General features: G+C 37.0%; 1 protein-coding gene across 2 annotated transcripts; it reads left to right on the top strand.

Moving 5' to 3' along the window:
* Positions 1–19,841: 19,841 nt before the first annotated feature.
* HNF4G (hepatocyte nuclear factor 4 gamma) lies at positions 19,842–38,368 on the top strand. 2 transcript variants are annotated; one of them, XM_074897670.1, is made up of 10 exons: positions 19,842–19,959; positions 22,866–23,034; positions 24,552–24,646; positions 28,286–28,392; positions 32,129–32,284; positions 34,524–34,611; positions 36,696–36,848; positions 37,028–37,264; positions 37,748–37,870; positions 38,250–38,368. In XM_074897670.1, the coding sequence occupies exons 1-10, from the start codon at positions 19,842–19,844 to the stop codon at positions 38,366–38,368; spliced, it is 1,365 nt and encodes a 454-aa protein (XP_074753771.1). The 2 variants fall into 2 exon arrangements, with proteins under 2 accessions (XP_074753771.1, XP_074753772.1); XM_074897671.1 differs by having other exon boundaries at positions 19,842–19,963; positions 22,870–23,034.
* The last annotated feature ends 33,721 nt before the right edge of the window (positions 38,369–72,089 follow it).

Genomic DNA, 72,089 nt, shown 5'->3' with positions numbered 1-72,089 from the left:
CTGCCAGGGAAAAGGAACAGGGTGATCAAAACCATCATAAATTGTTGTGCTTGCTGGTTCTCCTACCTGCTGAGAGTGGTGGTACAGTAAATACTGTTACTCTGTGTGTGTATGTGCTTTCAGTTGAGAACCATGCTTTTCAGCGTGCTGGCTCCCAGCAGGATGAGTCCAGCCATTATCAAGAGCCATGGGTTCTCTTACAGTGCATATTTGCATCTTAAGGTGCCTGAATACTTTTGAAAAATTTCTGCAACTTGTTTTTATGGGGGTACTTGATCTTCTGCTGGTTTGCGGTTTGTGTGTGCTTTTCATTTCAGTTTGTTCACTGATGTTTTGTTTAGAAGATGAGTTGTAGGGAGGTCTAAGATCTCTTTCCTCACCACCTTCAGTGTTTATAACTGAAGGGGACAGAATGTTGTCTATGAAAAGCACATTGGTAGACAGATATATCTTACTGTTTCTTCTTGTTCCTGTTTATTTTGTCTCATCATCTGGTCTCGTCTCGTCTCATCTCATCATTCTGTTTAATTTCCTGAAGACTAGCTAGTGCTTTACACAAAGTTTTCCATACTGTGTCTTCTGATAATTAGTGGACTGTTTCAACTAAAATCAATGGCAGCCTATAAACACATTAATAAATATTTTTGTGGCATAAAACAACTGGAAAATTTATTCTCTTGGTCTTACTAAGTTGTCAGAGTTGTCATCAAGCCATCATCTGAAGATCATCTTTAGACTCAGGCGAGCTTCTATTTCTAGATTTACTTCTATTTCTGGACTTGAATTTGTCTTTTCTAATTCTGCTTTTTACTAAGATTTTTAGATAGCTTTTCCCACAGACTTGTTTGAAGGAAGTATCCTGACTGATACACCTTTTTTAAGACTGATAGAGATTGTGTCCTTTGTCCCTTAGTACTACCCAGGAGATAGTGCATGTTGCTATTGTTTCATATGTAGTGCCGCTTTGTAATAATTTGCACATTTTGTGTGTGGATTTGGTTACTGAGTGATACACTTTATGACTACATTCAGTTAAATATTGGAAGTTTATTGTGTGATCATATTTGTTTAGCTTAATGCAGATATGTTGGAAGAGCAAGAACAGTGGCTTGATAAAGCACCAATCTGCTAACACTTCTAGTAGAATTAATACCATTTGCCTTTACATACCTCTGATGAGAAATGGATTCACTGATGAACTTTTCAGCGTGAGTGGTAGAAGTCTGTGTTCATTAACACAGGAAAATAAGAGCCTAATAAGATTGGAAAGGATAAGGAACAAGAGGATTGACATGGAAGGTTAACGGAATGAAAAATTTCAGGGACTTGAGTGACTTATGAGGTGAGACATGATTAATCTCCTCCGGAGGTTGTAAAAAAGCTGGTTGATCATTCTGCTCCTCACTGGTCACAAGTTCCCAAAGAGAAAAAAGATTAACCTTGCTGGCTGGTTGGGCAGGTGTACTGCACTGTCCTGCAACTCTGGACCTACTATGTTATTTCATAGAGAAGAGGTAAAGAATTGGCAGAAATGGATGTAAATATGAACTTGGGTTCAGTGTTGCATTTAACTATTGTTGGAGCTAGGTAGAAAAAAAATTATTTTGCTAAAGTTTTAAAGGACTTTTTAAAACTGATTAGTAATTTTTCATATTTGGATTAATCAACAGTTTCTTGATTTTGAGAAACACCTTGCTCCCACTTTTTTTCATTTTTTACTGCCATTATTATGTGGATGCTTTTTCAGAAAATTTGTATGTATTAACCAAATTTTTGACTTAACCTAGTAGTTACCATTATTGTCAGGTCTCTCTGATGATGTTACTCTATTGACCAAAAAATTAGTATGGTGAATGTTTACAGAATTCTGGAAGATTTATTCTTAGAAAATCCAGACTTAAATTTGTTATATTTATATAAATACATATTTTTCAACTTTTTAACTTATGAGCACATTTCCTTAAAGATAATTCTATTGCATTTAAACATGACTTTATCATAAAATTGTCACTAAGCCAAACTGCATAAACTTCTCTTTCTATCTCTCTATATACACAAAACCACACTATATATATGTGATGAAAATAAAACTATAATGTAAATCTGTAGGCATTAATTTTTCTGTATAGTTTGTTTATTTACAGTATCCAGGTAAACTGACATTGATTTTAATTCTGGAAACTAAAATTGTAACTATTAATGTGAATATATTTGCTTATCTAAGACTTCAGTGCCAGCTTTTGCTATTAAGATTAGGTAAAGTACATGTTGGCCACATTTTAACTATGAATTCTTACAATAGTTGAAACATGTAAGTAAATAAGCCACAGTATATATAGGCAGTGTAATTTTTTTTTTTGAAAGGTCATCTGTGTAAGTCAGCTACAAATCACTTTTTTTTTTCACTGCCAGTCGTTAAATCTCATTGCCGCTATTTATGTTATGAAAGTTCTATTTATATTAAAGATATTTTCATTTTCTTTATTGCTGGATCATTCAGATCCCATTATTGACATGGTTTCCTGATTTATTTTTAGTTTCTTTATTCAGAAAAGTAATCTAAATTTAGGGAGTCATAAAGTTCACAAAATGCTGCATAAGTTTTTCCAACCCTCTTCCAATTGCCTGACACTTTGTCAAGAGTGTAAAATTATGTATCAGAGAGTAAAATATGGATTAAATTAAATTCAGTCATCCTGAAATGGACACTGTTTTTTGGTTTTCTCCCATTATTTTCTTTTTCTTTTTCTCCTCTATCTGTCCATGGTTTGTTCTCCCATGCTTTTAAGCAAAATGGTATGATTTATCACAGTGCTTTACTTCTGATCCTAGCTCAATGAAATAATTCAACACATAGCTCTTTTTTATTGTTTTTATTTCAACAAGGTATTTTTTGAAGAATAGCATACCGTTTGGACACTTGAAAATTCAAATGAAAAGAGGAATCTTTTCCTTAGAGTAGTTTTTGAGCAACTTTTCTATCTAGAGCATGCTATTTGAAGAACGTTGCCGGGCTATATGCGTTTTTTTGTATATCGCATGCATTTGCTTGTGCAAACACAACCTGTTATATTTTTTGCTTACAATATTAATGCAACATATCACATGTTATCTGGGTCAAGTAATTTATTTGTTCTGAACAGTTGCTAGTTTATGGCTAGGCTTCCACATCTGCACAGCTCATCCCAATTTGAAAGAGGACGGATTCTGAGAACGCACAGTAGAGGAACAAATCACTGCTGAAAGCTGTAGTAAAACCAGTCTCTGACAAAAAGCTAACTGAAAGAGGGAATATCTCTGGAAAAGTCTAGAGAAGATGGAGAGAGCAAGAGAAGAACAAGCAACGCAACAGGTGTATCATACAAGTAGGGAAATAAATTTTAAGCCCCCCCCCCCCCCCCCCCCTTGTTTAAAAGAAGATTCCAGATCTTTTTTTTTCAGACAAAAAAGGAAAGGATTTGAAGACCAGCCTTGTTCAACTTGCCACGGGAAATGCATAAACTGTACTCACAGACATTTTTTAAACATCTGTTATGAAGGTTATAAAGAAGAAAAAGTAAAATCTGTTGACATTTTAGTACAATGTAATAAGAAATGCAACAGTGGCCTCTTTCAGGTTCAGAAATACTATGATTTTTAATCTTGAAAAATGATTCCATGAAGGAATTTCTCTAATTTCAGTAGTAGTCTAAAGACATGTTGGCTTCATTACATTTTAATTATTTTGAAGTGATTTTTATATGTAGGGAATTAATTAAATAAAATGACAAAATCCTGAAAAGGAGCAAGTGGGACAGGGAAATAAGAGAAAGAAAAAGGTTGGGAAGAAAAGACTGGAACATACACAGCACATGGTTGAGGTGAAAATAGTGACTCTGCAAACATTTTATGTGACATAAAGAGGAAACCATAAAAAAATAAAGTGGGTTGTTTTTCACAAATAGGAAAAATCACCAACCAACCAGGGATGGTTAAAGGTGAAACTAGAAATATCCAAACTAGAAGTAAGTTACTCTATTTTGGCTGTGACTGTAATTGTGACCAATCACTGGGCTGTGATTTTTTTGGTAGATTGCTTTTGGCCATTTTAAAATCAAAATGGGTTCTTCTGAAGGACAACCACATGTTCTTGGTTCCCATTAGGAATAACTGAGTCAAATTGCACTTTTTTGTGTTATTCAGAAGTCAGTGTAGATTATGAGTGTCACATTATGGGAATTATGCTTCTTAATGCATCTTAGAAAATAATATAAATAGTGAAGTAAAGATAGAGGAAACTGCTTAAACACTGAATAGATAACTATAGCTCTTTAAATTAAAAAGGTGTATTTTAAAGGAAGGGATTTTAGATTGACATAGAAATGATTGTAAAAATAATCACAATATACTGGTTAGTACAGTTTAAATTTGTCTGCTTGTCAAGTATTTTTAGGAAAGTCTGATTTGCCTTCAAGTACATAGTTAGATTTTAGGTACCTTTCTTACCACTAAGGTTATGTCTACTGTCTACAGCCATTTAGTGTTCCTAATTTGGACAGTACACTCAAAGGCTAAGGCACACATTAACACATTTTGACACAACCTCAGTGCAGATATGCAAATTTTGCATTGCATCTAACTCACATCCAACCAGGTCAAAGTATAGGTAGCAGAAGTAAAGCTGGCACCTGTCAGGTGAAGCAGACCTGATGTCCACTTCTTCCACCATTCTGCCTCCCCTAACTCAACTTTTTCAGTATCGCTCTAAAATAAAATGGATTTGGGCTGAATTTGCAAAGCTTTTTTTTTTCTTCCCCCATAAAACTAATCTTTCTGTGAGGTGGGTTTTTTTGGTTTGTTTTTTTTTTTTTTTTTTCACAGTTTGTGTGAAGAAGGCTTTAAAACATTGGGCATAAGTCTGAGAATAATGATAACCAGGGATTTGAGACAGCAGAGAATTAGTAGCTCCAGGTATCAGTGGGTACGAAGGTCTCCGTCATTAAGGACTGCGACTAAATAAACACGCTGGGATATGATTGCTTTATTGCTCTTTGCTCATTTTATGTCATTTTATTGCCTTACTAATGGCTATAGGATTAGGTGTGTAAGGGAGTTCTGGAAATGCAGAACTAAAAGAGGTTTAAAAAAAGTGTGTGCTTCCCATAGAGATTCCAACTTTTCCTCATCATGAATGATGGAGAGACTAATTTACCTTGCATAGATAAGCGAGGGTAGGGAGAGAGGCACAGAGGGACTTAAAGAACAGATCCATTTCCAGGCTTCATCCTCACTTTAGTACACCTGATGATTTTTATGTGCCTTTATAGTGGCCCCAGTGGGAGAGGCGGTGTCATTACAAGTAGTGCTTTTTACCTCCACAATTAGCCAAATGGTATGTTTCTGATTCAGGTTCTACAAGAGAAAATATGGAGATAAGAATTAATTTTATATATATTTAACTATTAAATAAACCACTCTTATTTTTGATATGGCCAGAATCAGTCTGGTATACTGGTGTAGCAGTATCACTTCTGAGGACAGAAAGTACTGATGGGCTAATAATTTTACTGCTTTCTATTTTGCATGCACTGCAGTTTACAAGATCAATAAAGAATGTTGTGCCTCAGCAGACCTACAATTTAGACTATAAGAATCTCTGTTCTTGTCTAAAGTTCTGTGGTATCTGAGTAAGGGGAGCTAGTTTCATCCCTGGTGTCTAGAAGTGATTTTTTGAGTTGTCAGTTTCTTCCAAGGGAAGAATTATCACGATATATGACACATAATGTTTCTAGTAAAGTAAAAAGCAAAGCAAAGAATGCTGTCTTGGCTGAAGCCAGTGGATACTTATTTTTTAATAGGAAAACCTAAAAATTACATGCTCTTCTTTGGATCTTAATAGTACAGAGATACGTTTGTGATGCAGAAAAAAATTTGTCTTTCAGAACTTTCTGAGTGGCCAGTGTGTATTTTGTTTGTATTTAAGAATTGCTCATTAATGTACAGCCTACACATACATCAGAATGTATAGAATTAGTAGGTAGCTTTGACATAAGTATACATAAAACCAAAAAAAGATAGTGACTGCCCAGCTAAAGCTTAGCTTTTAAAAGTGCAGTTCACCCAAGAAAGTCAGTGAGGCTGCAAGAGTTGTAAAGTAGTTCTCAGGGTTACTAAAAAATGTATCTTTGTTTCCTTCATGCCTTCATTCTACTTGAAACCCTCTCCACATGGTCAAATTAAACTTTTTTTTCTTTCAGACTTTTCTACTACAAATCCTGGTTTACTATGTAATTTACCAAGTACCTAAACATTAGAGCCATCCAAAGAGCAGGGAATGTTTTATTCATGTGCTTCTATGTCAACAGTTCTGCAGTCTTAAAAACCAGTTTGTCTCTTATTCCCTATATGTAATCCTTCCAGATAGTATTTCAAGACATTGTATAAATTCTATGCTTTTTTATTCTACCAGTGGAAGAAAATCTGACATCAACATTGTCTGACTTAAGCATTTTCTTGAAGTTTCTTTAATCTTTAGAAATGTCTTTGTACCTTGAGTGAAAGCACTGTATTCTCAACCTTTATAATCCAAATAAGAATTTTCTTTAGGAGCATAGCTGGTTTGCATTGCAGGTAGCTTAGCATTTATTTTACCCTTATTGGCTGCAGGTATTACCTAGAGGTGAGGATGGAAATACAGCCTAGGAAATCAGTCTTCCCTCAGCTGTATATAGAAAACTGAGGCTTCTGTATTCTGTTGTTTTACTTTTTGAATGTAAGTTTAGTTTTGCTGCATGCTTCACTAACCTCCTTGCTTGCCAGAGCCTATATCATTAGCTGTCCTATTTCAACATGCCGCTCTCAGAAAATTATGACCATTTGGAGTTGCAACAGTTGGAAAGATCATGTGCTTCTGAAAGCCACATAAATACCTATGAAATCAGATAAATTGGTTGTAGCTTGGTTGAAGGTACACACAGCCCAGAGATTTTTGCTAAATGGTATCATTATGTTGTTCACCCAAGGCTGTGTGTGATCTTTGTCAGGCAATTGTTCCTTCATGATATCTTACTACTTTCTCCAGTTGTCCAATATTGTTCTGGGAAAGATGAACAGAAGACCTGTGAGCCACTAGATTCTTCATTTTTTTTAAATTTGTACGCTTTAATCAGCTAATTAAGGACTTTGTAACTCCAACATCTATTGACCTTGAAAACCCAGTTCTTGAAAGGTGATGATTTTTCCTACTAATTTCATTAGATTGTGAATGATCAGATAGTCATCACCTCTGGGCCTTAAATATACACACTTCAAAAAACACTTTTCCCCTTTCCACTTTCTTAAGTGGGTTCTACTGTGATAGTTCCTCTCTGTCTCCCAGTGAACTCCATGATTCTTGTTCCTTCCTACTCAGCAACAACTCACGTGTTTTGAATTCAGTCTCACTTGGTTCATCAGGATGATTTTTTTGGTATATTTTCCCTGTTTAATTATATAACGCCACTTTTGCTCAATTTGTGCAAACGTCCTTTGGACTTGTTACAGTTTGATTTTCTGTCAAGGATAGTTCCAAAGATGAGAAAATGATGGGCAGAGGAAACGATGCTGGTATATATCTTATTTGCAATTCTAATAACAGCTTTGTGAATTTGAACATGTTAGTAAAGAGCACTTCACTCAAGTGCACATTACTGAAGAACTTGCCAAACATGCCTAAGAATAATGCTCCTCCAATCTGGGCAAATTAGATGGATACCATCATTTGCAGCAGTTAATTATGTATCAGCTGCAGTCAGAGCACAATTCTGTTAATTGCTTATCGCGCTAAGGTTAACTTTGTCATTTATATTTGTTTAATTCATAATTAGAATAACACACTTGATATCGTTCACTGACCACTTGTAAAAAAATTATTCATGATGCAAATGTTCAGCAACATAAGACTAGAAGAGACTTCCTGAGTCATCAGCTTGGCTGATGTCACCAACCCATATAATACCTTTCATAAACTTCTGTCTGTTTCTTTAAATCAGTTAGGTTCCTTGCCTCTACCACCTAAATGGAGCTTCGTTACAGTGTCATAACCCTGCCATGTTTAGAAGCTTTCCACTTGCCAGCCTCAAATTTATGCCTTTGTTCTTATGACAGCATTGTTTTATTGTCTCCGTAATTTTTTCCCCAATGATGTTTACTGTGCATGATTTATTTGTGGAATAAACTCCCTCTCACTTTTCACTTCCCTGAGATGGGCAAACCAACACCTTTTAGTGTCCTTCTGTAAGATCTGCATTCTTGTGCCCTGAACATGGCTGTCAAGACATTATTGCTCCTTAATTCCAGCTGTAATGGCAGTTTTTAACTCTCCCTCCCTTGTGCAGATAGAAACAGAAATGCCATTCACTGTCAGATGAATGACAGATAGCAGGAGGTGTAGATGAGTCCTGCTGGCTTTACAAAATGTGTCCAGAAGTACTGGTGGAAGTGACTGGTGTGACTGACTGACTTCTTAGTCTGGCTAAGTGAACAGATAGGGCAGTATTTTAATTAAAACTGTTTGAGACACCTAAGTCAATCTTTTCAAACCAAGTCCATCATGGTAACTTAATTTATGTATACATCTAAAAAATAGGGAATGCTGTCGTATTTTAGCCAGGGGTGGTTAGAAAGGTATTGTGATTCTTAGAGAATAAATATTCAGTTGAGAATTGAGAAACTGGGGGACAGTTGGGGAACAATCCTGTGTTGGGGGGAGAATTAAGGGACTGGCTGGAAAGAAGCTCTGCTGAGAAGAGCCAAGGGATAGACAGCAGGCAAGAGTGTGAGCCAGCAGTGTGTCCTGACCTGATAGCAGAGGGTCAACAGCATCCTGGGCTGTATATTAGCAGGATCGGGGGAAGTGATTTTTCCTTTTCACTCAGCACTTGTTAGATGGCATCTAGAATAGTGCGTCGAATTTAGCTCCCTCCTGCCCCCTGTCCCCTTTGTTCCAGGAAAGACATGGATAAACTGGAACAAGTTCAGTAGAGGACCACCAAGGTAGTCAGGGGCTGGAACACCTGCCAGGTTGAGGAGAAGCTAACAGACCAGAGCTCTTTCAGCCTGGAGATGAGGTTGCTTTGTGAGTGGGCCTCACAGCCTCTGGTAGCTCAAGGTGAGAAAAAGATGAAAAGATGAAAAGATGGATCCAGGCTTCTCACTCTAGTGCAGGTGGGCGGACAACAGACTATGGACATAAGTTGAAACATGAGAATTCTGGACTGGAAGTAGGGAGAAAAATCCCCTCTCTGATGACTAGGGAGGACCAGGTCCAGGAAAGGAAGAGGGTGCCCAGAGAAGTTGGACAGTCTCCATCCCTCAAAGTATTTCAAGGTATGACTGTATAAAGCCCTTAGCAACCTGGTCTGACCGGCATTGAGGATAAAGCTGAACTTGATGGTCTCCTGAGGTCCTTGAAATTGAGGATTAAGAATATATTCAGGATTCCTCATGTCCATAGTGGTATTTCATATAGTTCCTCCTTTCGGACTTACAAAACTGATTGTAACACGTCATGCGAATACCCGGACTTTTAGTTCACTTCTATATCTCTTATTTCTTGACTGAATTTCATATTCAAATGCCCTTCAGGAAATAACATCAAGACATTATCATCATCATCATCATCATTATCATTATTATTAATTTTTATTTTTTTTTTTTTCCTTCGTCAAAACAATATAGCACAGCAATCTGCTACAATACTACTTTAGTCATTTTAATTCTGTTCAGTGTTGGAAATTAGCAAAGAACTGTTTCATCTCTGAGTCTTCTCTCCTAACAAATGAAAAATACAACTTCACTTACATAAAATAAAAATGCTTTCAAGAAAGACTGTGTCTTCATGTCTTTTTTTGGATTCAGTGATTCTGAAGACTTTGGAGTCCCAAAGTAATTATTTCTGTCACACTTAGTAGGAATAGTTGGATTTCAGTTTGGTTTTTTTTGTTTTGTTTTTTTTTTTTTTTCTTTTTAACTGTTCCTTCCAAGATAACAGTAGACAAAAGTGCTGTAGTTTTGTTTTATTTTTTTTTTCATAAGAATGCTGTGCAGATCAAATGAGACAAGTCACATCAGTCTTCAATTAGAAAATATTTATCGTGTTTCCTATACCTAACATTTATTATATATCAAAGAAAAGCATAACAAAGAAGTTTCAGTGTTTTAGTTGTACTTATTCAAATGCCCAGGCAAGGCTAGGTTTTGGCAAGAAGTTGCATCTTTATTGGATCAAGGAGGACATCCACTTCAAACAGCCAACATTGATATTCAGTTTGGTGTAGCGATCTTGTTGTTTCTGCTAGCTGTAACAGTCACTCTATTACAACAGTGCCTCCAACTCTAGACCTTACATCACCTAAATACTGTTACCCTATTTTTTCCTCTCACCTGCAAATTCTAATTTGTTATATCTGTAATAAAACATTGACATGAAAGGTTAGGATACACCCAATACTGACCTTTTCATCACCTAAGTGAAGCCATCTTTATTTCCTTGCACTTCACTGCTACTGACTCAGCCTTCCAGATTCCTAAACAAATTTGTTCTGCAGTTCTTTCTGATTAGGACATTCTTTCCTTCTGCTTCTTTTTGGAAGTTGAAAGACTAAGTTTTCATTGGAAGTTACTTTTTCAATTGTCACAAATCGACTAGGGGTATTCAAATACTATGTGTTTTAAATGCTGATGCATCTACAGAATTTACTGATCAGAAGTGGACTGTCATCTTACAAATTTTCTCGTGTCAAATTAAAGCAATGTTATCTGGAAAATGGATCAGTTTTAGGTGTTGTCAGGGCATTTAATCAGTAAAGAGTACAGTTTACAGCTGCTTCTTCTTCTTAATCAGATGAAAATATATATATATTTACTGCATTGTTTTGAAAAATCACCAACACCTTGGAGTGCAACAACTTTTGTGCGTCTCTTGAGATAAATTTAACAGATTAATTGTAATTTCTCTTCTTTTTTTCCACATAGAATGTACCTTTCATAAGGCACCTTAACTTCAAGCAGAAAGCTGTTCATGCACCTGTATCTGCATTTTGGGGTAAATGCATCACAATCCTGACTCCAGGAGATGCATCTAAATAATGTCCCAGCAAGGTGGGGAAGTGATACGTGTTCTCTGCATGCCTTGTATTTCTGGTTCCCCAGACTAGGGGAGGTATCAGCTAGGTTCTGAGCCTGTGTGCTTGGTATACCTTCCAGAAGAAATCAGAGAGGCCTGTCCTCTCGTCACAGGGATTTTGGGTGCACAAACCAGGACTGTAGGCACGACCATGCAGAACAGCTGTCCCCCTTTAGGTATGGTAACATAATATTTGCTTTGTTGCTTTCTGAGGAATGTTCTTCACCTAACTTATTTTTGGATTATATTACATAAATCTTCATTTTTAGCAAATGCAGAGATACCTGGGTCTGATGGTGTTAATCCTCACTGTATGATTGTACACATGACCATTCTTGTTGTGTTGGCTGATTCTCTTCCTTAAGTTCAGGCCTTCCGAAACGTATCTTAAATTGGAGCAAACATTCATTATGAGAACTAGGAGTATAACAATATTTTGAATGTGTTTTAAGATGTGATAAAGGATGTTTTTCCTGGCATTCATAACCCGTAACAGGTGGGCTGTATGATACACTTTCAGCTTTGAGAAAGTGCTCAGGTGGGTAGTGCAGGAGGTGGGTCTCCATCCAGGGTCTCCACCTTCAGCTCTCTTCTCAGATTTCAGGGAGTCATTTATGTAGGTTCACCTCACTTAATTCTAGGGGTCTGTTGCATTTATGTGAGCACTTTGATTAGACAACCAGTGGGAAGAAATAGGTGTTTTGAGAAGTGATTCAATTCAACCTACTGTTAAAGACAGTTTTGATGAATCTGTTTAGATGTGCCTGTTTCTGATCATTGTATACAAAGGGAATTAGGCATCTAGTCTGCATGCAGATGACTATATTGTAGACACGTGGACTCAAGTGCCATAAATGCTATCTTTAGTTGTCCTTTGCCTCAGTTCTTTGCCTCAGTTCTCAATTCACAAAAAGGGGAATAGAGTTTGTCCCTCTCTCACAGGTATGGAGATAATGTTACTGACTGGAAGGTTCTCAGATAAAATGATAGAGCCTACCTACATGAATACATTAAAAATATGGAATACAGCCACATGAATATTGCTGATGTCCAGAAACCCCACTCAGACACAGCTGTTATTTATGGTACTTAAGGTAGACCTGATCATGTAACCTACATTAATGTAGCTACACTAACATTTCAGATTTTATCTTGGTGATTTGCATTGTGTTTTCACTCATAACTGCACCTATGACCGTTTCTCAAAGTTTCCTCTTACCTGCTCTTAAGATAGAGACTAAGCACAACTTTGCAGGACCACTTCTCTCATAGTTCCCATGCCAGCGATTTTTTCCTGCTCAGACTGATTGGTGTTCTGGCTTTATTAATCAGAGAGGTGCAGCCCACCTTATTTTTATAATATTTGTTATCAGCTTTTAAAAGGGACTTCTACTGATTTTGAGCTCACTGAAATCACTGTTAAGTCAGTTGACAGCAGATATATCTGTATTTCTTATAAGTCACGGTAGTTAATGTTTTATTCCTACCTGGGAACACACCTAGCATGTGTTAAAATTAAGAGATAACCACTGGCCAATTGCAAAGCGGATCTGTACGTGTACAGCAAGGAATAGACTTAAGCTTCTTCTCCAGAGTATTCTGTTTTATGTGCACTGGGATCTGAATTTACTGCACTCACAATGCAGATGCCTCTGCTTGTAAAGGTATCAAGGGTCCAGAGCCTCTCCGATTCTTAGGACAGTCCTGCTGTTTGTATTTTCAAGGAGATACTGTTGTCATTTCATGTTTGCTGAAACCAAGAATGAATTCGTTCTCTTAAGGAAAATAATGTAATAATTTCAATGTGAAATTTCTTGGTTTATGATTTAGTGTAATGGTTTCCTTGGCCAAATTTAGGATTTTTAGAAGCTTTGGATTGTTGGTTTTGATATGCTTTACAAGCTATTTTTTCAGCAGTACTCAATCCTGTGATATACTACTGTTCTCAGAGGAAAAAGTATCCCTTTGAAAGTCAGGGTATTTTACATGCATGCCTCCCTGGGAGATGAGTTGTTCTAAAAATCTTCATATTTATTTGATGCATAAAATTGAGTTATTGTCATACTTTAAAGAGCTGATCCAAAATATTGTTGAAACAGAATATATGCCTTTATGCTTTCATGTTGTTCCTTTATTTGTGTGGTATTTTGAATTTTCTGTCACTTTGTCATACTTTCAGTTTAAATTCATAGTCCTTAACATGCTCTGAACTTCTCATTAACTGGTTTTTGTAACAATAAAAATGAGAGAAATTGTCAGGCTAAGCATAACCACACTAGTGTCTTGGAAGAGTTAAGTGAAGTGTGTTGACACAACATTCTTCCTACAGGAATGTGATGAGTCAGTTTAGATTCTAGTTAAAAATCTTAATTTTAGACAGAGTAACTGAAAATAATGGGACTTGTCTGACTATTCTAGCATTTTACGTAGGACCAAAAGTTATATAGTCACTAGTATGGGCAAAAGTGTTCTGAGTTTGTTTTGAAACATGTAGAATATATAAATCATTCAGCAGAGGATAGAATATAGAAATTATAAGACTTGCTATGATTAATTCATCACATAGAAAAGAAAGATTATAGGCAAGCTGAAAAAAAGATCCCAAACAAACCTTGCCTTGATATTAGTTAACCTTTTTTTGAACTCTTTTATTGTGTATGACAAAGGCAATAGTGTTTATCTGCGAAAAAAAAAAAAAAATCATTATATGGTATTTCTCAAGATAAATATGGATAAATTGTAAGTAAAATTTATCTAACTGGCTATATAAAATATTGTTTATGAGCAAGTGTGCATAAAAACTTGTAGTTTATTAAGAAATTAGTAATCTCCTGGAGATGGCTGAACAGTGAACAGTGTTTAGTCTTGCTAATCAATATCACGGTAGTTTTTTTTTTATCTTGTGCCTGAACTCTTTCCTCTTCTCATTTCATTCTGCTCTCTAGGACAAGTCTCTGATTAATTTTTATGTGTGTATCAGAAAATAATAAGTTACCTGATTTAAGCAAATAATTAACGTGACTCCAGTCATTTAATTGTAACTCAGCAAATCTCACCACAAAACTCTCTGCTAGAAAATCCTTTAAGCCCTCTAAACTGACATTTGGCTGTTGTGAGTTTTCAAGAATAAAATGAACTAAAGACTAGTTAGTTAAAATAGAAATATTAAATACTAAAGTCTACCTAATAGTAATATACATACCTAACAGTAAACCTTATCTTTTGCTATCTAAAAAGCAAAATTATCCTATTTTTTATACTTCCTCCCCATGAAAATGCACAATATACTAATAGTGCCTGCTAACCGCAGATAGGGCTAGTAAATTTACTGTTAATCTGGACATAAAGCAAGCACAGAAATGGATTGAAGTAGCAAAATACAAATTTACTTCTAGCTCATGGAGGGAATCTGCACATGGACAATGCAATGTCAAGAATTACTAGAACTCAGTATGTAGGAGGGAGAACTTCCCCTTGTAAAATCCATTCCTGTAAGTATACTCAGTGATAATTCAGGTGGCAGACCCAGCTGTCACTAAAACACTGGAAATAAATTCCTGTGTACACATGTACACATACTTATGTGTATATAAACCAAGATTTTAAATCTGTGTAACATTTGATACCTATTTGTGTAACATTTGATATCTGCATATGTTGCAGTCTGCTGTGGACAGCCTCCTGGAAAAACTAAAGGAACATAACTACTGGAGAGGAGAGGAGAGGAGAGGAGAGGAGAGGAGAGGAGAGGAGAGGAGAGGAGAGGAGAGGAGAGGAGAGGAGAGGAGAGGAGAGGAGAGGAGGGGAGAGGAGAGAAAAACCTTAGGAATATGGTTCTTCAACTGACACCATCATGGCCTTGACTTTTCAATCACCCAGACACACTGCTCTCCATCAGTAGCACTTGCACAGCTACTAGTTGACATTTCGTGGTGGCGTGTATGCAGTGGTCCATGTATGATCTCTTGGCTATGAGATGGCCTTTCCTGGAATATTTCCTATTCTTCACCAGTGGTATTATTTGGTAAAGGCTGTCCTGTGCTAAGTTGAAGGCTGAGAAATCTCAGAAGAAAGTTTTTAAGTTATTAGCTGCTGACATATAGTTACTATATGTGTAATCCAGCTCTCCTTAGTGGAAGAAATTCACTGTAATATGAGCATAATAAAGAAGTGAAATAATAGCACAAATCTTCCTATATCTGGTAGGTAGTCAAGGTCTGGAGATTGCAGCTGCAGGACCACCACACACAGATACCACTGGTTTCACTAAACCAGTGAAAGAAAGTAGCACAGGACATCCGGAAAATGCAGAAGATACTATTTTAATAATTCTGATCTGTGCAGATTGTAAATGCAATATGAGAATCATCCTCAAAACACACCTTTCTGTTAAAGAGAGAGTGTAGCTAAGGGTTTGCAACTGGAATGTGTCTTGTATGTTGTGAGATGCTACCCAAGGCACTCACTGATGCTTGTACACATGTGTAAGTGATAAATAAAATCAGATAAACCTGATAGCTTTGTTTACCTTGACCTGAAGTAGTGGATGTATCATCTTCCCTTTGCGTATGACACCATTATATTACTGTGGCTATGCTAGTAGCATATCCCCTCAATGACAATGTGGTAAAGTGACTAACTCATTTATACTTTCAGAATAAGCTGCAAAGAATGCTATTTAGAATAGGGAGGGAGAATCTGAAAGTTGGCTATCCTCAGAGAGTGTAAATTATCTTCAAAATTATCCTGCAACAACTATTCTTCAGGCTCAAAATATTTTAGAGCTTTCATATTCTTTTGATATTTCCCCTCAAGTGCAGACAGGGCAGAGACCCTAGTGGATGTGCGATTAGAATTGTAAATTGCACTTCATAGAATTTGGAGTATTAAATCTCTTACTCAGCTTTGAAACTCTGATGTAGACTACTCATTATCATCTTCATAACTATTTTGGGATTATTTCCAGCTTGAAAAACATGGGTGGGTCCATACTGTTTGACAAGTCAGAAGCCAGGTGTGTTCTTTGTTTTCTGTGTTTATTAATATTTGTGACTGTTGATATTGTAGTGGGGTGTTCTGAAAGACAGATACTTTATGAAGCCAAAAACAGACAATTCAGACATCGCAATAATGGTCTGTTCTCTGTTATGCCAAGATGAAAAAAAGAAAAACCAGTCCTCATCATAACTTATTAAAGAAAGCTATGTATTTTTACTGTATAATACAGTGGAATTCAATATAATGAATCACCGATTGAAAAAAGAGGCAGTTTCAATATGTGCAAGAATCTTGTTTTTATAGAATGCCTGGGGTGGTCTAAGTGTCTAAAAATGTGTGTAATGGAAACAGGCTTAGCCTAGATTTCCCACAAAGATTTGTACTTATGTTTCTCCTGGAATGATTTGTTGCATCTAATCTTACCACCTTGCCTAAGAAGTGTGCCATGAAAACCTGTTATTCAATTCTGGTACTGGCTTTGTTTTTCTAGTGTTTTATTTAACCAGTATATTTTTAGGACAAAGCTAAAAGGAAGATGCAAAATGAAAAGGCACAGAAGCATCTGTCATAAATTTACAAAACAAAGCTGATAGTTGATGCTGGGTTTGAAAAGTGCATATGAGATGGTGCCTTTGATCATCTTACTGGAAGCAGGTATTGTGCTGTGCATTTACTGTCATGATTCATAAATTGTTCTGAAAAATCCTTTAACCAGCTCAGAAGCAACTTTGTCTTATTTTGGCTCTGAAATTTTTTGGGGGGAGGGGGGCAGGGGGGCATGAAAATGTTAAGAGACTTGCTGTAATGTTTTAGAGTTGTAGAGGACTGTAGCCATGTTTCCATCATGGTATTTAGATTTTAAGCAAAGGCTATTTTCTGAGAAGTTGAAGAAGTTTGGTAGTACACATATAGATTTTATCACTAATTTTTAGATCTGCTCCAACTCTTAACATTTTTATTTACAAAATAAAAAGCTGGCAATCTCTATTAAATAAAGCAGTGCTACAGTGTGACAAATCTTTTTATGTCAAACACGTCACAATTTTATATGTTTTAGAATACAAGCAAACATTTCCCAATCATTACTCATGGACCATTTATGAAATACTTGGGAGTGGGTTGCAGCAGAACTGATGTGATGGTGACTGGCGCTGAGGGTGTGTTACGGGAGAGGGACGCTCAGTCTCTGGTATGCCATGGGCGTACGTCGTTGTAAGTCAAAGATGAGATTCCTTGCTGGCGTGCATAGATTTGCACGCCACTTCCTGGGTAGCAAGGCTTTGGCAAACAAACTCTCTAACTTGGAGATCTTTTGAGTTTACTGTAGCAAGGAGACATTCTGGCTCAGCTTGTACGGTTTCATTAGGGTTGGTTAGCGCAGACTGTGTGCGTACCGTCTCATGTGTGTGCCAGCAAATAGGAGGGGAGACATACCAAAATGTGTGTTTTATCAACATACTGGATAAATATGCCAGCTTATTGACAAAAATTAGATGCCTTCCAAGTGTGTCCAGCACAACTCACTATACTTGCAAAACTAGAAATACTGTGAAGTTGTGTTCCTTACTCAGAAGACATGGGAGATAATTAAAACTTTCTTCTGGGGACCTGCATTTCTTACTAAGCTGGAATGATAAAAGGACATGTTGCTACTTAGTTAAAAAACCAAAGCAAAACAAAACAAAACAAATCCAAACCTGTTTTCAGTAGTGACAGTAGTTTGAGATTTGTTTTTATTGTCAGGAAGACTTTTATGGAAATAACCTTGATTTTATTAGCTTGTGTTCTATTTTATACCACAATCAGAAAGAATGATTACATTTAATATGGAGAACTGTACAATTAACAGAGTTAATAGTCTTAAAGATAAGATAGGAATGTTTTCTGTATGTGATTGTGAGATCAACAGATTTAAAGAAAAAGCACAACAAAAACCACATGAACAAAACCATTGTGTAGCTTTCTCTTTCTTCACAGTTACTGCAAAATTTATTTTGAAAAATCATTTCTTACTGAAGTTTACAGTATCACTTATCTCAAAGGTGTGTTTCACAGTTTGACTAATTACTTTAGTATAATTTGACTATAACCTTAAAACTTCTGCCTACCTAAGGCTATTATTTCTTGCCTGTCAGTAGTAGATGACTTGACATAGAATCTGAAAGAACATCTCATACTACAAGCTGCAAGGTCATTCAGAATTTGAAAAACAGTGCAGATGTCCTATAGGAAAAGAAATCTACTGTGCAGGGGTCTGAATACTAGTGAACATTATAAAGCTTGAACTGACATAGGTCTAAAGGCTGTTCATCGTTAGCTGCTTTCCACAGCTGCTCTAATTCCAGGACTGCATTCTGATCCACATAAGGCAAAAAGAAAATATATTAGTATTTTACAGTAGTCATTTAGTATACATTAATTGTTCGTGATTTACTTCATGATGGCAAAAATCCCCCAGAAGGCAAATTTTTACAAATGCAAGATTTGACTGTAAGAATTTTCCTTAGCAAAGAGTGAAAAAAATAGTATAAAGAACATATTTCATATAGTGTAGATTTTTCCATATTAAAAAATCAATTGAAATGAGTTTTTGTATGACAAGTATGAAGGGTCAATTCATTCCCTCTCCTTAGTAGTCACTGAGGGGCCTGCTATGGCAGCACTGAAGAAGTTCTGCTAACAGCAGAGGGTTTAGCAAGATCTGATCATGTCATCATACATGGTATCTTCCATCTTACATTCATTCCCTTATTTTAAATTTACTCATATGCCAGAATGTTTTCAGGCCTGGAGTTTTGATGTAAACTCAGCTAGTCTTAGCTATGTTTGTATCTGTGCAGCATACAATTTTGTATGAAAAAGCAAAAAGATTATTTATAGAAAATCTTATCAAAACATACGCACCAAGGAACAAATGGTAATTTTAGTTACCATGTAAACCTTTGTATATTGTTTAAAATATCATGTTTAAAGCAATTAAACATGTGCATCTGAATGATGTTTGAAAACAACCTGCTGCTATTACATCTTGTACGAAGAAGGCTTAGAGCAGGAAGCCCCCCTTCTGGGAATGTGCAAGGTCTGCTGCCCAGAGCCATCGCAGCAACACTGTGTGATGGAGGGGATCTATAAACTGGCCTTGCTGCAGAGCTTGTGTTGCTTGAGGCCTTAGTTAAGCATCTATGCAGCCAGCATAATGGGAGGTTTTGCAGCTGTCTTTTAAAATATGATGATGGATGTTTTGGGTATGAGGATAGTCCATAATTGTATCACACTTCCTTATTGTTCTGAAGACAGAGAGCAAAATGGCATATGAACCTACAGTGTCTTTACATAGTCATAGTGCTTTGTTTAGTACTGTTTATACCATACATCGAAAACCAAGTGTGTAGCAGGGCATAGGAGATAGGAAGCTTCCTGCACGTCCGTGGGTTCACTCAAGAACTGGAACCAGTACAACTCCTGATAAGGTTATTCCATAAAACATTCCAGGATTATCAGAAGGGTTGCACTGTATCATAAAAAAAAAAAAAAAAAAAAAAGCAAGCAGGTAGAATATAGCATGCAGAAGCAGTTTTCCAGCTCCTCCCATTGCAGCACGTAAGTGACACAGTTATAGTTAACTTTGGATTATCAATCACTGTGAAACAGAATGGGAAGGTTGTGCATCTGAGCAGCTTTTTCACTGTTTTTGCATTCAATGATGAGGCTCTCGGAACCAATGCTAGACATGGAATTGGCGAGCTACAGTGAAGTTTTAGATCCGACGTATACAGCACTGGAGTTCGAAACGATGCAGATTCTGTATAATGGCAATGGTGAGTTATGCTCTGTGATGCAAAATCAAGCCAGTTAACAGGAAAAGTGAAGTTTAGTAATTCTGTAAGGTGTTAGCTAAATGCTTTATTAATGGAGCATTTGGGGGTTGTTTTCAAACTATGTATCTGCTTTTTTACACTTCATCACTAAGTTAATAACATTATAATTCTTTAACATTAGGAAAGTAAAAGAGAGATTATATGTAATAAAATAAGTGAACTGTACTGTCACCAGTCAGTTAATCAAAGGAAGAAAATGGTGTATTCAGCAGTTGCTTTATTTGCTATAAGACAAATGAATAACTAGTATTGACAGTTTGGTCATGAAAGTATATTTCAGATACAACATCCGGAAGGACAAGACAAAATTATCCAGAGGCTTGTGAAAAGAATTAGGTACCGTTGCTTGATGCCTATTTTCTAATTGGTTGACTAATATTTTATTTATTTAAATGTTAATCTAGACTTTTCTAGGTATGTGTATATATGAACTAGAGTGTTTTTTTAAAAAAATCACATTGGCTTTCTAGAAGAAAAGCTACATGTGTTTGGCTAATGTAACACTTCAGGTGGAATTTTTAATGCAATAAATTTTTGAGAAATTTTATCAATAAGTCATGAAGCACACTGCTTTCGTTCTGCTATCATTGAGTACTGGCCAAAAATAAAGAAAATGTCAGTCTGTTAAAAGGAAGAAAAGTATAAGGCAAATTAGACTACTCTAAAATGGCTTTCCGAGTGTTCTAATATACTTAAAAAATCGCTTTATTGTATCAAAGTAAAATTCAAAGATCTATTGTAGTATGTATTTTTAAAACGGAGAACAAATATTAAATGATTTGCAGAAAAAATACATAGCACCTGCATTTCCACATATTCCTGCCATGTAGAACCTAAATTAGTTTTTATTGTTGAGCTTGAAGTTTCATCTGAATTTTTGATGCTACTTTACAGTAAAATTTGTAAACGGAAAGGTAGATTTTGTTATTGATTTAGGAAGAAAAAAACCAGTCCTTTATGCCCTAAGTGATTTTGAAGCTATCAAAGATTATGTAACTTTTAGATTACTTCTCTGCTTTTTGTTCTAATACGGGTGATTTCATTGGTCATTTGTTTTTTGCTGAATAGCAGCTTTTCAGGTCTGTTAATGTTACATAAAATGGGAAAACAGATCAGGGAATTTGTGCTGTGTTGCATTATGTGTTGGTGATAGAGCTATTTAAATTATTCACTCTAAGTGATTAGTTTGATAATTATTAGGTATAGCCTTTTTCTGTTTAATTTCCTTTTTTAGCTGAAGTATTTTCTTATAGCATTTATAAAAACATTGTCTTGTAGCTACAGTGCTAGTCTAGAACTGAAGGCTGCCTCTTACAAACCTTTCTATGTGTCTTTCCTAGCTGTCCAAATTAATTAGAAACATTCAGAGAAGTTTAACAAGCCACATTCAGACAGAATACGCAGTTCTGTTGAAATCAAAGAATTCTGCAAAATCAGGTCAATTTCCCAGACATTTTGTTTCAGAATAATAACAAGGAAAATAAGTATATCCTTATATATCTATACAATTTATATTGCTGTGAAATATTTAATCATTAAATTTAAATTTTAATTATTCTGTTTCATCATGATGCAAAATTAGAAAACTCCAAAACAAAGGTTTTATATTTTTCTAGCTAAAATAATTATGTAACCCATTTTTAAAAAATAGTTTTCCAGTCATGACAAACCTAATTTTAAAATAAAATAGTTACAGAACTGAGTTCTTAACTTCAAGATTTTGGGTTTTATTTAAGCAATTTTTAATACAATTCCTATCAACTGTGTCTCTGTAAAACAAAATTTTAAAAGTTGCTTCTTCTCTCTTTGACTAAAGAACTCTGAATTGTAAGCTCTTCGGAACACAATGAAAATTTTACAATGTATTTGTGTAATACATTTCAGTTGGATCTAGTACAATATGAATAATAATAAGTATCAGTGTTAACAGTTTCACTTTTACAGCCTGTCCACTGTTCATGAACTCATATACTTGACTTTTGAATGCATGTTTGAAAAAGTGATTAATGTGGCACTCTTTCCTTTCCCTGGCTGAACAACTACAAATGTTTAGGGCATATTGTAAACAGCTTTCCTTTTGTAAAACCAGAAGCATAAGAGAAAAAGCTATTTTGCAATTATTTCTTTGAACACATCTGTTAAACATTGTGAGTCAAAGAAGAATAAATATGTCTGGTTTGATTCCAGGTGAATTTCTTCAGTATTGATTACCATATTCAGTAACTAATTGTTAATCATGTAGATAATATTATTTTGTGCAAGTAAAGTCTGCACCAATGTTCCCTGGGAAAATTTGTGTGAGGAAATAACACTTAGTCCTCTTTTAGCTTTTTTTTTTTTTTTTTTTTTTAACTATTGTGCAAAAACTGTCTTGTGTTTTGTTTTTTGTTTTGTTACGTTTTTTTAACGTCACGTATGCAGTTTTATCTTTGTATGATAGTTGGCAGTTATTGCCAGCTCCTATGAGAACTGATATACAAGATCTTTGCCAGCTAACTAGGCAATACTGCTTTGTGTCAAAGTTCCTCTTCTTGTTAGTAAGAATGTATGTGTAATTAGACATGCAGAGTTACACTTTAATTTTTTACCCCTTTCAGCTGGAAAGAGTTTAGAATAAAATTATTTGTTGTTGTGAACTTCATAAATTGTTAATATCTCTATATCTTTGAAATTCTTCATCTAAATAAGAACCAGATGTAATCAGATATGCTGTGCAATACAAATAGTAAGTGGCAATTAAAAGAGAAAAGGTCAGAAAAAGCCTTCAGAAAAAGTACAAATTGTCCATGGGGTGGTTGTCAAAAGTTTTGTCCCTAACTAAGTATGTTGTTCTTGCCTATCCTCAGACAGTTCAGGAGAAGCTGTCAACATGAATGCTGCTGACAACGGGATCAGTAGTCTCTGTGCAATATGTGGGGACAGAGCGACTGGAAAACATTACGGTGCTTCCAGCTGTGATGGATGCAAGGGATTCTTTAGACGCAGTATACGGAAAAATCATGTCTATACATGCAGGTATTTCCAAAGATCTGCGGGCACTAAATGAATGAATTTAAGCAAAAATTACATTCAGACCTTTTCAAAACTATGTCAGGATAATTTCAGCTTTTTCTTAAGGAATTCTAACCAGCATTTTTGATGGGCATGTGATTCATGGTATATTCTTATCATTGGAAAAAAAAGTATTTTATTCAAGACTATACTTAATATTACATATACCATATACTGCATTGCAGATGTCTGTTGATATTGTTGATATCATTACATCACTCAAGAGCTGTTTCATTCTTTCATTTATGATTACAAAGGTCATCTCCTAGGAAAAAAAAAAAGAAAATTCTCATATTTTCACCGGTAATGTGAAAAGTGTAATTCTTCGCTGTTTTGTAAAAAATATTTTCAATTGTTCTTCTTATGAAGGCAGTTTCTGAATAAAAAGTCTAAGATTTATGAGTCTTATTTTAAGGGCTGTGCAAGTACATCTGCACAACTTTCCACTTTGGGTGACACGTGGCTTTTTTGAGTGACCATTTTCCCTCCTGTCAGTCTGAATGGCAATCTGCTAATTTCTGGATGTCTGCAGGTCATTGCGTCATGTTTGACAAACTGCTGTCTGCATGCACAAGTCCATAAAATGTCAGTTTTAAGCCATGCACAGAATATGTGGAAACCTTTGTGAGTTTAGACAAATCACCAAAGGAGAAAAATTTTTTAAGGATGGCTTGCTACTGGAAATGTTGTTTGCTCTCCTTGGTTCTTAATATTCTCATAAGGAAATATGTCCCTTATAGACATACCATGGTGGTATAGCATGGACATACCCCTAAAGTGGTGTGACAAGAGCTGATATAAGTGATTTCAAGAAGAGCTCTGCAGAACAGATTTATCTAACAAACACAAAAAAAGCAAAAGCAAAAAAACAGGGAGAGGAGGGGATGCCCTTATATATGTACCTGTAGATGTGCATGAGAGTGTGAGTAAGCCTTCTTGCAGTGTTGTGCTCCTTATGTTTCCTTATGTCTTCATTTCAATGTGGTGCTAAAAAATTTTCCTCCCAGTTCCTATTTACGTTTTCATCTGTAATGATACAACATGTAGCTTGTTCATTGGTGTCTCCCAGAAGGAGTAAACTTTGCCAGTCAAAGGTACTGGTTTTGCAACTAATGGGTCCTCCATGACAGTGACATTTGGTGTTTTCTTCGATTGTCCTTTCCTTTTTCTATTTGTAAGTTGTTTGTTTTTTTTTTTCCCCTCCACCATCATTTGATGCAGCTAGTTACTGATACATCTCACAAATAAACTGAGGTGTAAGTGATGCACATAACTTCAAAATTTTCCACACTTCCTCATTCCAATGCATATATGTGTGTATACATACACATATATTTCTGCAAACTGAGCAGGTATGAAACACAACTCAAGACTGATTAATTAAAAAAACAAATCAAAATAACATTAGTTGGTTTTCTTCTTCATAATCAGGGTGCTGCTTTATTAATTCTTCTACATTTACATTTCCTTATCTCTGATAGATTCAGCCGGCAGTGTATTGTTGACAAGGATAAAAGGAATCAATGCAGATATTGTCGTTTGAAAAAGTGTTTTCGAGCAGGAATGAAAAAAGAAGGTAATGGAGTCATTTATTATTTGATATACAAAGAGAAATAATCTGAATTAGTTTTAAAATGTAATAAAAATTCTAAAAATCTCCAGCAGAATAATTCAGTGGAAAATCTGCTGTAATGCCTTCATGATGGAGGCATCAACTTTTATTTTGAGGTGAAATAAGCATCATCTCATTGTCAGGTGGGTAAGCAGTTCTAACAATTTGAGTGTTAGCAAATCTATGTTTTAGAGTGGATTTGCAACTGTTTAATCCACGAATCCTGGAACCAAAATTCATTGGTTTCTAAGTGTTGAGCCATATCCTGTAAAAGTTCAAAGTGTGAGATTTTAATTTTTACCAAATTTGAATCATAAAATCTCTATCTGGGATTTTGTCTCTACCCCATCTAAGTAATGACAATGCCAATTTACTGGTTTTTTTCCCTTAGTTTTAAATGTTTGAAGCATTTAAGATAGAGGAGAAGGAGTGTGAAGTTGAGCAAAAAAGGAGCGGTGAGAACTGTAGTGGTAGCTGTCAGTGGAATGTCCACATTATTTAAAAGAATTTCTAATCTCATTAACCTCAAACATGGGAAGACTGTTACTTATGCATCTCACTGACAGACTTGAAGAAACCTGGGTGTCACAATGATCCTCCTGTCAAAGTGGAAGGACAGACAACCATAGGAGCAGAGCAATAGGGAAAGAAAGGCAGTGGGAATAACAGAGGACTTTTGTATTGGGGTTTTGGGGCTGTTGCTTCACTGGCAATTACGATGTAGAGGCAAAAGACATCGTGATCAGATTCAAATAAGAAATCCAGAATGGTTCATCACAAACTTTGCTATCTGTTTTGTTGGGAGCGTGGTATACCTACCTGAAGGCCAGTCTGTAATGTGAGTGTGCAGTTCTCCTGCACTGGGACTAGGCTATAATATTTTTAGTCTATACATAGCTTTCCTAGGATAAAGGGAGCTGTTTCTTTATGCTCTTATATATCTATACTATAGTACTGCTTTGCTAGTAATCAAGTTTTAGTATGAGGTAAAATGGATTTTCTCCTTGCAGCTGGATGGGGATGTTCTAAACAGTGTTACACTGTGTATGTATGAAATAGGTTTGTTCATTCTTCTGGGTCTCCTTGAACACCGTTTAGCCTTTTGGAATTAGAGCCATTAAAATCAGTAGCATGTTGTATACATATTATCAATCTGATCTGAAGAAAAGGGAAGACCCAAAAAGTTTTACAAAAAACAAAGCTTCACAGACTTTCAAAACCTGGAATTACAGAATGCCTTAGCTCAGAAGGGACATCTAGTTGTCATCTAGTCCAGCCACCCCCCCCCACCCCCCCACCCCCCCCATTTAAAGCAAGGCTAACTTCTAGGTTCAGTCAGATGGCTTGGGACCCCATCCAGCCAGGTTTATACAGTCCCTGAGAGGGAAGATTCCACAACTTCTCTCAGCAACTCCTTCCAGTGCTTGACCACCCTCACTGGGAGGAGATTTTTGCTTATAACTAACTGGAATGTGTCTTACTGCAATTAGGGTAGTGTCCATTGCCTCTTGTTCATTCATTGTGCATCTGAGAAGAATCTGACCCTATTTTCTGTAAAATTCAGAAATTAAGACCTCCACCTTTGTCCTCTTTTCCACATAAACAAAGATGCCTCTCTCTGATTCACCTTGCGCATCTTGTGGGTTTCACCTCCATAGCCCTCTGCTGGACACTGCCCAGTTTTCCATCGTCATTCATCTACTGGGAAGCCTAAACCAGAGAAATAATCACTTCCCTCAAGATGCTAATGTGGCCCGTTCATGACTAGCTGACATTGCCATGAGGCATGCTGCTGACTCATGTTTATGAAGTGAAGATATATTTTGCCCAAAACTTTTAATATAATTTACACCGCTCTGCCTCCTCTGGTGCCACTACCTATAAAACTTTCATTTTTCACTGCATCCAAGCTATGTTTATTCAATGCTTCCCAGTGCTAAATAATTCAAAATGCTCAACTGTAAATTTTGCTGCTTGTGTGTTGTTATATACCTCCCTGCACTGTCAGGGGATGTCTCATAGCATAAGTGTAGCATGGTCTATATGATAGTTTCTATTGTAGCAAACCACTTTCTTTTCTTCAGGACGAAGGTAAGAAGGACTTCATCTGGTAAAAGCTATACAAGCACTCTTTGAGCAAATATTCCCCCTTTCTCATGGAATCTCTGTTTAAGGCAATTTTAGCCTGAACTGCCAAAAAAGCATTAGCAATCCAGTCAATCTAGTCTAATAATTCAAAATTATGCATATGCAGGAGAAAAATTGAAGCATTTTCATATTATTCTCAAAGTTTTCCACCGGTGACTTTCAGTAGTGATTGTCAGAATAGCTTACTATTTTTCTAATACTAATCAGTGCTGATCTTATTTTAATTATCTAGGTAGCACTTCAGCTGCTAAGATTCAGTGAATGTTTTTTTCTCCATTCTTTTAAAAAAGGTTGTATTTTTGTTTCCTGTCTACATGAACATTTAGCACTTTATCACTGCACAACATTTCTTACTGTGACCTTAATAAAAGGCCCATCAGTGAGTGTCCTTGGCAAAAAGTTAGTACACCTCTGGAATAAACTATGTGCATTGTTCAGATAAACCCTGAAAACTATTTAGTGTATAGAATATTTTATTTTTTTTATTGAAACCTTTGGTACTACTCCTAAATTCTGTAATGCAGATTGTTTCCCACAAAATAGCAAACATATCTTTGGAAATAAAGCTGCTGCTCTTAAAAGATGATGAGATTCCTTGTGCAATAAAAAGATTTTGATCAGCACAATTCTTTTTTTTTTTTTTTATATTTTCTTCTTGGCCTAACCTTGGACATGATCTAGGTTTTAGAAAAATCTGATTGATAGTTTTTTCTTCTTCCTTCAGTTCAGAAGTAAGCCTTGATACTTCATAAGCCTTGCATGTGCTGATTAAGGATTTCTTATCCAAAGCCCTTTCAACTGCCTTTTTTTGGGACACCATGAGACAAAACTTACTGGGCTGAAACACTTTTGTTGCTTTTTCTTTCTTTTTCCTTAGTTAATGTTCTGTAAAGTGGCTAGGTAAACTGGCAGTGTCACTGAGGAGGAGCGTGAGATTTAACTTTCAAAATTATCTTACTAGTGTGTTAAATTCACGTTTCATTCCTGTTTCAGGGTTTCTCACAGGAGAGCAGGAATAGGGCTTTCAGTCTTCCTCTGACAGACATTTTGCCAGTGGTGATGCTGTAGCTCTTCATCTGTTCAGCAGTCTGGAGATGTCCATTTCTACCGTTATCATAAAGTCTCACTTATTAAATTGGTTAAAATAACAAACAACAACATGTGTTCAAGTTCAAAGGAAGAAAGAGGTTTTACTATAATAAAGCCAAGCACAAAAGTTCTCATAATTCAGTTATCTATCTACAATTAGTTATACCTGTTTTTTACAGGCAAACAGTATACAGATAAAGACCATAAACATGTATTGTCGTCCTTCCTCCTTACTCAGAGCTAAAAGCACAAGGTCTTTTTTGAATGTCATACCTTTTGATTCTTATAGCTATCTAATAAACTTCTGAAATGGTATTGTGTGTCAATGTCTGCAAGTCAATAAATGAGATGATTATTCTTTTCCAGCTGTACAAAATGAACGGGACAGGATAAGTACAAGAAGAAACACTTTTGATGGCTGCAATATTCCCTCTATTAGCACATTGTCACAAGCTGAGACACTTTCCCGCCAGGTACTGAGATCTACTACAAAATTATTTTATGACTTCAAGGCCATTTTTATTCTAAAGTTAGACACTTTTCAGTTTCATATTGTATTAAATATAATTATTGAGATTACTTTTTTCTGTTTACAAAGTGCACCCAGATTCCTTTTCCCAATGAAAGAATCAGTAATAGAATACATTCTTAAAGCAAAGTCAATAAAAATTTTCTACTTTGTCCAGGACAAGATGTCCTAGGCACCTTTCTTAATAAAGCTTTATGGTTCTTACTGCTTTTAAATCAGCTGCTGTCCCGGGCAGCTGGTGGCATCTATCTATCCTTGAGTCTGGCTTTACCATGAAACATTAGGGAAAAAATTGTCCAAAGCCATTACATTCAAAGGGGTGTAGACACTCATTTCCTTACATTCTTTTGAAAATCCTATTTTTAATATCCTTAGACATTATAAATAAGGCAAACAGAAGTGTTCCAACTGCAGAGTCTATTCACATATCACTTTTAAATTTTCTTTGTCTCATCTGAACTTAATTTTCTTTTTTCTTTTTTTTTTTTTTTTCCCTATCCAATCAATTGCTGAATAGAACAGTCTCCAGTCCTTTTCTGCACCTCAGATAAATCATGGTCATTGATTCTGCATTCTTGCACCTTTTACTAACTTACTTAGAATTTAACTGCCACCTTTATGATTTCATGCTGACTGATTTATACATCACCAAATGTTTTGCAATCTCATCCTTTATCAGCATCTCTCTTAGGGTAGAACTGCCTGTAAAGAATTGATGCAGGAATTACTGGTTGATAGTCTTTGGCACATATGTCTGGGCAGACTAAATGAACGTAATGGACCTGCCTACCTTTCATACCTATACAGTATGAAAAATATATATTTTTACCTCCTTAGTAATTCTTTGAACTTTCTTATTGTGCTTTTTTGTGTTACTCACTTAATAATTTCCAACTGGTATATGCAATTCAGGAATAAGAGCTGTCTTAAATAGGATCACATCTTCAGCTGTTCCTGCCACAAAGTTCTTTTCAGATGGTAGATTCCTGGCCTAAAACATCAGCTTGTGTATACATACAAATTTATTCTACTTATTACTTGGTATGTTGTAGTAGGAGACAACTGCTCCCACTATGCCAAGCATATATGAAGATACACTCTTGGCCTCAAAGACCAAGAAGTCACATTAACATGATGGAGAAGTAAAGTCTTAAAAGTCCTTGTTTTTTCCTCAGTTGAATGAGTCTCTAAGGTGAGTTCAGTCCTGTGGAATGACTTGGAGGAGGTGGTGGTGTCACAAATCATTGGCCAAGTTCTTCAGCTGTGAAATGAGGAAGAAGGTGCATTCATCCCATTTAAAATTTTCATATTAAAATAGAGAAAATTAATTATTTTGTCTCTGAAGATCCCTCACAGGGGGAAGTTGTCCAAGTATGATTTTTTCTCCTGCAGACCCAGGAGAGGCTTCCAGGATCATGTAAATATGGAAGGGACATGCTGAACTATTGTAGGAGTAAAGGCATGTGTCTCTGATGGTTCTCAGGACAATAGGGATATAGTGTTGTCATGTTCATCAAGTCATTAATGGGTACATGTTGCATTGGGAGAGGTTTCATCTCCATATAAGAAAGAAATTTGTTACAGTGAGAACAATCAATCACTGGCACAAACTTCCAAGGACATGGTAGAGTCCCCATCATTGGAGATTTTCAAGATACAATTGGACAGGGTGCTAGATAATCTCATCTAGGTTCCCCTTCCCACAAAAGGTTGGATGAGAGGATCTTTTGAGATTCCTTCCAACCTGGGCTAGTCTATCTATGATTCTGTGAAGTCAGCGACTCACATGTTGCACTGCAGAAACGAGAGTCAGGTTAGAGCAATAGAGAAATAGAGAGGAAAGTTCATAGCTTCATATCCTGGTGAAGAGATGCAACCCTAGGAGTTCATAATGAACTCCATGGGATTAATCCTATGAATCCCCTGCAGAAGCTTACCAGGTAATTTCAGCACAGAGTCTATAGTTTATCCTGTAAGATATAATTCATAAAGATGCATACTTTTGATTAAAAGATATTAAGGGAAGGGCAGTGTATTAAGTACATGAGTCAGTAAGTCTACTGGTTAAACAATAGTTGGTGCATGGTAGTATTTTTTTCTGCTCTCAGAACACTCTTCTTTGTGTAGGTACTTTTGAATCTTGATCAAAACTCCTCATACTCTTCTGGAAAAAATTAAATACATTGAATTACTTTACTCTCTTTCTTTACTGGTAGCTGTCATCTGAATTATATTCAGTATTTTCGGCTTTGTTTTTGTAGAACAGATGCCAGAAATGGACTCATGATTACAGTAGGCATTTCACAAATGCTGTCTACAAAGAGATGATACCTCCGACCTTTCTCCTACATGATAGCCTTTGAATTATGTGTCTGAGGATTTTTTTCAGCTGCCTAGCTGCTGTATTTTCCTGAGAACTAATGTTCAGCTAGTTAACTGCCATTAATAGCTAAGCTGTTTTCAGTGGTTTAGACTACTGAATTATGGAGGAAGCACTGAGCTTTAGTTCAGAAGTGCAACTCCTTTTGACCACCCAAGGATAATGGGATTTCACCACAGATCCCATTATGGGGTTTAACATGGATCTGGGAATGAATGGGATCTGGTAGGAATCAACCTAAACAGCATCCAGCATCCTGAAATTTGTTAGGTACACAGTATTGGAAGATCAAACAACTTTTTTTTTTTTTTTTTTTTTTTTGAGGGAAGATAATCAATACAGAATTCTTGGATGTGCTTCCTGTAATAAAATGTAAGGTGAAAGTCAGGTTCATAGGCCTTGTAAAGCAGTGGGGTTTTGTTGTTGTTGTTGTGGTGGGACCTCTTCCTCTTCCTCTTCCTCTTCCTCTTCCTCTTCCTCTTCCTCTTCCTCTCTTCTTTATTTTTTTCTTCCTTGGTATTATAGGAGTTATAAACTGACCTCTTCTCAGTCTTTGTTTTATCTTGTCTTTCCTGTTAGGCTTAACAGCAAGCCTGGTTTTGTTCCTTTCCTTGAAAAGTCATTAAGAATTTCAGGATTTGGCTCAGTGATTATGTGAAAGTGCCCCAGCTTCAGGCCCAGAAAGATATTGCTCTGTTCTTATTTCACAGCACACTGTTCACTGCAGGTGGTCTAATGCACACCCATATCCTTTACATTTGCTCTGAAACGTCTCAGGCCTCCACCTATACTGCTGCTTCATCATTACAAACCATTCTCCTCCAGGCACTAAAAAACCCCCATTTTACCTTCTAAAGTTAATGATACTTATCTTTTCACTAGAACATGCTACCCCTTTATTTCTCTCTTTCTTTGCCCTTAATGTTACTGCATGCACCTATGAGCTCTTTTTTTTTTTTTTTTCTGAAGTAAATGTCAACCAGTTTAAAGGAATAAAAAACCCACCTCCCTCCTACAGATAATAAGGGCTCTGGTATATTTAAAAAGAGTATTTTGGAATGAGAAGATATTGTATCATGATATGAATAGTGTAATTTTTAACATACTGTAATACATACTGGCAATAATGAGAAATAAAATTTTATAATTTACGTGCAGACTAATGGTCCATGTGGTCAATGAATTTCTCAGGAGTACGCATGATTACTGCTGCGATTTTTTCTTAAATATGCTGTTAACCAGTGAAAATGCAATTATATGAAATTTAATACTGTTGATTTTTTTGTCTCACTATGGACAGATCTCAATCTCCAGTCCTGGTGCTAGCACTGACATAAATGTTAAGAAAATTGCTGGTATTAGTGATGTCTGTGAATCTATGAAGCAACAACTTTTGGTCCTGGTGGAATGGGCTAAATATATTCCAGGCTTCTGTGAATTACCACTGGATGACCAGGTATAAGAGGAGACAAAAGAGAGAACTTAATTACTGTCCTGTTATTTCTGTGATATTTAAATGTTATGATTAAACACTTATTTTTTGTCTGATCAGTAGAACTGGGTGCTATACCCACCATCTTAAATCTTTAAAGTTTTGAAATACCACCCCACCACAAAAAAAGAGGAAATAGATAAGGCTCTATCACATTAACAAAAAGAAGTAGCAAACCAGTATGTCGTTCAGTGTTTTGTGTTTCTGTATTCTTTTGGAAGTAGAGGTACAAAGCTGCATGCAAAAATGAGAAAAATCTTATTAAAAACTCCATGCTTTTTTTCGACTTTGGAAAACATTTTTTTCATGTTCACCTTTCATTATAATATGGTTTATGACACGTTACTTAATTTGAAGGAGGTCTTCTCTATTTGCAAAAAACAAAAGCCATTAGAATCTTAAACATGCCAAACATACCGATATCAATCCATAGCAAATAATCTTTCATATAATACAGTGTACTAAAATCATATTGTATATAATGAACATGGGAGAAAAAAGCACCAAACCTTGAAAATTCTTAACGGTTTGTATGACAGAGGTTTGGTCTATCATCACATCTGTAATATATCCTAATATATCACTGGGTTTTGGAGTAAGTTGTGCTGGCACACTCGGAACCAGTGTCTCCTGTTCTGGTAAGCAATTGTCTCCCTGTCCGCCTGGGAAGGAAGTTAATTCTCAGCTCAGATTCTCTTGATTCCAGTCCACCAAAATCTGATTCATCTTGAAAATGACTCTGTGAAGTGGAATTGTGTAATTTCTTCTTTTTGCCTCTTCAGTGTCTCAGTTTTTAACAAAATCCTGCAAGCGGGCTTAGATCATTCTTAAGTTTGAGATTCAAACTGAGCTTATTCCTTCTTACACTCTTCCTCAGGAATATGGAGGTGTTTCAGGCCACAGGAGACACCCCAGAATAGGAGCTTAACGTTGTCTTTGCAGACCCATTAGAATATGATATGTGTGCTTATGCATAATGCATAATATGTGCATATATGATATATGTGGTTATGCAGTTCAACATACTGCAACAAGTTAAAAATCTTTTAATGCAAAATAAGGAGAATTTTAAATGCATTAGTGTCACAAGGGCAACAAAAGCAAGGAAAAATATTGCTGTCTGTATTGTTAAGATGGCATGAAGGAAAAGAGAAGGATCAGTCCTCATTAAAAAGTTAAAGTTTAAAGAAAAAAGCAGCTTAGAAAGATGGGCTGAAAACACCCCTGTAGTGCATAAAGAGTACATGTTGGGAAATACTCCAGAACCTTAAGTACCTTAAAGAGTAGTGACAAAGGTATTGGGAGTTAAATGCCACTTTTGCATTTGTGATAGCCTCTTTCTAAGGGGCACTGTGCATTTAATTATAAAATAAACCATCTGGTTTTGAACAAAAGAATCCTTATCTGGGAATCAGCCTGATTTACAAACCATCGAGCAGGCCAGAGCCGATAAGTTAACTCTGTTGAGAGCCTGAGAAGTCTTAACACATTAAGTATTCCTCGGTGCTGTGTACATTTACATCACTCATAAAGCTTTGGCTTGGATTTGTAAGAAAAGAATTACTTGCCAAGAGAGGAGTTCCTTGAGGAAACAGAGGCCAGCACTGAAATCAGAAGCAGACATTAAAAATTAAGGAAAGCAAATAGGTGACAAAGAGTAAACTAAAGACCACATTTTTAAGTGCCTTCCTGGTATGAATCAGGTTTCTTCTTTGTTGACAGTAGTGGATAGTTTAGCATAGCTGGCTTTGTTGGGGAAAAGGGTCTTTTAAGTGCAACATAAATTTTTGGTTCAAGGTGAGAAAAATGAAACACTGATAGTGCTGAATTTACTGTAACTGTTCATTCCAGCCCACCAGAGTCTTTAGTGTCAACTTAAAATTCAAGAGACAATTTTGTTAAGGGAATAGGCACTAGGAAATAAATGCAAGCATTGTATTTATTGAGAAGCATTTTGAAGAGCTGTATGTTTAAAATCTAGACCAAATGCTAGAAGTGACAGAGGATGACAATTTAATTATAGTGTACTGTTAGTACAGTGTTAAGGTTTTTACATTCACTTTACATTTTACATTAAAATCTTAACAGTCTTAAACATGTACCTATAGCTGAATACACTCATGGTAATATGCATCCTCATTTCTTTTGCCCTCATTGGAACTTACTGCTTTATCATCTAATGAGGCTGATCTTTTTTCTTGAGGTTGCCCTGCTAAGAGCACATGCTGGGGAACACCTGTTGCTTGGAGCAGCAAAACGGTCCATGGCGTATAAGGACATTTTACTTTTAGGTAAATATTGGTTTTGTTTTAATTAATAATGATGATGTTATAGTACATTAGCAACCATGTAATCACTTAAGTGGGACAACTGTTCTAGCACAATCAAAGCAATGCATTCTGTGAATGCTAAATAGCTATTAATGACATAATGTCACATGACCTGTTCCAGCAAAAGCAGGTGGACAGTTTCCTGTGAGTTAATACAGCTAAATGTTTATTGGATACCAGAAACCACAACCTAAGGGAGTTCCTGGAAAATTATCTCCTTACATTAGCATCCTCTTTGCACCTTTGTCCTGTAAAATAACAGAACAGAGCAACAACAAAAAAAAACCATAAAAACCCTTTGCTTAAGATAGGAGCAGCCAACCTGTGGCCCATGTACTAATTTCAGTCTTCATGAAAACCATTTATCTGGAGCTTTCTCAAGAGCCCTTCAGACATAGTCAGAGAAGACTGTACAGGTTAGAAGACTGGATAACCTGTTCCCTGCAACTCTCTTTCCCAAGAGTCCTGTCACTGCTGCCTTGACAGTTGCCATGTGGCCATCATATAAACATCATGCCTGTTGTCCCCTGCCATGTGGGAGATGGGTGCATCCATGGCACGAGGAGGAGTCACGCCTGCATAAGCCTGTTCTTGGTCACTTGAAAGGCTCCTTCACTGGCTTATATAAAGAGAAATGGCTGTTAGGGAAGGGGATGTCATCGTGTGGTGTAAGCATGTCTTCTCTTTGTTCACACAACAGAGAGGCACAGTAATATGATGAGTTGTGTGCCTGTGTGTATAGTGATGTGATGAGGCATTTGTTAGCATTGTTTGACACTACTCTGTCAGTCTGAAGTGCACCCTGCCAAAAATGGTCTCATTAAACATGTGCAGCACTTTGGCTGGTTTTTGAGAAAGCCCGTAGGTCTTCTTGGACAGAATTTTTTATGTGAGGCAACGCTATGTGGAATATGGACTCAAACTAGTTTCTTCACTGGTGATGTGGTACAAGGAGGTTTTCCACTACTTGTTCTCCTTCCTCTTTGGGCCTTCCTTTTCATAGCTCTAAATCAGCTTGAATTTATTTTCACACATATAATAACATTAAAAGGTTAAGAAGGTCTTGGTCTGGAAATGTTACTCTCACCAGCAATAATTTCAAGTTAAAAAGTATACAGATTACTTTCTTAACCTAGTTCTTTCTCTAGATACAGTTTTATTGACAAAATTAACAGAAATAAAAAAGAAATATTTGCAGTTTTATTTGGATTAGCAGGTAATAAGGAAAATAATAAGCAGAAAATTATAGTCAGCATCTCCAGCATCAGCATATGTGAAACAAAAGAAGAAACAACTTAAGTCTCCAAGGCTTATTTCTGATACTTGGAGGTAAAGCTTATGAGTCATTTTGGCATGGATTTCTTATGATATATCATCAGCTCTTCTTTCAAAAACTGCTTGGTGACTTCCAGAAACTCTGTGGCTTTCCCACTGATCTCACCACTTACATTAAATGATTTTTGGACAGAATGTGAATTAAGATGCCGTGATGGAGATGTCTCCAAAATGGAAATTTCTAATTAAAAGAGCAGAGAAAATTCATTCTTTACGGAAAATTTTATAATACTTCTAAATTTTATTAGGAGTAACAGAAGCATCTGTTAGAAAAAAAAGCATTCCTGGTGTCTCCTCTGGAAGAAAGCTTGTTTGTCCATTCACAAATCCTAATCATTCAGCTTGAGATACATTATTTTAATGGGGGAAGAAGAAATTTTTGGATCTGTTTACCTTTATCTATAAGATAAAAGCCTATTTGCTCCATAGTTGTGCATTCAAATATGGACAAATTCAAATTAGTCCTGTGGACTAATCAGTAACTAACATGTGGGCATATTTACATGCACAGATTATTTACTGAGAGCCATATTTTACATATATAGTATGTTTGCAAAGAACAGTTTTGTATGCTACAAGGATAGTTATTACTTAAAAAAATATTAATTTGATTAAGCAAAATGAAATGTGCTTTTGAAAATGGGCTTGTTCTAGTACATTACATCAAAGTCTTTATATCAATCCACATGTTGGTATCCTTTCTTTCTAAGGCAACAATTACATAATCCATCGCAACAGTACTGAAGTAGAGATCAGCCGAGTGGCAAATCGGATTCTAGATGAATTAGTTCGACCCTTCCAGGAGATTCAGATAGACGACAATGAGTACGCTTGCTTGAAAGCAATTGTGTTTTTTGATCCAGGTACCTTTTTGAAAATATCTCTCAGAATTATATGTGATTATGCTGAAAGTTATTTTTGTTGATGTAGCATCTACTCATGTTATCTAGCTTGATGGAAAAGAATAAAATAAAAAAACCACTTAAGATGCTCCTCCCAAATCATAACCTGCCTTGACTTCAAGGTTTTGTCATTTTTTAAGATGCAAAAGGCCTGAGTAATCCAATGAAGATTAAAAATATGCGGTTCCAAGTCCAAATCAGTTTAGAGGATTATATTAATGATCGTCAGTACGACTCCCGAGGACGATTTGGAGAACTTCTGCTTCTACTGCCTACACTCCAGAGCATCACTTGGCAAATGATTGAGCAAATACAGTTGGTTAAACTATTTGGAATTGTTAAAATTGACAGTTTGCTTCAGGAAATGTTACTAGGAGGTAAGCTAACAACTTGTTAAATTTACCATGTTGTATAATGTTGAGTTTAGCATACTGGGATTTTGAGGGAATCATGATGTTATCAAACACTTTGACCACTGCCTTTCTGACTGAGCTTTGGTTCATGTGATTGTTAGCTAAAGCCTTCTTGTCTTGGCTGCTCATCTTGTTAACTCAGTCCTACAACCTCAGATTGTGCTGTGTACTTCTCAGTCATTGCTGAATATCTAGACATACAATTCCCTAGGCAGATAGAAGAATCCTTACAAATATTTTGTGAAATCCTCTGTTAATGCAGTCAAAACAGTGAAAATAAACACAGTGATTAATACGGTTGAAGTCTGGTAAAATTGTTTAATGAATACCCAGAGGCAGTTATTCAAATTGCCAATCAAAATATTTGCTTTGCAGAAATGTAATTATTGAATTTGCTGGCAGCAACATGCTCTTTCAAATTGATACATGCTTATGTTATTTTTACAGGTACTTCTAATGATGCCAGTCATCTGCATCATCCAGTACATCCTCACTTAGCCCAAGATCCATTAACTGGCCAAACTATCCTTATAAGTTCAATGTCTGCTCCTGTACATACAGAACAGATTTGTAAGTAATTGCAAGCTAGCCTTCTGTCATAACATTCCACTGTTACATTTAAAAATATTAATTAGAATGGTGGCCTGTCAGTGCTCAGTTATTTCATCAGCATTCTTAATTAAAATAATTGTGCATTACAAACATACGTATATAAAGAGTGTTACATAAGATACTTTGGCCTGAATTTAACCTAATGTTTAAAATTCAGCACCATTCTGATATATCATTGTTTTCACATGTAAAATTTTTAATAAACTAAAAATTCTGCTAATTAAAATATCCTATTTCCCTAGCATAGCAAATGTTACAGAACTTCATTTCGGTGTAGTAGTATGCATATGTGTATGTAGAATATAAAATGTGTAATTCTTTCTATGCTTTTTTTCAGCAACTCCAGAAACTCCATTACCTTCCCCTCCTCAAGGCTCTGGACAAGAATACAAAATGTCTACAAATCAGGCTTCAGTCATTGCACAGCAATCTATTTTGAAACAAAAACCATTGTGATAATGTTTCTGTCTCTGTCTTACCCTTCCTTCCTTCCTTCCTTCCTTCCTTCCTTCCTTCCTTCCTTCCTTCCTTCCTTCCTTCCTTCCTTCCTTCCTTCCTCCCTTCCTCCCTTCCTTCCCCCCTTCCTTCCCTTCTTCCTTCCCTTCTTCCTTCCCTTCTTCCTTTTTGTGCACTAGATAAATTGGTAGGACACTTGCACATTTAAAATCTCAGGATGAAAAAGGAAATTATTTCCTCAGCAGCCACCACTGGGGGTGTTTCTTAAAACACCTCATGATTTGGAAAGAATACTCACTGTTCTGACTGCCACATACAGCTGTAACTGTGGACACTGCAGTCTGACAAATATGTATAGAAGTTGATATTATTTTTAGATCTTTTAACTGCACAGATTCATTTTTTATTTCTTGTTTTAGTTGTTGTTTTAATATTACTGTTTCAGATGTGTATATAATTTTTTCATTGTGACAGAACTGGTTAGTGGTTGTTGAGCTGTGAATTGTAGACATGAAAAAGCGGGTTAATCAGACAAAAGCCAAGATTCCATTAATAGTAAAGCAGTAGGCTACCAAACAAAGCACATGCATTAAATGAAGAGGAGAAAATACTTAATAGACAGAAATACCCAACTCATTTTGAAAAGATCTTGGTTTGAAAGAACCATCTCTTTCAAGTAAAATTTCAACAAAAGAGTTGAATCCTCCCTGCTTACCTTTTCTGTGAATCAGAGGACCTGCCACAGGCAAATATGTTTGAGGACTTTGTAAAATCTGTATATGCAGTAATGTCTGTATCGGTCAATTGGACAGTGTTGAGGCATGGGTGCTAGCATTTATATTGTGAAGTAGTTAGAGCAACGACTGGTATGCTTTTTCATCAGGACTAACTAGTACTGTCCCAAACAATTTCTGGGCATGCTTTGGGAATTAGGCCAGTCTAGGGACACTTTTCATCAGGTGCTTTGGATATGGCCACCTCTCTTCAGGGGCACAGAGAGTGTAACGAGGAATGTGGCCAGACCATGCCACTTGACCTCAGGGCTGAATTATAGACTTTGTACTGTTTGATCTACTAGTGTAAATGTAGCCATTGTGATTGTCTGCCTAACTGGTTGGTGAATGCATGTTTCAGCACTCACTCTAAACTTCACCTACAGAGAAGCTGTAGTTATGTAGTAGCTCTGTGTATTACTAACCCAAGCGGCAAACATACCTGAGTTCAGCTCCAGATGTTCCTGGTTTGAGCCATGGTATTTCAAGCCAGAAGACAGCCAGCACACCGCATACTCATCCTCCTGATTTTTAAGAGTTTTGAGAAGCTTGGGCTGAATTGATTTACTGTGATGAGCCCCCTTCTCCTCCTCTTTCTTCCCTTCCAGTCTGGAGGGATCCAACATTGACTAACCCTTGTGTCTGGCATCTGTAATAACCCATCTGGATTTGGATACTCTGTGGATTTGCACAGAGGGAATCTTGTGACACATGCGCACTTGGGCGTATAGTCAGTTACAATTTGTGAAGATGATCTATTATGATACATAAAGTGATCTGTTGTTCATACAATACTGACGCCATAAGAAAATCACCACTTTGCGCATTTTATTTATTCCAGACAGCAATGATTTTCCTTTAGTACTTTAAAAGTAGACTTTCTTCCCAGAAGCTATGTAAGAGAGAAACAGAGAAATACGAGAGGATAAAATATTGACGTTTGCTGAACTATTGCAAGGAGAAAATATAGTGGAGTCAGAAGTTCTGCAAGGTGAGATGTTGATCATCTTGAACCAGACACCTGACTTAATAATAGCATCCAAATATGGGATAGTTAAACCTCTGGCTTTTAAAAGTTGCTCAAACAAGCTGATATGATTCTTCAGATACATTTTTGCAGACAGGAAATGGAACACAGGAAGTGCAACAGTGAATTCTGAGCTGACCTGAACATTCAAAAGGCTTTAATGAGAATACACTTAACATCAGGTAGATGCTGTGTTTCTTTATGTTATTTGAAAGTAGTTGCTTTTGTAAAGTCTGCAAACATTAGCTCTTAATGTTTACCTTTTGCTTTTTAGAGTGTTTTTGCTGTTTACTGTTTATTTTTTATCAATGCATTGCTCTTTTTACAAGTCCCTTTTAATATGAGGTTTTATGACAGAATAAAGTACTGAAGTTTTGCCATTAACTTTAGGGTAATCTGTACTGTGCTGTTTTTACAAGTTGGCCACCAGTGCTTTGTGGGGAAACACCAAGCATGTGTGAGAGATACTGAACAGCCCAAAAGTTGACTGATGGTGGTCACTTTTGTGTACTTGTCAGAGAAAGTGTTGGGCTCAAGTTGGATCTGCATGACTTCACCGGGTCAGATTAATTATGTCAGTTGCATAAACATGGCAGTATTGGTCTGTCTAGAAACATTTAACTGGAAATAAAAAGTAGTCCCCAAGTTGGCCACCCTTGCCTTATATAAGCAATGTGCATAGTAGTTTAATGGGTTTACTTTTCACACTGTACTTCAGATATCAAGTGTACAATAAAATATTTTCACACACTGCCAACATGTACTAGATGAAAAATACAGTTTAGTATTTTATCTGACAAAAAGTTATCTATTTTGTACAATATATTACATTTTTGAATAAGAACACTGCTGTAATTTATTGGGAAAAGCTGATTTATTTTATAAATGTAACATTATTTTTGTAAAGTTAATTATGAAAAATCAGAAATGATTAACTTTGTTAAATATTAAATTATAATGAGATGTAACTTTATATGTTTGAACTCTGATACCAAGTTTTTGTGTTGAGCGTTTGGAATTCAAATGGTTGCTGGAAATATTTCAAATGGACTGTTTTTCATCAAAGCTCAATAAAGAAAAATGAATGATCCAAATGACACGGTTGCCTTTTGGTAATTTTTTTTTACTATTTACATAAACAATGACAATGCTTTATATTGCTTATGTTATGAATAAGTGTAAAACTGTAACATGCTTTCATCTCTACAGTATTCACAGCATCACAGAATGGCTGAGGTTGGAAAGGACCTCTGGAGGTCATTTTATCCAAACCCCATGCTCAAGCAGGATATTGAAATCGAATGAAAGAATATGATGGCAACATTTTAGTTGATTCTGCAGTAACATGGCAAAGTATTACATAGCTATGGTTTTCAATTTTTGGTTCTGACTCAGAAAAGAACTGAAGTACATGCCTAATTCCATCTGTGTTTAAAATGAAACATATGTTCAACAGCCTTTTTTTTTTTTTTTTTCCTGGACAGGGATAACTTAACAAATCACTCCCTTTCGTTGCTCTAGTGCATTGTTATTTTGGCTAATTTAGTTGCAACCAAGCAGTTATTTATTCTGTAGATAAAGACTTTGAAAACTTTAGAAGGACTCTTTAAGATACGTGGTTTTTTTCATAACCAGTATCTCCTCAGCTTTGGGAAGTATGTTCAATTGTATGTCTCCTTTGAGTAGTTTTTTAACAGAGGTATTTGGGGGTTTTTTTGGATTGGGTGGTGGTAGTAACACAATTAATTGGGCTGTTTGCTTTTCACAGAATCACAGAATCATCTAGGTTGGAAAAGACCTTGAAGATCATCCAGTCTAAACATTAACCTAACACTGACAGTTCCCAACTACACCATATCCCTAAGTGCTACTCTTAAAACACCTCCAGGGATGGGGACTCCACCACCTTCCTGGGCAGCCCATTCCAATGCTTAACAACCCATTCTCTAAAGAAATGCTTCCGAATATCAGTCTAAACCTTCCCTGGAGCAACTTGAGGCCATTCCCTCTTGTCCTATCGATTGTTACTTGGTTGAAGAGACTCATCCCCAGCTCTCTGCACCCTCCTTTCAGGGAGCTGTGGAGGGCGATGAGGTCTCCCCTCAGCCTCCTCTTCTCCAGACTAAACCCCCCCAGTTCCCTCAGCCGCTCCCCGTACGACCTGTGCTCCAGAGCCTGCACCAGCTCCGTTGCCCTTCTCTGGACACGCTCGAGTCATTCAATGTCCTTTTTGTAGTGAGGGGCCCAAAACTGAACACAGGAATTGAGGTGCAGCCTCACCAGTGCCAAGGACAGGGGTAAGATCACAGGGGTTTTGGTCACACGTGCTCTACTCTGGAGTGCAGAGCTGCAGGGGAAAGCTGCCATGGAAAGAAGAAGAAACTTCTGAATGCTAGAGATCTTCAGGTCCCTCTGAGGAACTTTTGCGTCTGTGGTTCATTATTCTAGAAAGATTCCTCTGCCCTTTACTTGTGAATGCTGACTTGGGTGATGGAAGTTTATGATTTTAGGGAACAGAAGAGATATTTTTTCAGCCTACAATGGAGAAAACATGGAAACCCCCCTACATCTTTAATGCTATGAAGTGCTGACAGACTCTTCATTAAGGATTTACATAAATCAGCTTTGCAAACAGCTCCAATAGGCTAACCAGGAGCCTATATTTTATGGAGAGAAATGTATGTATTAACTTTGAGTTCTAACCACTGTACAAAATTCCTCCCAACTAAGGAATTCTGAATGTGAGTGAAGGTATTTACTGAACTCCAGGAACCTTCTGCGACAGAAAATTTATCATTCTCAGAATATAAGAAAATCTGTAATAGCTCTTGGTTAATATTTGTATACTTGGAAGTTACGTTTTCACCTTAAGGATGTCTGTCAGTCTTTGACTTGACTAAAATTTTTTGTCTTTCCAACAAACTGTTTCTAATTGTGCACCTCCAATATTTGTATTACTTACACTAAAGTATATAGTAAGCAAATGTTTAGTTCCATATTTTACAGTAAGTCTTTCATAAATCTTCGGTACTGGTTTGCAGATATCTTCATTTTTCATATTGTCCTGATATACAGCCATTAGCTTTCTTCTTTCTTTTTATTCTCCCTAGGGAAAATCAAGAAATGAAAAAAAAATTATTTACCCTTAAATTTAAAGTCATTGTATTAACAATGTAGTTTCCCACTCTTCTGGGTTTTTTTTGTATTATAAAAAAGAAAGAGAACATAGTTGTCATCAAGGCTGCTGGCATCAGTCATTGCTTCCTTCTCGTTCCTTATTGTCTTGTGGGGAATCCCAATATTGTCATTAATTGTAAAATCTACATGTAAATAAACAGCCCTCTAGGAAGTCAAAATCTAAATTTGATTACAGAGGGGAGTAAAGGTGCTTATCTGCAGGAAATATATTTTTTAAAAAATTTCTTCCATAAAAATTTTCTAATCAAAATGATAAATATTTCTATTAAAGGGTAGGAAACTTAAAGACAGAAATTAAATATAAAGACTTACACAGTGAAAGAGAACTTCCATTTTCTATCACAAGATGGAAAGAGGCAAATCATTCTCTTTAAATACCAGCATATCTAAATAGCCTCTAAAGAGGATGGGAAAAATCTGATCAAGGTGGGGGAGCAAGCATGTTATGCCTACAAAATGTTCTTATGACAGTGATCTTTATTCCTTAATATTGTTGTGGGGTTATGATTGCTACTGACATTATCTGGTAGTTTATTTTAGTCAACTGTCAGTCAAAGATGCCACATCAACACTAGATTTACTGGTGGTCCTGAGAGGGTTGTCACCTCCTCACTAACACTGACTGATATGACGGCTGGTCCAGGTCACATCATGGCAATATGGCCTTGCACCATCACAGAGCTCTTAATTATGCCATGATTTTGGGCCTGACACCACTTTTTCCTTTTGCAGTGTGAAAGTCACTGATGTCTAACATGATGAGGTGTGTTCCACCAGGTGAACAGCAGCAAGCGTTGGAAGATTTCCCTTTAGCCAGTCTGATTAAGGGGTAGTTTCATATGAAGTTTAGACACTGTGCTCTGAGAATCGAGAAGAAAGCCTAGAAATCCACACTCGATGAGTGTGATCCACTCTTTGAGACTGATTGTAGCAAGAGCTGAACAGTTGAGAACCTCATGTGTCTGATTAGATGCAGTGGCTTTGTGGGGTTTGGCCTCCCATGTAATCTTCTCTGCCAGTTTGGTAGGTTGACTCAACAGACATCAGTTGCTGTTTCAATTTTAGAATTCTGAATGTTTTCAAGGAAACATAATGACAAAGATTTCACAGGAAGATGTGTTTCTAGAAATGAAATTACCTTAAGAAGTTAAAGGAGATAGTGACTGGTTACAGAAAAATATTTTAATAGAGTTTAGACTAAGGTGTACTACAGTCTTTTAATGGAATTTAGTGAAAGGAGGAAGGAGAGAAGACCCTCAAAAATCTGATAATGCTGTCAGTTCCATGAAGAGATTATGAGAACCTCTACAGTAGAGGTATAAAGTCAGATAGCTTTGCTCAGTATAGTTTGGTTTGTGGTCCAGTGTATCACCTGTATATTGCAAATATCAGATTAAGTTGGAACAGCCGATTCATTTACAGTTTTTCTTGAACAGTTCATGAACCATATCCCAGTACCTTATCATGCCCTCAGGTGCCCACAGACAGCTTGTTGTTTCTTCACAGGGTTGCTGTGCAGGGAGGTCTGGCACATTCTCCATTACTGCTCCAAGACCCTTCCTCTAAGTGTTATTTAAACACATTACTTATCAATGGGCAGTAAAGCCATGGGAGTGAAATGGGATCCTTCTTGTAGCCTACGGCAGTGCTTACTGTCACATGTCCTGACCACTTTTCCCGAAGTAGCTCTCCATGCTGGGAACACTGCAAGACAGCGAGCACCCAGCTGATGCTGTGATGCCAGCAGTCAGAGTCACCTTGCAAAGTGATCATGGTAGCAGCTCATCCATTATGCTAAGTCGTGTTTTATTTCATACTTCTCACAGGCCAACTGAGATGAGATAAAAATTTGGTCAAGTTTTTCATTCTTTACATACCCAACATTTCAATTTGATACAACTTTGGAAAAAAAAAAAAAAAGAAAAGCATTGGCGCTGGTGATGTTCTCATCTGTCATCCTCACATCAGCTACTCAATCTGCAGAGTGCTTGTGTCACCTATTAGAATGGCCCCTATTTCCTGTCTTTTTGAAATAAAACAACTAAATAGATTGGGTTACAACTGCTATTTAGCTAAAAGCATGTCAAATTCATAGAAACGCAGTTTTGAGATCATATAAAACTTTATTTTTTAGTCTATGCATTTAGCTGTTTAAATGAAATGGTGAAGCTTATGTTACATTTTGATCAGCAAGCAGTTTCTGCCCCCTCTGGTTTTTTGACCCCCCCCCCCTCACAACTGAATGAATTTTTATGAATATGACTGCCCAACAAAGCATCCCATTTTTCAGATGCCTGCCTTTTGTAATTTAAATAATACAAGCATATGAACATAGAGATTTTGCATTAAGAGGCAAAGGCAATCTCACCAAAAGAGTTTATTCAATGTATTTCCAACATCATCTATTCCAAGATATAATTAAGATTACCATGGCCCAAGACTAATTTGCTGTGGTTTCCAAAAAGTGGAGTAGATAGCAATTGTAATAGAGGACAAGAATTTTCCATATAAAATTTTTCATTGTCATATTAGGTTTTTTAATGAGCATTAGTCTTGATCAGAAATGTAATAAAACAGAACAATAGTCTAAAATATGCAGACAAATGTATTATAAAATAACAAACTTTATATATTTCATTTATGTACTGTGAAGTACACTTTTCTTTTGCAACATGAACATTAATATCCATTTTTTATCTCAACAGCAAAACCACAATTTAACTGTAGCATGATCTGTCCTCTATTTTAATGTGGGGTTTTTTTGCAGGTTGATTAAAATTGCATTGTGTGATTAAATACATAGAGGCAGCTATTCCATCCCTGTGACATTGTGCCTGACTGAGGTGCTGCTCATTAACCAACAAATAATTTGGGAATAGGGATAGCGTCTTTCTGGAGGGCAGGAGAGGAATTCACATCTCCCTGGTCATGAGGAAGGCACTGTTGGAGCTTTCAGGTTTTGACTTATAGAAGGAAACACCTGCTTAAGCAGAAATTTGCACTTTGAAGATAGGGGTAATAGTGAGAAAAAAAAACCCTTAAAAAATAAAGTGTTGTTAGTCTCAAGGGTACCCCGTTAGAAAGGATAGATTCAAGAAGGCTTGATGAGCACAGAAGGGCAGACAGCCAAAGAACTAACACAGCATTAGTGCCTTTTGCAATGCCTTAGCTTCTGGAGGTATACAAGTATGTGAAAAGGAATCTTTCTTCTGTCATGGTCAGAGAAAGCTTTAAGGCATCATGGTTAATCTCCTCAAACAATGAAATTTACACTCAGAAAAATAAGAAAGAATATTATATTGATTTGGAAATAATTCCGCTTATTGATTTTTGTCATACAACTCAATTTTTCTGGTATTTTGAGTATTCTTTTCAGATTCTAAATGCTTGGAAATGACCATGCTATGTCAGATTTCATCTTCATGTTCTGCCTGGTGTGGGGGAGTGGAGGCAGTGAATGAAGACATTAAAGGGAAAAAAAAAAGCCAAAGCAGTGAGAACTTAGACCCAAAGAATATGCCTTCATCAGCACACTAAATAGATTCATGGGGCTTACTTCAAATAAAGCATGTGAATGGAACTATTTGCTCAAATTACTGTCTTCAACCCTAATAATATAATTTGCTGGCAATAAAGGTTCTTTAGTGTAATAACTATGAATTGCATTGCTCTGTCCTCCCTCTCACCTAAATCTTATCTTTCCCAGAGTAAGAATCCTTATTTATTTACAGCTTAATTTATATTGAATCCTGTGCCTGAGAATCCTTCAACCCATCAGGCTTACACCACTTGTGTTGTCACACTGCTAGCCCTGTTTCATGTGAGCTTAGACTGAGTTTCCTGGGGCAAAAAAGAAAAAAAGCACCTACTAAAATAACTAGAAAGGGCAAGAGAGAATATCAGCAGATTAAGAAGGATGCAGAGCATCCTGTCATTTCTGTTACTCACTGCTGCTGAACTCACTACCTACTGTTTGTGACCTCTGAACATGTTAGCAACTCCACGGTAGTTCCTCATGTCACAGGGAGACATATGGTGACACAAAGGTCTCTATGCTGCCACTCATTTTCTCTGTGCAATCTACATCTGGATTGTTACAGCAAGTGTGTGGAAGGATGTAAGCAGCACAGTAAATTCATCCCATGCTTTTGTTTAAAAAGCACAAATGCATGAGTCATCCTTTGCCTCTTTGCACTTTATTTCATTCATAAATACTGATGCTGAAGTCTTATTAAAAATGTAACATTTGGACCAGATCTTAGCTGATGCGTTTCACTTTCTTTACAGCTAACCTTACTAAAATCAGTTTTCAGCAGTGTTCATTTTCTAATACCACTCAATTTTATTGCAAGGTAGTTTAAGATTTTAATCTGAGTTTATGACATGTGTCTGTGGGACCGTAATGAAGAATGCCAGTATTTCTGTAAATGAGGTATCACTGCAGTCAGAGTGTGTGCTACAATGCTTTAAAGCTGCTCCTCTCTGAAGTTCTGTAATTTGGGTGCAATGTGTATTACAGGTTAATCCCCAGTACACACAAACCAATTCACCAATTTAAACCTCATTATTTCCTGTCACTTTGCTTTAAACTACAACCAGCACAGGAGACAAAGCTGTGCCCATTGTCCACTGTCATTTGCTTTATATATGGAGACACTGAGAGTTATTTGTTGACCTTTGAAGTAGGGTGTCAAGCTCCTTTAATATTCTTTCATTTCAGATGATGAGGAATACAACTGAGAGTGCTTGGTCAGTCCCACGTGACTCATGTCCTCAGTGGTAATGAGGCTAAGTGGTGCAGATGACCCCTAATCTAAGAAGGGAGCAGCAGAGTGCCTTCTCCAGCATGTCTGTAGGGCTACATCACCCAGTAACTGGAAGGGAGTTTCTTTCTGCTTCTTTTTCTGTGGAATAAAGGCAGCTCAGCCTCCACTAAAACTGCTGCTCCTTTGGAATTATTAATGCATTAGGCATTTTGCTTCTTTATATGAATAATATTACAGTGCAATATTATGACACAATACAAAACATTACAGTATTATTTGAAGAAAAGTTTTGCTAAAGAACGTAAGAAGCCTACTTTGGAGTTTGATCAAACTCTGTTGTATAAGTAAGCAAACTTGAGAAAAGATAGTAGGGGTCCTATTAGCCCGGTTCATACAGAAATTAGGAGTATCTGGGTATCACTCACTAATGTAACATAGTTTATAAGAGTAAGCAGCCACCCTCAGGGCACGAGATAGAGCTCTTCAGGCTGCTAAGACATTTGAGATACAATCTGAATAAATGTTTAGCACTCTGACCCAATCCAACAGAGCACTTAAGCAATGCTTAACTTTAGAGTCATGGCTGACTTCACTGCAACTGCTTATAGGCTTAAAGGCGAGTGCACCCTGGCATGCTGTGCTGTGTAGGGACAAGTGGCACGCCGCTGCATGCCACCCTATGGAACGGAAAAAATCGCACTGCTGCAGTCCAACATACAAATTATTGCTGCTTCAGCCACTGTATTTTAAAAAACGCAACCACTTTCAGCAGAATGAATGCTCTTTCCTATCCACAGGAAATAATGTGAGAAGACAAGATGCAGACTGAGCTAAGTGTCCTCTATAAATTGCTAAAGCTCTCCCACCTCCTCATCATTTTGAACAGAAAATTAATCACAGATGGAAAATTCTGATCTTTATCCCTTAACATTGGGTGAGAGTTTTGAAAGGAGAAAGTAGCTCTTTCCACCTGTGTATGATGTGTTGGTGGAACTCACTGCTCAACCACCAGCTGGGTAGAAACATTTGTTCTATCACAAAGCTATGCTCACAAGTGGAGTTACACTCACAACCTTGAAGCAAGGTTAGTGACTGAATGGACTATGAGGGACTGCACTATGTCCTAACACCTTTAGATGCAGTCACCCTCAAAATTAATCTAGTGATGGGAACTTGGTACTACAGCTAACATGTGAATCTAAACTTTGCACCAATCTTCAAAGATATTTTGGCACCTAACTACTACTGAAATCACTTGAAGTTGGGTACATAAATAGTAATTAAATGCCCATGTATGTCTCATGATCTGTCCCTTTGATCTCAAAATCTGTCAGTCCAACTCTTTACAAGCTCTACATTTACTTTAAAAAATACATGAGGTATGAATTAAGGATACGATTAATTAATAGTGTCATTAACTGTAGCAAAAGAAAGAGAGATTGCACTGACACAGAAACTAGAAAGGATAATTAATTTAATGGCATGTGTTCTAATGGAAAAAAAATAACCTACTGCCTGAGACTGTCATATCTGAAAAAAATGTGGCTAGCATTTACAGTTCATATAGGGGCAAAAAGGTTTACACACTAGCAGTACATAAATCACTGAAAAGATTAAGCTGAGATCTTTATAATAGCAGTGATATATTTTGCCTTGTAGAAGCCCTAGCCCAATTTTGTATCTACAGAATCTCTCTGGCTCAAGGGTCTGGCCTACTTCAAACACCCAGTGCTGAGGAGGATGCATCCTGAGCGGAGACAGTCTCTCTGAGTAAACGCCCACTGAGGAACAAGCATGAAACATCTTGTCTTCATTTACTACTGGATAACACAGGGAACTCATCATTTAGCCTACTAGCTGCCACGGTTATCATTCAAACTATGTCCCCAAGCAGTTTAAGGACAGGGCCCCGAAATCAAGGCTGAGAATTTGACCAGTGGGCAGCAAGCTGGAAAGTTAAACTTTCCTAGTCCAGATATCTCCCATGTGGGAATTCTCACGTGTGCTAACCACTGAGCTAGAAACTAAAAGGCAGAACAGGACATTGCTTCCTTCTTCTCTTTTCTTGACCAGGCTGTGGATCTCCATGAAGAATCTCCATGAACTTCAAAACTATTGAGGCTAAGACGCTTCTGTCTGTGTATACAAGTTTAGGAACTTTTTAATGGGAAATTGGTGTTAGGCAGAGAACAATTTGGAGGATGTCAGCTGGGACCTCATCCTCTCTTTGGGCCTATCTATATTCAGTGATGCAGGATAATACTGTGGCCTCTGATCCACCTCTGGGCTCTCACTGCCATGTGAGCTGTCATACCGCAAGCATTATACCTGTCTTAGTACAACATGAAGACTGAAGATATAATGCACTGATATGGCTAGTATTTCCAGGTATGGCTATGCTAGCTCAGTATTTTTCACCTCTGCTGCACTGTGCTGGTCAGGCATGTATTTTTGTTAGATCCCTTTGTAGACCTAGTTTTCAGTGCTTTCTTCAGAGGATTCTTTGCCATTTCTCCCAGTCTGACTTAACTGATCCATACAATTACATCTACATATACAGATATGGTGGAGGAAGTAAGTAAATTTAAATACTAAATATAATGGAATATGATAACTGCTATACAGATTTATAGTCAAGCTGATATAGAATGCAATACATGATGGCAGCAATAATTTTACCTGGAAATGCTGTGGTGACATCTGTGAGATCTGTGAGACTTAAGGGGGGGGGGGGGGGAGGCAGGGGGAGTGGGGTTTCATCCTAAATGCTTAGAATTAAAAGGTAGGTGCCTAAGTCTGATGACTGCAGTTGGTCCCAGCTTGCTGTTAACATCCCAGTTGCACTTGTTCTGCCAGTTTATAAATTGTGAGGGAAATAAAAGACGAAGAAAAGGAAGCCTTTGCAATAATATTAAAATGAATGGTTTCAGTTTTATGTTCTCATGGCATTCAATTTAAACAGCTGGATACTGGAGAAGTGGCTAAGGAACAAAGTGTTGATACATGGGCCAGATCTTCAGGTAGGGTGGCTAAGTGTACTGTCCAGTTTGGGGAGGGAGGGACTGCATGGGAAGAGGAACTCTTATGTAAGCCATCCCCTCGTCCTGGGGCTTCTGTGTGAGGGGCCAGCCCTTGGACAGAAGGTAAGAGCATCCCTGAGGCTACCTTGGTAAGTAGGCAGACAGATCCCTCGGCAAGTGCAAGATTACTCCCAAAAGAATGTTATCGACTGCTGTGTTCAATTTGGTTTTAAATGGTTCATGTACTAATTGAGCTTCTACTACTTACCAGCTGAAATATCATTTGACCTCCCTGTTAGGGAACACAGTCTTGTTCCAGTGTCCTGACAATTGTCATTGTCTAATTAACCACAACCACCAAAAAAATAAACAAGTAGCTGCAGAACAAATTCTGCTGATTGAATTTGCTGTGTGAGAGTGATCCAGTAAATATAGTGCTGCAGGTGATTTTTCCAACAAAACTATGAAATGCTTCAGGGCACCAATGCAAATGGGCAGAAACCAGAACTTTGCACAAACTGGTGCTCCTCAGTGAATTACTTGTTCAAATGCCCTAGTTCATGCTAGTGATATAAAAAATAGCAGGCAACAGTATATGATCTTCATAATTATAACTATATATATTATATTCAGTATTATATTTTATATATATATATTAATATATTTAGTATTATATATATATAAAACTATATATATATAATACTAAATCCCAGAATACTTGAAAGATGATGTAACAAATGAACAGGAAGGTGATTTAAATGGTCCCTGCCAGAATCACTCCAACAAATGTTCAGTTGACTGGGGCCTGTATTTCCAGTAAGTATATGCTGACTGAAAGAATCCCTTCTTCCCCTCCTTTTTTTTTTTTTTTTTTTTTTGGTAGTAGTTAATGCATCTTAAAACGCTTCTTTATATTTGGACATTGCACTTTTACAAACATTCACCTGTGCCACAAAATGTATGGCACAATCCTTTTCTTTCTGGTACATATTTATCTTTTCACAGAGCAGAGGTTTGTATTGGTGCCCAAAAAGGTGATAAAGTGTTGTACAACTAACCTCAGACATCCACAGTGTCATCTAGTGAGTGTACAGAAGAACTGAGAGGATACTTGTTGAAGTAACTAGACAGAAGACCTCAAGGGACTAACTAGAAATGAATTTCCATAATGGCCTGGAACCTTCCCTTACTCTTTCTTCAGAAAGGAAGGTAAATTTTTAGCCTTTAAGAGAGGACTATTGGATATGTGAAACCCTGTTCAAGATCTGACTTGAAGCTTCATGAACACTGGGCAATTCTGGATTTAGCTTTGAGTTGGATGAGGCTTTTTGATTTTTGGTTTTGCTTTTGGTTTTGCTTATCTCCTTTATTTACTATGTAGAGAGGAGTAAAGGCAGCTGATATGATGTATATGAGGGCAAATTTTCCATTTAAAAAAATGAAGGAACAAGTTCTCAGTGGAAGCAGAGCATCACTGTGATTCAGTCACTTGCGGTGATACAAATGCATCAGGAGAGGGAGTTATTGGAGCCAGTCTGTCTCCAGGGCTGGTACACTGACAAACCAATACCACCTCAGTACCAATAACTTACTCTAATCTCTTAAGCCTTACAGGTTTGTCCATATTCTCTGTGTCTGGAAAACATTTTTATTACCTGTCAGACCTTCAAGGGACAGTGCAATAGATCTAAATGTGTGCAATCCTGTATTTGGCCTTACGCATTCTGCCAGATTCAATGTGAAAATCAGTGTGAGCCTGTGAGTTTCAATGTGACACTGTGCTTCAGACCCTGGCCCTTCTCCCTCCCAGTAGAAAAGTCCATCTGACACTCTAGGGTTCATGGGAGGTTGACATGCCATGGGGAACAGCACAGGCCACAGACTGTTCATTCCTCCTCTAGAGGATGGAGGTCAGAAGATCATCTGGCCATAAATGCTAAAAGACTGCAAAACCCTAGTCTGTATGCATGTGTCAGAGAGGCAATCAAGGTAAAATAAGGATTCCACTAACTGAAAGATAGACACATTGAGGTCAATCAGCTTAATGTACTGACATGCAGATACTTGAACTATAACCAAGAGAGTCTGTTGTTCTTTGCATTCGGTCTTACACAACTGACAAAGAGACAATATATGTCTTTCTTCTGAATAAAGTGTATAAAATGATACTGAGAGTTACAGTTATATTAATCTTATCAGGCACAGTGAAGAAAAAAAATAACCACTACAGAAATTAAACGCACAATTTCGAACCAGTTCGATGGTCCTTTCATTTTATTACAACCCACATCGCTTTCATAAAAGAAAATCACATCTTAAAGAACTGACTCAGTAGAACACCCACCTAACTGTGTGTTTCAAAAATATTTAAACTTGGGATTAAGTGATCTGACGAATCAGAGCTTTATATACTAAAGTTCTCCTGAGCATACTAACAAAATACTAGAAAAGGAAAGTAGAAATATATCTGGTCTTCCAAAAAACCTTTTTAGTCTATTAAGTAACTTAAAAGTTACAAGGGTGAAGGTAATAAACAGTCTTTCTCTCAGTTAGAGACAAAAAAGAAAAATAGGAATGAACAAGTGAATTTCAGCACAGTTAAAAGGACAAGTAAGAAAACACCGCTCATGTTTCTTGGTGATATGAAAATGGGAGCAGAGGAGAGGAAGAAAATTGTAGTTATTATCTTTGAAACCTATGGTAGTAAAACTTAAAAAAGTTTTCCCAGAGGGAAAAGAGGAACTGCCCACGAGATCAGGATATTTCTTCTGTAAACATATTTCTCTCCCTCTCACATCCCTGTGATGGCTACTTTTCATCTCTAGGACTGAGCACACCCCTTAGTTGCCTGCCTTGCTGGCCAGCAGCTACTGGGGGTCCCACAGCCCGGGTGGGCCTGTGGCAGTGCAGTGGCCACAGAGCATCAGACCGTGCTGGAGCCCAGGACCCAGAGGAGCCCTAACGTAAGGCAGTCTTCTCTACTTCAAACTTTGTTTAATATATTCCTAAAAATTGCATACAACTGAAATAATTAGGGAAGTACAGGACCTGCAGGATGCATACAGCTCCTGCCTCCAGTTCTACAGTATTTTGTCTCTGACTTTGCTCATTAGTTCAGTGTTACCTTTGACAGTCCCTAATTTTTGTAGTATCTTTCTGAGCAAAGATAAAATGGAGATTTTTAAATTTGCTGCTTTTGATCTTTGACTTATTCATGAAATGATGTCAGATGGCTATTAATAACCTAATTTTTTAGGTTACAACCCAAATGTTTTGTAAGAACTCCACAGGCCAGAGATTTGTATAGGAGATGAATAAGAAATTGAGAGGCCGTATTTCTAAAACATAACACTTACACACATCAGCACACAAAATAACCCACAACTCCAATTCACTTTAGTGGGACAAAAGCAATCTAAAAGAGAAATAAAAACAACTTCATATTACTAGAAAGAATTGAACTCTGATGTATATTAGTGTTCAGACCCTTCAGAATTATATTTTTTGATAGAAAAGTTTCTGTTGCAACATTTTTAGATATTTATTTGTTTTAAATGTGTATATTTGGGACTTTATTTAAATAAAGTATGCATATTATGGTGCATACGCATATGAATTGTATTTGTATATATTTTTATAGTAAATTGATCAACTGTCATGCACATAAAGACTGGCACAATGTTTTAGGAATTCTTTGCAGATTCAGCTTCTTGGTTCTCTCAATTATACAATGAACATTGAATTATTCCCAATGTTTCAGTAGCTTTAGGAAGAAACTGGTCTCTGCACGGACCAGTATCATTTTACATCTTATGTATACCCAAACTTAGCTATACAAAATCAGATAAATGTGTTTTCTTTCTTCCACAGAAACTCCAGCTTATTGTACCACCTGAAGACACCATTTTTTCCCCTCATAATCATAAAAGTTTAGCACACTGCCACCCTAATTTACACACTGAACTAAACTCCAATTTGTGAGGATGATCCTACAGGATCTCAGAAGGTAATACACAGAAAACTGTTTCTGGCCTAGTTATTTTGCAAAAAAAGATGCTCCAGTTTTATAATACTGTTCATTGCAGACACAGATCTATTAGATCTCGCACGCTATAAATACAATAGTCACAGTATCTGTAAAGATCTGAGTGATCGTATTATTTTTTACTTGTGCACCTAAATAAAAAACAGATACAGGGAGTATTAAAATGGTAGCCACAAAGCTCACTGAGAATTTCTTTATTGTATTATTGAACTTCATGGTCAGTTTTCACAGCTTAGACTTTGGGGAGAAATCTGAACATTTAAAGCACAAAAAGAAAGAGGAAGATTTGACATCTCAAGGAAGAAGAAGCTGATACAGAGTACAAATACAGCAAGATTTAAAAATGGCCTTCAGAAAAAGTGAAACAAAATAAACTTATAGATTATTAAAATGTAAAATCCCAAACAGAAATATTTCCTATATATTTTTGTCACAACTGAATTTCTATAGGTATTCTCAGGGTAAGATTTGGGGTGGTTTTTTTGGTTTGTTTGTTTTTTTCCTTATCTCCTGAGATACGATTTTGAGGTACTGGCACTTGTACCAGTCCTGTTCATCCCAATGAAAACAGTGGGTGCTCAGAAGGTCTGAGAAACAAAAGCCATCTGACTGCAATATAGAAGCAAGTAGAATATGCCATGCCAGGAAACTGGTGTTTTTATAGAAAAATAAAATAGTAATACAATTACATAACACATCACATTCAGACACTGAAATGAATGATGCTTGAACAATGAATTTATAAAAGTTCATACTTTAGGAAACCAATCTCAGTTCCATGATAAGCTAATATTTATTATAATAGACATGGTACAGGTTTACATAGTCAGACAATTACTGTTGATATAAATCTGGCCCAACACGCTTTACAGGTTGTTCATTTTCCTGGTATGTATTATAGACTCCGTGATTCCCAGAACCTTTGATATGCATTCAGTACCACTATCTGAACCAAGTATTCGGTTCATAAAGTACCAGAATCAAGTCTAAATGAAGAAGGTTTTCATACAGTGTTTCTTCTTCTAGTGTTGGAAATCAGTCCATGAACTACCATCAACTCCTTCTGTATAAATTATTTGGAAAACGGTATTATTCTTCCATGAAAGCAGGGCATGTGCACAAGACCACAATGTCCTGAATACAAGTTACAGTGAATCCCTTTAGACTGTTTCACCCCTTACTTCTCAAAACAAGCAGGTAACACTGTAAGAAGAGTACATGAAGTAGCTTTGCAGCTCACCAGTGCTACTTCTGGGCTAATAGGAAGGGGTATGGTTTTATTTCAGTGAGGCTCCAAGGACTGATCAGATGACAATCAAGGATCATCATGAGTATTCAGAGAACAGTCTGTTGCATTGAGCCAACCTGTCAAGAAAAAATTTCTCTGATTCTTGCATGCCCATTTTATATTTTGTTTTACTTTCCACAGTCTCAACATTAGGAGGGGAAAAAGTAATTTAGGAATGGGCAATGAAGTATGGAATTTTTCCTTTTAAAGTCTGAAATTTCCTCTCAAACTGGATGCCACTGTTTGTCATCAAACTTCATGACATCAGGCTGCTGCTTTTTGTTTGTAATATATATTCATAATCTCTGTGCAGTTCTTCTTGCAAAACTAGAATTCCTAACCCCTAAAATAATCTACCCAACGCCTAAAACTCAGGACCTGCTTTTGGTATTCACACTGGAAAGCCACTCATATATAACTGGCCTTAACTGGAATACTAGGGGCAGGCTCAGTAAAAGAGAAACACTGAAATAACGTGCTAATCTTTACTTGCAAAAGCAGTAAGAGTCACACAGATAGAGCCACTGTGTGGTCAAAATTTTGTGCTCTACTTTTTTACATTAAAAAGACTTCCTAGCAAACTTTGGTACCTTTCATGAAGACCTGCTGGCTTTATTATTTTATTTTCTTCTTCTCCCTTTTTATATTATTTAAATAAGAGCAGCAGAAGAAATGTTTTCTGCTGTCCTAGTTCTGGAGAACTTTTATTACAGTTTGTACAAATATATTCACATTCAAGTGAGGTTAGCATTTTTCCATGAATTAATACTTTTACTTGGACTCTTCTGTCTGTAAAATGTGATTAATTTTAAATTAAAGAATGACCCAAACAGCACTTGAGACTAAACTGAAATGTTTTATAAAATATGTATATTGATTTTAACCAAATGCAAGCTTTTTAGATAAAAAGACTCTTTGATCCATATTCAGTGCACCAAAAACTAACTTTCCTGACTTTGATCATACAAATACATAAAGAAGATCTTGTCAGAGATGAAATACAGAAGTGAAAAGAGGTGGAAAATGAATGAAGTGACATAACACTGGTTGAACTTTGTTGTCCTTGTTGTACTATACTAGAGCAAGCCACTTCTTGCTAATATGATGGAACAGTTCAACAATTTTCAGGCACAAAGACTACTTGAGGGAAAATTCAATAAGTAAGTTAAGAATACCAAACTGTAATCAGGCCTTGGGGAAGAAGCAGTATTGAAACACAACTTTTTTTGACAGTTTTGAGTGTAGCACTGGTGGTCTGTTTCAAAAACTGTCAAAACAATAAGTGGTCTTAGGAGTCTAGTTTGATTCTTAAACCAAATAATCCGGTTGCCTTCTTGGTATTAGTGCCGTTAGCAATTTAAAAAGTCTGCTTTTTGAAAGAGAAGAGATGTTAAAATAGAAAAATGACTATGCTGAATGTAGAGTAATTACTTTTCATGACACCCTTATCGAAATCAATAGGATTGACTAATTAAGACATCTAAGCTGAAATCAATAGCATCTGACAGCTAACACCTCCCTGTAGCAATAAGCCAGCATCAACAATTTTGCATCTATACTGATGTGAAAATTAGCCCATCTTATTTCTATCACTATTCAGCAATTAACATTTTCCGTAACAAAAAAGCCATTCCATACCTAGTATACTCACCACATTCCAAAATAAAAGCTGATGAAACTTACACACCTTCTGCCTTGTAGTGCCCATTTGCAGCTTGTTACAAAAGAGCTTTGATAGGCCTGATATTTGGGTTCTCTTTCCTAAGATTCCAGTGGACTGTAACAGGCAGTTAAATGCATGTTGTGGCCAAGAGCATCAAAGGCAGAGCCAGCAACCCAGAATGGCTAAAAAACCCTCCTACAACCAACACCTGCTTTTTGTTTCATTCCTTCATTAATGAGGCTTTAGTGGGAAAGCCTATGGGTGGATAGTTTCCTGAAGGTCTTCCACTGCGAGTTTCTTCTGCCTTCCCACAAGTTTTCAGTCTTTACCAGTGGATTTCTGGAGAACTATGCAAAGTCCATGCTACATTACTCCTGAAGCTATCCTCAGTTCACAGTAGAACAGGTTCACAGAAATCATGCCACCTTGAGGTTTTCTCAAACTCAAAAGAAGACAGATGAGGAAAGAATCAAAATACATGTGGTATCCAACAGAAATGCAGCCTGAGGTTTGTTTTTCTGCTAGTTAGATTTTTGAGTCTTCTTGGAGTTTTTGTTCTTTCTGAATTTATAGGCAGAAGTAATAGTCAACAATGTTTTCCAGCTTTAGTTTGCAGTGAGGCTGTGATTCTTTAATCTTTGCTGATGAGCATGATAGCCTTCATTACACCAAGGCAATCCATTTGATGACAACTTTGAAGACAGATCAGGAAATTCAAGGAGAGCAGAATATACCAGAAATGTCTTCTGAATTATCCTGTTGTCCCTAGAATTCACTTCATATCTGTTCCTTTTCTGTTTTTGTTTTTGTTTTTGTTTTCTCCTTCAAGTTGCTGCTGGGTTTTTGCATAGCTTGCAATTTAATTCATGGCCAGATGAGTAGTACTGGTTTTAATATAGTTGTCCATGGCAGACTAGAACTGTGGCTTCCAACCATTAAAAGTCACAATAAACAGCCATTTGAAGACATGTTAAAAACTCACTATGGACCATATGTATGTTTTGTCTTTCTCTCAGGTACAGACACATTTATTTGGAGGTAGAGGACAAATTTAAGCATGCTTTCATGGTGCCTATGTACGTTGATTCATGAATTTTCAAGCTAAAAGAAATTTTTAAGAACCCAAAGTAACAGCACATCATGACCCAATTATAAAATAAAAACCAAACCAAAAGGTATTGTAAGTCACAATCTCTTATAGCAAATTCTCTTTTCATAATTTCTGAGCCAATGTTCTTCCATAATTTCCTGTCCTCCAAAGGATTTTGCAGATGCCTGGATATCAACAAAAACGAGGTTATATGATTCATGTTGGAGAACTGAAGTCCAGATGCCCTAAGCAAGCAGTAGAATTAAATATTGGACATATTCAAAATCGCCCAATTTTCCTTCCAAGAAATTTCTTCATATCTGCATGCAATATTTGATTTGACAAGAATTAAGCAGGAGTTTAAATTTGAGTATGTGCAGAATGATTTATCGTGGACTGGGCTGGCAAGAACATCCTTGATACCTGGTGTTTTTCTTATTTATGTAATGTCTATCCTAACTTTGTTCAAATCAAGAGAGTTTTTCTATTGGATCAGGCCCCAGAGAATTTAATCAACTCTGCTGATCTCACCTACAGCAACATGGTTTGGAAGAAGATGGCATTCAGGTTGAAAGTTCTAAACCACTTAGGAAACCACACTAACTCTGCTTCAATGGCCTCTGAAATGTCATTCTCTACAAGAACCACCACTAAAACAACTTCACTATGTTTAGCAAATTACAGCATTTTCTTCAAAACTAAGGCTATGAAGGAGACCAAATAAACTAGCAAATGTGAAAAGACAGTCAAATAACAAAATTCTGAGGTGGCAGAGACAGGTGCATTGTGACCAATCACAGGAAATGCTATAATATGCACTCTCTTTTTCCATTTTAGCAAGAGAAAGTCTCATAGATAGACTATGGACTTAGGAGCAACAGGTTCAGTTTCTCCATTCTTTCACCCGTGTGTCTTCTGGCAAATGTCTTGGCTCCAGAAGTTCTTGAGTTCCTCCAAACAGGCTTTAAATATTTAAGTACCATCCTCAGTGTCCAAGGCCATGTAAAAGAATATGGACAGAGGCTCATAGGAGCTAACACTTGTCCAGTAGAGACACATTTTTAGAATTAGAGCTAATGAAGCACACCTCTGAAATAGATGTTTCCTGAATAATGTTTTTGACTTGTGCGTCCAACACAAGAGTGAGTAAGTGTTAAGATCACTTCCCTTGGGGTAAGGAAAACTGGATTCAGATCCCTGTTCTGCTTTTTTCATGACAGTGATCTAACACAAGACCTTCCATGTGATAAATGAAAATTGCTGGATAAAAGAGACACTCCCTTTTTTTCCTACTAAATAATTTATAAAGGACAGAGTAACTCCAATAAGATAAATTTACCCTTCACTGGAAAGCCAAGTATTTTACAGTTAAGGTACTCACATGGAAACTGGCAGAACTATACTGAAAATTCTTGGTCTGGCTCCAGCAGAGGCAGAACTTGAATGCAGATCTCCTAGCTCTGTGAGAGTGCTTTAGACTTCAGTTTACTCTATGGTCTTTCTATAATTTTCTTTGCAAAAGGGCAAGGTTGAGGTTCATGAGTCGCATGGAGGGTTAATGACTGAGGATTCCATTAGATGATGAATTAAATATTGCAATACTGCATATCATTACTTTTAAGGGCCAACCCTTTAAGTTTCTCCCTGTATCTTTGTCCATAAAAATGGGATATTGGTGCTTCTCACATCCTATGAGTGTAATTATAAAATTGCAGGAACAAAGTTAATGGGACCAAATTCTGTGCATGGGGATCTAATATACCACAATCATGCATGAAGATAGCGAGCCAGTGATTCACAAAAGCTGAAATGAGAAACTAAGAAGCAGCACCTCTGTGTTAAGGACTCCACCAGGCCCTTCTTTTCTAGACATTCCAGGTGTTCAGTGTAAAATGAGCCATTAACAGAGGTACTGCAGAAAAGTAATTTCCATATCTGAAGGGGGAAAGGATTTCTGTAACAATCAAGCCCATAACAAGTGATTTTTGTAATGATAGGGCTATTGCTAATCTGTTCTTCCATCTCTGTGATATCAAGGAAGGAGCTTCATACTTTAAATGTAGTATACATACTATAAATAAGGTAAAAAAATATTTTTACATCAGTATTCCCATAAACTATTTTCATCAATTCAGTCAAATAAGAGTCTATAAGCAAAGCATTACATAGATTAAATAACAAGGTACAGGTGCCCTGTTTTAAGCCTGCAGAGCTCTGTGATACTTCTCAGGAGAATACCTTCCTTTTTAAGTGTATTATATTCATTATTCCTTTACTCCCCCTCCTTTCTTCTTACATTTTAATTCATTTTGTGGCTTCCTCTTCATCACATGGGCTTTTATTTTCAAAATAAGCCATTTGTGCAGTATCTTTTAAAATGTCTTTGGAAAATTTAAATATATAATTCAGCTACATTCCCTTTATCTGTCATGCTAGCAATATCTTCAAAAAGTCTAGTGTATTTGTAAAGCAAGAGCAGCTCTCCTAGCATTCTTACTGCATCTTGTTAACTAATCCCCTTGTCACCACCTCACTTTCACTTTCTTCTGTCACAAATTAATCCATCAACAATCTTGTAATTCAAATGATCTGGTTTCCTTCTTTTTCCGCGAAGTGACATTAACTCGTATTTGAGTTGTAAGAAGGCTGCATAGTTCTCAGTGAACAAAATATAATCAAATCTTACTTCTTTTAAATGCTACTCAAGGGCTTTGCTAGTTAGCATGCAATGCTGTCAAGGATATTTAAGAACCTAGACAGAGGTAAAATGCAGATTGGTTAAGATGTGGGATCCAGACCCTGCTGGAGCTGGTGTAAAGCTTCCCACTGACTTTACTGCCATGGCACTAACACATTCTCCTTTGCTCCTTTGATTTTCCCCATATTCTGAGGAGCTGAAAGTAGAGCTCCTTGACTGTCCTGTTAAACTGAGGGAAGAGAAACGAGGCTGGCATTATCCCATAAAACACCCATTAGAAGAAAAACCTCCCTATCACAACAGAACTCAGTATGTACTGGTGATGAAAATAACATGAAGGATTGGGGAGTCACCTGTAATTAGGCATTTAGGTTTTCTGGACTTCTCCAAACTGGAATGTGCTACGAGTAGGCAGAACAAGTTCAAGTACAAATAAAGCCATAGGCAGATGCTACTGACTTGTTTCAAATAGGAAACAAAGGACTATGGAAGCAATAATACAAAAAAGTATAGTTTTAACAGGCAATCCCAGTTTCTGGCTGACTAGAGGCACTTGACTTTTGTCTTTGCTTTCCCCAGTGTGTCCAAAATAAACAGAAGTTCCGTGCAGTGCACACCTTCCTAGGGGCTCTTTCAGATAGAGATGGGGGACTGGTTCTCTGTTGTGATGAACTTCATTTAGCTGCATGCACCAGTGCAAAATAATTGTAAATATTTTCCAACTCAAATTCACAACACTTTATATGCCTCTTGCTTTTTATGGTGAAGCACACTTGAAAATAAGAGGTAAAAGACAACTGAGAATTAGCCCAAAACAGCAATTTAATAACTTTTCCCTGACTGACCTACACAAAAACTCCAAACAGCCTTTTAAGAACTTTAATTTCTTTAACTTCATTCATCTTGTCAAGATTTTTGAAACTGCGAACTCCAAAGTCACTGGTTTCACATAAAAATTGCACCTTAAAACTCTGTGGAAGACCTTAACTACATCCTTTGGAAAGGAGGACATTTACAATAAGGAAAAAATTGCTATCATGATCTCACATGAGAATGGTGACTCACATTCAGTATAGCATCCTTTATCATCTTTTATATGGTAAAGCATCCTTTATCATCTTTTATAAGGTATCATGGAAGATTCATTAGTGTGAAAATTTTATGCATTATAGGCTTTTTTTAAGCGCATGACACCCCCTCCCCTGATATTACCAATGTACGATTTTAAAAGACTAACAAATATTAAGTGTGCAGTTTGGTGACTAATCTATTTGATGTTCCTCATTTAGGCCAAAATTCAGCTTTTATCAAGAACTATTTTGTTTCTCAATCTCTTAAATATTAGATTTGCAAGACTTTTTCTCCTGTTTATGTGTCTTTCTGTTAACACTTGAAAATAGCTGGAAAATTTCTGCAGCCTAAATAATTTTACTTTAGGAAGAACCTATACTCAGGTAATTTCAGCCCACAAAATAGGTATGTTAGGAAGTTCCAAAAGTCTGAATTTGATGTGATGAACATGAAAAGGGTTACAACTGTTGCTATATTGTAATGGAGTCTGAACCAACAGTCTTCCATGCAGGCTCATGTTTTATACATCTGATTCATACAATCGCAAGAAAGACACACTCTTGAAGACAGAGATGTGTTACAGTCATGTAGTTGAGTGTGGGAGATACGAAGGCACTTCTCTGAGAGAAGTGTCTGGAGCTAGGAGTTAAAAGGTATAGAGCTGAGTCGTGTTTCTAGCAAGAACCCTCACGTTTTCACCGCTTTGGCGGTAGAGACCATGTTACATGAGAGCTTATGTTAAAGGACACAGCTAATGGTGGGGGTCAAATGGCAGGGAAGGGTGAGGACACTCAGTCGTAGACAGGGATTGTGCGAAACCTCACAGCTTGCAGGGGCGGCCCTCTGCCCACCAGAGCCAAGGTTGCCTGTGAAGTGCTGTTGCATGCTACTTTCTATCTTATGGCAGAAAACTCTCCTACAAGCTTCACATCTGGTGATGGAGACTTGGCTGGTCACTACAAAGAGGGTGTGAAGATAGTTCACTATTAAGGAGGCTCCTGTAGCAGCTTTTCCTTCCTGTCACTGAGTCCCCATGGAACCATATGCAAATTCTGCTTTCTGTAGGCCTCAGTTTCCCCATTTGTAGAGAACATCTAATCCATGCCATTTTTACAGCCCTTGAAGATCCCTGAATATAAGCAACAGCGGAGTGCAGATATCTACTAAATATTAGTGCTGTTAGAAAAACTATGGACCAGCTCCAGAAATGTGTTTGGGCACAGGCAGAGGTTTGCAGAGGCAGAATGGGCACAGGGAGAGCAGTCACACACAGTGGGACCCAAGTGTTCATTATTATTTTTCATATTATTTTTCTGCTTTTATAACTTTGTTTTTTATTTCAAGCACTAGCCATTGGATGTAAAGGCAATTATTGCCCCTGCATGAAAGATGTGCTTTTTCATTTCCATCTCTTTTATTATAGCAATTGAATTCTCATCACTGACCCATATTCCTCCTTATCCCTATAGGATATAGACTTTTTCAGTTCTTCTCTCCATTGCTCCACTGTATTGATCAAGCAATTTGCAACCTGTCCTTCCTTTAATGTCATTTCCAAACTTCCATCTATCTAGCCTCCTATCTCTCCCAGGCAAATACTTGGTTGGATGCGATCTTCTCCAATATAGCATGGCATTATTTCTGTATTTAAATGCCACATTATATACATAAATGGATGCATAGTATGCAGAAATTCATGAAGGATCTCCCTGTAGGTGTCAAGCAAACCCTATTGTTATTATAAAGGCAAGCGAGATAGAAGGATGGCTTAAAAATAGACAAATAAACAAATAAAAATGATAAACAGAGAGATTTATAGAGGACAGTCCTAAATGTCTCCTTTGGCATTCAGAACAACAAAGTAGCCCAAGAACAGAGAATAATCTGCCCCTCTGTAGGAGGACTCACATTTATTCCATTTGTCCTGAAAAAGCTTGAACGTTCAAATTCAGGTCAGTTTTGTACTGATGTAACACAAACAGTTTCAGAAGAATGATTTTCAGCCTGTGTCAGTGATATGAAACCAGATCCTTAAAGCAATACAGATGCTTTCACTTTCATTTTAACACAGCTGTTCCGTAAGAAATTTTCTCCATCATGTACAAGCCGGATCCTAAAACTTAAGCATTCTGCTATGGGTCTGCTCTTACAGAGAGGTAATTTTTATGTCACAGGAAGACAGTTGTCAGTTTTTATGCAAATTAAAGAGTTTTAGTTGGCAATGAAGAGTGTATCAATCTCTCAGAGAAAAATGCCTACTTAGCCCTTTAACAAGGAAGTAAGATTTTGAGAAGACCTTCCTAATGAAAGGAAATAAATGAAGGCTTCTAAGAGCTTTTCTGTTGACTACAATATATATGTATTTACAAGTACTTATATATAAAAATAAATTATATATGTATTCATAAGTTAGTTTGCTGGGGTTTTTTTTTTTTGTTTTTTTTTTTTTTTATGCTTTAGAAACCAAATCAGTGTCTGACTGTTCTTGTTATGCTGCTCATCTTTCCACAGCTCTCTGCATTCCTGAAGTTGGGATGGATGGAAAAGGGCTGCTCACAGAGGCTTAACTGAAGGATTGGGACGTTGATGAGCTCTTACAAGACCTCACATGTGTGTGAGCTCTTGTAAGAGAGCTTCACTCCTGAGAAACCTGCAAACCTCTAGTGTGTTTCCTAGCATTGCATTTAAAGATTCTGCATGATGCATTGAAATAAAATCTGTTCCTAGCCTTTGATAACAAGCCTTTTCACACAAATTTGCACTTAGTATCTCCCTAAGTTTGCATAGGAGCCAGAGTGCTGAAAACAGATGAAGAGTAGCTCTGTGCTCCCATCTGATGTTAGTTCAGATCACTGGAAGGATGTTCTTATAAACAAAGAGCTGCAGGCCATGTCAGAGCCCCTTTCCTTTTCCTAATCCACAGCTCAGTTAAGAAATAACACATTTTTTTTCATTCAGGACTCCTTTTATCTTTTCTCCTTCTCATGTGTCTGTGGGGTGTTTTTTTTTCCTCCTCTTTGCTATTGCACAGCTGCTGAATGTTGATGAGAGACTACTTAGGCCAATCCTAGAGTGATTTTGTGCCTTTTTTTTTCCCCCCTCCCTTCAGGTCTGGCAATACCTGATCAATACCTGATCAATCTTAAAATCAATTTAAGAATACCAGAATACCAGGTGGCTTTGATTGCTTGAATACTGGATGTTGCCCTGTGATGACACCTTTTCTCATCTCTCCTGAGAAAAACAGATGCATTAGAAGACAGTGAAGAAATGTTTCTCTCATTGAATCTTGCAAAAGAACAAAACTACTCTGTCTTCTGTGCCTTGTGACCAAAAATCGCAGGATGGAGTCATACTGGAGAGGAAAGAAAACACAGGTTCAGTGCTGGTGTTCTGGGTCAGTAGGTTCCAAATGTACACTTACTTTTACATCTGTTGCACTGATTTATATACAAGGTGGAGGTTAAATGTTTTCTGTTTTCCTTTGGCTACAACTTCCTCTGAGCTCAGAGCATAGGATTTCTTGATACTATTTCAAAAGAACCTTTTTTTTGGGGGTGTGGGGGGTATTTGACTAGACCTGGTGGAAAGTCCTCTTTTAAAATAGTACCCTCTGTGCTTATTAAAAATGTACGGCAAACACGTCCACTTTGCTCTGGTTTCTAGGATGTAACTGTACTTTCAGCAGCAGTGGTTAGAAAAAAACACGCCACAAACTTCTTCCCACTGTAGCTCTTACTGCTCTGGGTGCTTTGACGGCTGATGGTTTTCTGTGCTGGTTTGTGCGGGAGAGATGAAAATGCTAAAGCCAGCTCACAGAATAGAGAGCAAATGAGGCATAGCTTGACAAAAAAACACCAAGAGAAAATTTGCCTACATCAAGGGAACTGCAGGGAGTCTCCTACGAGGTAGAGTGAAATTTGGCTAAGATAGGTGCTTGTACAAGCCCCTGGTTCTGTCATACATTGATGCACTTCTGTCAAAGGTAGGGAAGGCATAGGAGAAACAACTGCCAATCTGAATAGCTGAACAGTCCTGATAAGCTTACACCAAAGAGAAGCCTTTTCATAATTCTGCTGAGGAAAATTATATATAGGAGTGAGACTCCCAAAGCTGCTAGGAACTGTTCTGGTACCAGTCAGCAGGACAAAATGTTTGCCTGAGAATTTTGAAGTAGTGCAGATACCCTGATGTAGCCTTATTAGTAGAACAAAAAGTCTATTGTGGACTACTTCTGCGAACCTTAATGGAAAGTATGCAAATCCATTGGCCTTTAATGGCACTATTCATGTATGTAAAGTTGGACACGTGCTTTAGGTTTCCATCACTTCCACCCAAGCCATTCTGTTATTAGTTCAACAAAAAAGCAAAGCAGTTCGTCCAGCTTTTACCTTGGCAATATTTGTGAAAGTACTGTTAGGGAAAACCTGAAATGAAAAAAATTATATTGTTTATAATGAAAAGGGTTCTAGCTTTGTCACCAAAAATATTAATAGAAAAGCATAATTTCTGTGGAATTATTTTTGGTGACTTTTTAAGAAGTCCAAAGCTTAAAAGCCTGTAATAACTGTGAACAGCAAAACCTTTCTGCAATCCCAGATTTGCATGGTCTTTACAAAACAAGCCATACTCAAAATCAGGGGGACTGCTTATAGGTTACAAACACTTTTGACTGAGTTCAGTCGTCTGAGGTGACATATTGCAAAAATCATGCCTTGTTTGAGCAACGGTGGCTTGGAGAATATGCCTCACACTGAAAAATATTGGAACCATCTGTATTACAAAGTAGGCAGAAACAAATTTTTCTCAGTAGAAGTGTGTAAAAATACAGTGATATTTTTTGCATTGGAAATCTGTATATGAAGTAATTCTACCATCTTGCCATTACATGCCTAAAGACATTAATAGCATAAAGCATATTTTAAAAGCAAGTGGTAAACCTATTAATTTCTTACATCTCCATGTATTTGTCATTTACTATGAAATACTTAATTTTTTTTTTGCATTGTTTCAAAAAAAACCTGTTCACATTTAAATAAAAACCTCCTTTCACTGCCCATGCTACATATTTCATTTTATCTGTATGAGAAATGTGAAACTAGGGAATTAATAATTATTTCACTTGGAAAGGTATGAAGCAAATTCCATTGCCTTTGTCTGATTAGAATCTTCCCTGCTGGTTTAATTAAAAATGGCCATGTGACAAGCAAAGAAAGCATCTCTCCTTTGGGGTGGAGGGGAGCAGAGGGAATGGTATTGTATTTTCCAGTAAACAGTGAATCCTGAAGCTCCAGAGTTGTAAAATTTAAATGCTTAATGCAAATGAAAAATGCAGACTCAGGTCAGCTATAGACAAATGTCACTAGACTGGATGCAAAATGCACTGCAGGCAGAAAAGATGACATTTATCAGTCATCCATACATCAGTAACTAAAACAATTTTAGGGTTGTCTAGACAGGCATCTATTATTCTTTAAATTTAAAAGCTTTAGTAGAAAGACAACAGCAAATGCACTATTTATATTTAGGTTGGGTTTGGTTTTGGTGGTTTTTTTTTTTTGGTTGTGTTTTTTTTTCCAGAAGAGCCAAGATGGGGAAAGGAAAAATGAGAGTTTTCAAAATGAAAAGTACAAATTTGCTTTTCCTTCTTTCTGACTTATTTTTGGTTTGGGTTTTTTTTTTTTTTTTTTCCTATCTGAGTAAAGGAGATTTTCTTGGCATGTTCTGAAGGCAATTTAAGTGAATTATCAGAGTGTGCATGCAATGCTAGCTGTAATTATTACAGTACAGCCCTGTAATATTGAGCTTAATTACTGTGTACAGTGTTTGGCCTTTATGTTTTCTGCTTAATTTACCCTGTATAGTTAACGTGAATTTAGTGAAATCATTATGCACCTTTCAGGTTTCTTCTTTGAGAAAAACAATATTTACATTCTCAGGAGAAGCAAACTAGAATAGATACAAATACTGAAGTAAATCATTCTGGTGGATGGATCCCTTCCTTCTGTTGCTTATGTGGAGCCACATTCTGAAAATATATATTCATATGCTGAATTAGGGTCTGTGAACTGTCCCATTAGCTGCAACAGGAAAACTTGCAAGATTAAATTTCAACATCTGAATAAATATTTTTACTATTTAAACCACATGCAGTAAGGTTTTTTTCTTTTAATTTTTACCCCATACAGTACCAAGCATTTTTGTAAGAATGTGCACAAAATTACAATTTTCTTTACTGTGCAGAATGCATACTGCGTATTTTGGAATGAATGGAATTATTTGCATGATGAAATTATTTATACTGCTGCTTGAAATTAATCTATGGATATTCTATACTGAAGCAGAAGCAGTATAGCCCTACTCATCTGCAGTCTGTTGTCCATTAATCTCTCTTCTGTTCACAGGTCTCTCTTTTGTATCACCTCCTGTAGGAGGAAACAGCTCAGTGTCAGACTGCCCCTCTGGCAGCAGGGCTGGAGTGTTGGCTATTCAAGCCCTGGACTTTAGTGCCAGTGGTTTAGAGCCCTGCAAAATCTAAGGTCAGTTCTGGCTGTCACATGCTGAGCAGAGAAACTGAGTAGTGGAGCAACCTGGTAAAAATACAGAAGCAAAAGATGTTTCTTACACAGTAGGCCTTAACAGAGTGCTCTGACTTTTCAAAAGATGGATGCTTTTAACAGGCCACAATGAACCACAGACTGCTTGTGAAAAAAACAGTAAGAAAATGTTCAAAAAGTGAATTATAAAAATAAAATAAATCAAGGGTTTCAGCTGAGAACATTCCATTGCATTCACTGCTTTTCAGAAAACTGCTATGGAGTGTAACACTGATAGACATCGAAAGGGTTTGGGGGTTTGGTTTTGTTCTGTTTTTTTTTTTTTTTTCCTGTCTCCAGTTCTTCTACGGTCCTTACCCTCAGTGTCTGACATGAAGAGGTGACACATTTGTATGATCACATTGTGATTCCTGTATTTTGTGAACTTGGGAATGTCAGGTAAAGAAACTGAGGCACAGAGACTTTTCAGTAACCATCCCCCGGCTTCACTCATGTCTAGCTACAGGTACAGTTCTCACACCTTAATATTTGGAAAGAACTTTGAAACAATTAACTGTATTACAAAAGTGAAAAGGAGTACCTCAGTAAAGTGTGTACAGCCAATCCCCTTACCTCTAATTTGGCAGAGGTCATAGGAAAATTCTGAGCATATATGAACATTCAGACTCCTTTTGATTAAAATATATACTTTCGGCAGCTTTACCTTTTGTCTTGATGAATGACCCTGCCAGTATTAAATGGCGCCGTTTTCTGGCAAAGCCTCCTCACCTTGCGAAGTAAATAAACCCGAATACCCTCTCATCTTCGATCTCCCAAACCCAGCAGCTTGCGTGGTGGAGACAGGCCGGTCCGCACGGGGCTCCAGGCGGGAGCGGTGTGCGGGGCCGGTGGCGGCGGGGGGCGGCGGGGCTGTGGCTTCGCCGGGGCCCGCCCGGGGCCGCCCCGCTGCCCCGCTCCCGCCTGCTCGTTTCCCCGGGCGGTCGCGGCCCCCCGGGACGCAGCGGCCTCGCTGCATTTCCCGCCATTTTCCACTAGGTGGAGCTGCAACAATATTTTTCCCGTCTTTATGCTGAGGAGGAAATAGTGATGAACCTATTTGAAAGGCAATGTTCGTCTTAACAATTCAAATGTATTCCTGTTAATTTGTATTTGATAAAGGTTCAGAAGTCTTTTGTTGTATGTCTAGTTAGCCTGCATGTTACGTTTAGAGCGTTTGCAAATTTTTTGTTTGATTGTGAGCCTTACTGTGAATTTTTATGTGGCTGTATACCTACGCTTATTTGTTTATATGTGTGCATGTGTATGTATTTCTGCGTTCGTAGGTGTGTGTATATAAAAGGCAGGAAGAAAAAGCTATGTCTTCACCGCTGTTATTCTCATGAATAAAGTGGTAAAGCACAGAGCAATGCTGAGTATGTACACAATGCCAATATATTATTCAGAGACAGGTGGAGATTAAGGATTTGATTGTCTTCTATGTAAAGCTCAGTGAGTGCAGCGTTCAGTACCCAAAACTGAGACAGGACAGTGTTTAGCCTTCAGAAAGCTCCTTTTCTGTTTGGGTTCCTCTTGGACAGCTTATTGAAGCAGGATCTCAACACCTTCATACCAGTCTTTAGCATCTAGTTAGCACGTCCTCTTTTAAAGGGTCAACACCCCCAATGGCAGATACCTCTAAACACTGAAAGGTAGGAAAAAAAAAAAAAAAAAAGAACAGTCAGGTGTGGCAGATGTACAAGTGTGCTTATCCTTAGGGTTGACAGCATATTCAGGGCTACCATTACTTGAATGGAAGTGCCTGTGTTTGTTACTCAGGTTCATAACCATGATGTCCTTTTAGACCTTGGATGTTTGTGGAGAGTGGGATACTCGAACTGGCCAAGCATATCCTTTCCCTTCCCTCTTAGGCATAGGATTGGCAAAATCTTCATTCAGGTGCAAGATCTTCTGTCACTATCTAAACCTTTGCTACCTCTAGCTTGCTTAGCTGAATTGAGCATCTTTAGGGGTCTCAGGGTTCAACAAGTAATAATGTACCTGGTTAGTGGGAGCAGCATTGATTTCTGTTCTGAGATTGAACTGGCTTCCCATTTGTTTCTTGATTAAATGTGGGATGTACTTCTGACTAATAAAGTCCTCTGTAGTTTTAGGCCCTATGCAAATCAGATTATTCTCTTTTGATGATGGATCCAGCATGAGACTGGCAATCTGACATTCCCAAAAGGAGTCTGGTTGATTTTTGACATGTCATTGGAAAAAGTATTTAAATCCTGTGACCTGTTTTAAGAATCCTAGTCAGAGGCTCTTCTATACTGGGGATTGAGTGTTCTTTGCACTTCAGCATTGAGAACTAAGAGGTTGATGAACTAGCAGCATGTGTGGTAATAGTAATGATAGCATGCGTGTGTGGTGAGGGGGTATCAGTGGGTGTCCCCAGTCTGCAATAAAGCATGGTCTCATTTTGAAGTAGTTAAAATCTGATTTTCATTGCACAAGCCAAAATTTTGGTTACTTTAGACTTTGTT

Source organism: Athene noctua, chromosome 2, assembly GCF_965140245.1.
Source record: "Athene noctua chromosome 2, bAthNoc1.hap1.1, whole genome shotgun sequence".
NCBI lineage: Eukaryota > Metazoa > Chordata > Aves > Strigiformes > Strigidae > Athene > Athene noctua.
The sequence above is the reverse complement of the archived record's forward strand: the minus strand, read 5'-3'. Positions and strand labels throughout refer to the sequence as shown.

Bases quoted from the DNA above. Each gene is read 5' to 3' on its own strand.
- HNF4G (XM_074897670.1), top strand. From the start codon at position 19,842: ATGATGAGGCTCTCGGAACCAATGCTAGACATGGAATTGGCGAGCTAC. The intron at 23,035-24,551 runs GTATTTCCAAAG...TATCTCTGATAG, and splicing joins AATCATGTCTATACATGCAG to ATTCAGCCGGCAGTGTATTG. The intron at 28,393-32,128 runs GTACTGAGATCT...CACTATGGACAG, and splicing joins CTGAGACACTTTCCCGCCAG to ATCTCAATCTCCAGTCCTGG.